The 71,761-nt window shown below is 41.6% G+C and overlaps 2 protein-coding genes and 2 pseudogenes across 2 annotated transcripts; 2 read left to right on the forward strand and 2 right to left on the reverse strand.

Moving 5' to 3' along the window:
• Nucleotides 1-11,892: 11,892 nt before the first annotated feature.
• On the reverse strand, nucleotides 11,893-19,497 carry MBOAT4 (membrane bound ghrelin O-acyltransferase MBOAT4). The gene is made up of 3 exons (XM_077773464.1): nucleotides 19,379-19,497; nucleotides 15,661-15,885; nucleotides 11,893-12,856 (listed from the first exon to the last, which is right to left on the reverse strand). Exons 1-3 carry the CDS (start codon nucleotides 19,495-19,497, stop codon nucleotides 11,893-11,895), a joined length of 1,308 nt encoding a protein of 435 aa, XP_077629590.1.
• A 2,540-nt stretch (nucleotides 19,498-22,037) lies between these two features.
• DCTN6 (dynactin subunit 6) lies at nucleotides 22,038-47,059 on the forward strand. The gene is made up of 7 exons (XM_077772882.1): nucleotides 22,038-22,125; nucleotides 31,030-31,094; nucleotides 39,376-39,481; nucleotides 40,829-40,917; nucleotides 42,374-42,421; nucleotides 43,788-43,930; nucleotides 46,484-47,059. The coding sequence occupies exons 1-7, from the start codon at nucleotides 22,103-22,105 to the stop codon at nucleotides 46,580-46,582; spliced, it is 573 nt and encodes a 190-aa protein (XP_077629008.1). The 5' UTR covers nucleotides 22,038-22,102; the 3' UTR covers nucleotides 46,583-47,059.
• Nucleotides 47,060-51,530: 4,471 nt separating this feature from the next.
• LOC144239414 (large ribosomal subunit protein uL11-like) lies at nucleotides 51,531-52,574 on the reverse strand (annotated as a pseudogene).
• Nucleotides 52,575-53,358: 784 nt separating this feature from the next.
• LOC144239238 (large ribosomal subunit protein eL34 pseudogene) lies at nucleotides 53,359-56,412 on the forward strand (annotated as a pseudogene).
• The last annotated feature ends 15,349 nt before the right edge of the window (nucleotides 56,413-71,761 follow it).

The following is a 71,761-nucleotide window of genomic DNA, read 5'->3' on the forward strand; positions in this document are numbered from 1 at the left end:
TACAGCAGACAATTTATTTCCTAGCATGCAAGTCCCTCCCCTGGTTCCTCATTGGCTGAGTACTACAGAGGTTAAAGCCTTGTGGGGCGACGTCTGTGCCCATATAAGGCAAAAAATAGTCAGATTGGAACAAATGTCCATTCCCTGAGGTGATGCAGAGACTTTCAGTCCCTCCTCCCTTTATTCTTTGGCACATGCTCATTGCAAACCCCACAAAAATAAGCTGGCGAAATGAAGAGGGGGAAGAAGAACCAGGAAGTGAAGGATCTAAGGGTTGGGGCTCCATTGGGAGCGGGTGGGAGGTACGTATTTCCAATAGGTTGTAAACCTACCGTTAACTAGATAGCACAGCTTTTACTTGGTATTTCTGAAAATGAATCATCTCCCTTATTTCTCACAATGACTCCCCCTGCAGGGGAGAGCAGATTGTTTTAATTTAACGTTTGGGATACACATTCAGAAAAGGAAGCTTTGTCATCACATGTAAAGGCAGGTACTGTAAGGCCACAAGTCTAAACATCTAAACCAAACTGACTCCATGACAGGCTTTAAGTTTCCCCTCTAAACTAGAAGGCCTGAGTTTCGGCTTCCCCGAAACTACCAGGTAGTTACACATTGCCCAAGGCAGGAGTAACCACCCTTGCAACACCCAATCCAGAAAGGCCAGCGACCACCCTCCACATTGTTAAGGGAGAGGCCTGGAGATAGAAACTATAGATAGGACCCTGTTACCTAATGTTAAAGTTAACCTGTTAGTTGCCGAACAAGACCCTAGGCTAGCTCTGTGATTGGTTGAATTTAAAGGTACTCTAAATGTGGTAACTGGATCCCACCAAAAGTAACGAATACTCTAGACAATGTGTATGGTCAAACCCGCTGTCAATGATGTTGAATAATTATGATTGGATCACTGTTCCCATGTCACAACTTCTGTCTCAAACCCCCGTTTTAAACCCCACAAAAACCCTACTCTGCCCTTGTTCGAGGCTCTCAGCGCAGATCCATACGCTGGTGAAGTCTGGGAGTCCGAGCTTAAGCCCGTAATAAAGCCCTTTGCTTTTGCATACGTTACTCGGACTCCTTGGTGGTCTTGGGATTTTGGGGAGGTTGCGATCTGGGCATAACAGTACAAATGCTACACATGCCTCCTTTGTTAGGTTAATGAAGCTTGTGTTCCTCCCAGGGTGGAAACTTGAACATTATAAAGAAGCAGCGGTGAATATCAGACTAGGGGAAGGGGCTCTGGGTGTGCTCTGAGACCAGGTGGAAACTAGGTGGGGTCTTGGACTCCTTGTAAGGAATGCAGGGCCTTGCTTGTTCACAGGCTGAAATCAAATCTGTTGACGCAGAGTCCAGGCTTTTCCAGAAACAGACTATTTGTTGGTGGGTCTGAAAAGAAACAATAGTTGATCAGGGAGAAACAGTTCTCTGAAAAACAAGCTTTAAATTTTCTGCTAGTTTCAAACTCATTAACCCTACGGGTCACAGTTTCAATCCTGCAGAAACAACTCAAGAATGGGCGTTAGGTCAATCTTTACTTTGGGGAGTTATACCATTGATTTCTTGTCTCTGAACTTGTTGGACTATTTCCTGGCCTGGTACAGACTGGTTTTTTGTTTTGTAATTCCCTCTGTTCCCTTAAAATCATTAACTACTGAGGTTTTTTGCATTTCTTTGTGATTTTGACACCTACGAATTTCTGCCATCAGTGTGCCTGGGCACAGATCACAGTAAATAGCTGGGGGCCTGCAATGACTTCTCTTGTGTCACCAAAGCTATGTCTTGTCTTTCTTTTTCAGGGGACTCCTAAATCTTTCTGCTTACATCTAAACCCTATTGAGACAATAAGGTTTCAAATAAAGCGGTTTCATAAAGAATTCAAAGAATGCAATCATTCCCATCCCCATTTACTACCCAGAAATGACCAATATTAACATTAGGTGACTGTCGTTCCAAACATCTGTCTATATAACTGTCTCTGTACAGTTTTGTACAATAAAACAGAAAATTCTCTGTAATTTAAGCAATGACAACAATAGGAATATATAGGAAGAATATGGACCAGTTCACAGAATCAATGGGAAAACTGCAAATCTGGTCTTGAAAGGGATAAGAACTACGGCAACGGCCAGAGTCTATGGAACGGAGGCAGACGCGTTGGCAGTATTTGGGGGCACTGATATTCAGATAAGTAAGTCCCAGGTATTTTTCATTCTGTCGTTATACTCAAGATTTAAATTCTTTAAGAAAAATGTTTAACAATGAAGACAAACTACAAGAGGAAGATACTGTTGTTTCTTTACCCCACAGCTATTTCTCTCTTAATTATTGCTAGCAGAAACACATTTTGAGGCTCCTGGGTGGCTTAGTCGGTTAAGCATCAGACTTCGGCTCGGTCATGATCTCTCAGTTGCTGAGTTCAAGCCCCACATGGGGATCTCTGTTGTCAGTGTAGAGCCTGCTTCGGATCCTCTGTCCCCCCTCTCTCTTCCCCTCCCCTGCTGACTCTCTCTCTCTCTCAAAAATAAATACACATTTTTAAAAAATGCATTTTGTTTTGGGGGCTATGTGAACAGTTATAGGGAATGAATCATGATGGTTTGAAAATGACTTACAAATTTTACCTAAACACCTTTAAAAAAAGATCTTTCTTTTCCTTGCAAATCAATAATTCCAGGGAAATACTGGTTGAAGATATCTTTGTCAAATTGCCCAATATTGGACTAAAGCCCATGGTATTAACTATATCTTTCATTATTCTTCTCTTTCAGAAAAAAAGATTAAAGTAAGAAATGATTTAATACTCCTATATTCAGCAATAAAAAAAAAAAAACAAGCACCCCAAATTGAAAATGGGCAAAAAACTTGNCAAGCATATGAAAAGATGCTCAACATCAATAACCAGACCGAAATGCGAATCAAAACCACAATGAGGGGCACCTGGCTGGCTCAGTCTGCAGAGCGGCAGAGCATGTGGCTCTAGGTCTCAGGCTCATGAGTTCGAGCCTTATGTTGAGAGTAGAGATTACTTAAAAATAAAAATCTTAAAAAAAAAAAGCCACATCACACCATTAGAACACACACATACATACACACACACACGTGTATATATATATATATATATATATATATATATATATATATATACTTTTTTAAGTAAGCTCCATACTCAACATGGGGCTTGAGCTCATGACCCTGAGATTAGGAGTCACATGCTCTACCAATTGAGCCAGCCTGGCACCCCTAGAATGACTACTGTATTTAAACAAAACCAGAATAAACAAGTGTTGACAAGGATATGGAGAAACTGAAATGCTTGTGCACTGTTGGTGGGAATGTTAAATGGGTGCAGCCACTGTGGAAAATGGCATAGCAGTTCCTCAAAAAGTTAAACATTGACTATGATCCAGCAATTACACTTCTAGGTATCTGACCAAAAGAGCTAAACGGAGGAACTCAAACAGATATTTTTATACCAATGTTCATAGCATCATTATTCACAGTAGCCAAAAGGTGGAAACAACCCAATGTTCAGCTTTAGAAAAGGATGAAATTCTAATATGTGCTAGAACATGGATGAACCTTGAAGACATTATGCTCAGTGTAATGAGCCAGACACAAATGGCAAATACTGTGTGATTCTGCTTATATGAAGTGCCTGGAATGGGGACTCTCACAGAGACAAGAGATAGAACAGTGGCGACCAGGAACTTGGAGCGGGGGGAGGGTTGGGAAATGGGGAGTTACTCTCTAGTGAGTACAGGGTTTCTATTTAGAATGATGAAAACATTCTGGAAATGGATGGTGGTGATGGTACCACAACTATGTGAATGTTCTTAAGTGTTCTGAAGTGTACACTTAAAACTGGTCAAAATGGTAACTTTTATGTTGTGCATATTTTACCACAACAGAAGCAGTTTTAAAAAGAGATGACTATTAATTGGTGTTCATAAGTAAGATACATATTGAAAGTAAGATTACATATTGAAAAATGCAACTTTTTCAAAAAATTAAATTTTGCTTTTTGCAAATATGTAATCCTTGCAAATTTCTTGAGGAAATGATGCCAATTTACTTTTAATGTTGCATATGAAGCCACCTCAAATGAAATAATAAATTTATAAATAATTGTCATTATTACCAATTGTATTTGCCCTAGGCAAGGTTATAAAAAAGGGTCCAGAGAGTTCACCCTTTTGAAGCAGATTCTGAGTGAGGGAAAATATGTTAATAGATGCCCACTTTCTAAGAAAACAAAAAAGAATAGGGTAGATCCAGATCTCCCTGGACATTTGGGAAAAAATAGAGGAATAAGAAATGTCACCACACTGCAACAGAGGTTATGTGATATTATTTTGGTTGTAGAATATAAAAAGAGCAAAATAACCCTTTGAATGAGCCCTCAGTGAGATGATAGATACATGCATACATACATACATATGAAAAAAAACCATGAGATTTATTGTCTTAATATATTTTAAAGAGTGCAGTTAGTATTGTTAGCTTATATGTACATTGTTGTATAGCAGATGTCTAGAACTTTTTCATCTGTGTGTGACTGAAACTCTATACTCATTGAATAGCAGCTCCTCATTTCCCCCTCTCCTCCAGCCACTGGCAACCACTGTTTTGCCTTCTGTCTCTCTGAGTGTGTCTACTTTTGATACCTCATATAAGTGGAACCACGCAGTATTTGTCCTTCTGTGACTAGTTGATAAGCTGTACATTGCTTAGTGACAACCAGCATTCATGCCCTCTGTTACAGAACTCTCCGAACTAGATTTTCCAGATTCCCTTGCCTCCAGGCTCCTGTGTTTAATTTATTTTGCTAGTTAAATACACTCGCCATGCTTTTTGAAAACCCGAGGAGAGCAAAAGATGCTCTTCCTCTGCCAACAGTGGTGTGTAGACTTAAGCAGATGAGAGTTTTCTCAAGGGTTGACAAGATGGCACTCTACTGCTCTTAAGCAGATGCAGGGAATATGTGACTTTGACAGTGGTTCCCTAACCTGTGGGTGTTATTGGAAACTTTCTGACCTCTGTATTAAAATATAGAATTTCTAGTGGAGATCTAAGGTTTTGTTCCCACAAGTTTTTCAATAATTTTCTTTCTCTTTCTCTCTCTTTCTTTCTTTCTTTCTTTCTTTCTCTCTCTCTTTCTTTCTCTCCCTATCTCTTTCTTTCTCTCCCTCTCTATCTCTCTCTCTCTTTCTTTCTTTCTTTTTTCCTTCCTTCCTTTCTTCCTTTCTTTCTTCCTGATTCTTTTCTTTTAAAAAAATCAACTTTAGGTGCCAAAGCAATTAATTCAAAGGGGGAAAGACTAGTCTTTTCAGTAATGGGCTGGAACAACTGGATATCCACATGCAGAGGAAAAAATTGGGGCCCTACCTCACTCTATATTCAAATGTTAACTCAAAATACATCATAGACCTAAATGTAAAAGGTAAGTCTAAGATTTACATAAGTGCAAATCTTCATGACCTTGGTTTGGCAATGGTTTCAGAGATATGACAAGCAAAAAGCAACCAAGGGGAATGTACAGTTCATGCTCATTAAAATTAAAAAAAATTTTGCTCTTCAAAGGACACTACCAAGAAAGCAGTGAAAATACAACCCACAGAAGGGAAGAAAATATTTGCAAATTACATATCCGATAAGGATGACGTATCCAAAATATTTAAATAACTCTTAACAACTCAACAGCAGAAGGCCCCAAATAACCCAGTTTAAAAATGGGCAAAGTGGGGCACCTGGGTGTCAGTCAGTTAAAAGTCTGATTCCTGATTTCGGCTCAGGTCATGCTCTCAGAGTTTGTGGAAGTGGGCCCCATGTTCAGTTTTGTGCTGTCAGCACAGAGCCTGTTTGGGATTCTCTCTCGCTCTCTTTCTGCCCCTGCCTGACTCTCAATCTCCCTCTCTCTCTCTCTCAAAATAAATAAATATTTAAAAACTTTTTTTTAATTTTTTTTAATGTTTTATTTATTTCTAGGAGAGAGAGAGAGACAGCGTGAGCAGGGGAGGGTCAGAGAGAGAGGGAGACACAGACTGAAACAGCCTCCAGGCTCTGAGCTGGCAGTCAGCACAGAGCCCGACGCGGGGCTTGAACCCACGAACCGAACCGTGAGATCATGACCTAAGCGAAAGTCGGACGCTTAACCGACTAAGGCACCCAGGCTCCCCAATATTTAAAAAATTTTTAATAAAAATGGGCAAAGCATATAAATAGACATTTCTCAAAAAAATACAAATGCTAATAATTACATGAAAAAGTTCTCAACATTATTAGTCATTTAGGGAAATGCAAGTCAAAACCACAGTGAGATAGTACTTCATATCCATTACAATGGCTAGAATGAAAAAGATATCTGTAACAAAGGTTTACGAGGATGAGGAAAAATTGTGAGTAGGAATGTAAAATGGTACAGCTGATGTGGAAAAGAGTTTGGAATTTCCTCAAAAAGCTAAACATAGGTACCATGTGACCCAGAAATTCCATTCATAGATACATACCTAAGAGAATTAAAATCTGATATCTACACAAAATTGTGAACACAAATGTTCATAATAGCATTATTCATAATAGCCAAAAAGTTAAGTATCTGTTTTTTTGTGAAGTGTCTGTTCAACATTTTTGTACATTTTTGTTTTGGAAACAGGTGACATTAACAAAGTTCACATAAAAAAGAACCACTAAACCTTTACTTCTCGGTGCTGAACTCTGGGATTATAGGGAATCAAGCTTCTGTTATGTTAAAACATGTAGAGGGGCGCCTGGGTGGCTCAGTCGGTTAAGTGTCCGACCTCGGCTCAGGTCATGATCTCTCAACTCGTGGGTTTGAACCCCACGTCAGGTTCCGTGCTGATAGCTCAGAGCCTGGAGCCTGTTTCAGCTTCTGTGTCTCCCTCACTCTCTGACCCTCCCCCACTCATGCTTTGTCTCTCTCTGTCTCAAAAATAAACTATTAAAAACTGTAGAAAGGAATCTGTTGAAGTGATTTGAATCTACAGTCTAATTGTTGGCATTTTAATCTGGATTATTACTAATGATTGCTACTTAATTATTTTACAGCAATTGGGCATTGCAATGCTCATAATCTAGTGGTCCTTATAGTGCTTATAGGAATACAGGGGTCAAATCTGTTCTTTCACACCTACTGAACCTGCCTCACCATCAACCTGTTCCTCATTGTTTGACCCCTCCTCTTCACCCAGGGTTGGCAGGCTGGCTGCCAGAGCCCCTCAGGTGACCTGAGAGTTCATCGCCTCCAAAGATGAGTCATGTGGGCGGAGTGGCATCATTTGGGCAGAGATAGAACTTGGCTTTCTTAGTACTTTTCTGTCTTGAAGTATCTACTAATGGTTGCCAGGATGAACTCCTCAGAACTCTCCACCTGGGCCTCCTTTTCCTTGTTCTCATGGAATTGATGAATCAAGGATTGATGAATTAACTGGGTAGGCGTGTGTCCGTGATGTCTCCCTATGGTTTGCTTTATAAAACTACATGGATAGAAAAAACCAAGGTTGGATTGTCTCCTTTGGAGAAGCTTAACAACGGAGATGGATCCCTAAACCAGAGTTACCCATTTAGAGCCACTGGCTGCCTATTGGTCATGGTAGCTGCCAACAGATTAAGAAAGAGGCCAGGGTGGGTGAGTGGCTACATGTGCATCAGGTGGACAAGGCTTCCCTGTGAGCCTGCCTTACCTAAAATAGGTTGAAAGGTGAACTGAAGTTTTCAAGGAACATTTTCGAGGCAATGCCATTTCAATAGATAAATGATGGCATCTATAGTTTCTTGGTCCTCTTAGGAAGGCAAATTCTGCAGGTTTTTGTTAAATATTTTCTAATTAAGCTTTGTCAATATTCTGAGCTTTTCGGTTATCATGGATTATCCAATTTTTATTTATTTTATTATTTTTTAAATTTATATCCAAGTTAGCATATGGGGCAATACTGATTTCAGAAGTAGAATTCAGTGATTCATCCCCTGCATGTAACACCCAGTGCTCATCCTAACAAGTGTCCTCCCTAATGGCCCTTGTCCATTTAGCCCATCCCCCCCACCCCAAATCCCTTCAGCAACGCTCAGTTTGTTCTTTGTATCTAAGAGTCTCTTATGTTTTGTCCCCCTCCCTGTTTATATAGTGCTCCCTTCCCTTATGTCAACCTGTTTTATATCCTAAATTCCACATATGAGTGAAGTCATATATTTTTCTTTCTCTGACTGACTTATTTCACTTAGCATAATACACTCTAGTTCCATCCACGTTGTTGCAAATGGTAAGATTTCATTCTTTTTGATTGCTGAGTAATATTCCAGTGTGTGTGTATGTGTGTGTGTGTGTGTGTGTGTGTGTGTACCACATCTTCTTTATCCATTCATCAGTCAGTGGATATTTGGGCTCTTTCCATTCTTTGGCTATTGTTGATAGCAGTGCTATAAGCATTGGGGTGCATGTGCCCCTTCAAAACAGCACTCCTGTATCCCTTGGATAAATACCTAGTAGTGCAATTGCTGGGACATAGGGTAGTTCAATTTTTAATTTTTTGAGGAACCTCCACACTGTTTTCCAGAGTGACTGCACCAGTTTGCATTCCCACCAGCGGTGCAAAAGGCTTCCTCTTTCTCTTCATCTTCGTCAACATCTGTTGTTGCCTGAGTTGTTAATTTTAGCCATTCTGACAGGTGTGAGGTGGTATCTCATTGTGGTTTTGATTTGTATTTCCCTGATGCTGAATGATGTTGAGCATTTTTTCATGTCTATTAATGGCTCATTCCATTTTCAGAGATTTCTTAATCAACAGAATCTCACACAATGATACTTTCTAACAATTGGATGAGGGGGCTCGGTAAAGCCTCCTACCAAACTCTTTAGAGTAAGTTGGCTGATAAAAGGTAGGATGCCAGAGGCCAGGGGGTGTATGCCCACTGGGGGCTGTTTCTTTTTTTTTTTTTAAGTTTTTTTTTTAATATTTTTATTTATTTCTAGGAGAGAGAGAGAGAGAGAGACAGCGTGCGCAGGGGAGGGTCAGAGAGAGAGGGAGATACAGACTCTGAAATAGGCTCCAGGCTCTGGGCTGGCAGTCAGCACAGAGCCCGACGCGGGGCTCGAACCCACGAACTGTGAGATCATGACCTAAACGAAAGTCGGACGCTCAACCGACTAAGCCACCCAGGCGCCCCTGGGGGCTGTTTCTATGGGTTACTTAGCTCTAGTACTTGGCCCTGAGACTCTAATTCACTTGTCCAGGATACTGCCTTCAGGACTGCAGGTCCTGGCCCTTCCCTTGCATTTGTAGAGGATAAGCATGATTTGTCAAAACACTATTCTGGTTGGGCCTATAAATAGGACAAAATGAGACAGAAAGCAGGGGTGGCCTGGAGGCCACTTCTAGATCAAACAAAAGAAGAAATATGTCATGTCTAGTTCTGGAAGCAAGGTCAGAGCCATGAGATTAATAATGACAGAGGTGAATATGTCAAAGGGAATTTGGGAGACAATAGGCAGGGTCTTGGGAGTGACAATCAGTGACTGAAGGAAAGGGAAGCTAAAGTTGCCAAATGTTGAGGGGGCAGCTGAGGCAGGAGTCAGGAACTCTAAAATTAGGTCCTAACAAAGGAAATGAGGATTGGAAGAAGATACATTCTCTGTTCTCTGCTCTTGGATCCCAGGATCTCCTCTGTGTAGACGGATGGCTCCCGAGTCTACTACATCTCTGGCTCTGACTTTTTTCCTTAGAGTAATTCCTTCAAATCACTTTGTACTTTATACTGTGCAATATAAACGAAACATTTTCTGTAAGATGCAAACAGAAAGGGAAGGAAGTAGATGTCCTGGTTTTAACCAGTCAGAGGAGCAGAAACCTGGCTGGTTAAGACCACTACAAATTCATGCCATGTTCAAGGCCCTCACTGCTTGTTGTGTTATGTTCTCTGTGTGCAGATTGGGCTGTTTGTTTGCTGTTAGTGAGTGATATTGACATACCTTTCTTTTCTTTTTTTTTTTAAGCTTATTTATTTATTTTTAGAGAGAGAGGGAGGGAGGGAGAGTGAGCATGAGTAGGTAGGGGCAGAGAGAGTGGGAGAGAGAATTTCAAGCAGGCTCCACGCTGACACAGCGCAGAGCCTGACACAGGGCTCGAACTCACGAACTGTGAGATCATGTATGACCTGAGCCGAAATCAAGAATCAGAGGCTTAACCAACTGGGCCACCCAGGTGCCCCAACACAACTTTCTAAGTGATCTGTAACTTCTTTTTTTTTTTTTATTTTTTATTTATTTCTAGGAGAGAGAGAGAGAGACAGTGTGAGCAGGCGAGGGTCAGAGAGAGAGGGAGTGACAGACTGAAACAGGCTCCAGGCTCCGAGCTGGCAGTCAGCACAGAGCCCGATGCGAGGCTTGAACCCACGAACCGCGAGATCATGACCTAAGCGAAAGTCGGACGCTTAACCGACTAAGCCACCCAGGCGCCCCTAAGTGATCTGTAACTTCTAACTGCCTAATCTTTGTCAGGTTTTAAAGATTAGAAGCTTACTTGCAATTTTAAATTTTGGAAAGAACGAAAATGGCTAGTTTGGGAAGCTTAGATGCTGTACAATGCTTCCCATGGTGCAACAGATGAAGTAGATGATTTTAAGCAGGACACAAACATTTTGTATGTATTTCTTTTAGTGACTATGAGAATAAAATATAATTAATACACTAAACTCAATTTTCACCAATGTTACTGATTAGAAAGAAGGTAAGTTTTTAAAGTAAGCTCAGTTAAAATTGACACCTAATATAATTGTAATTATATAACTGGCCAGGTGGCCCACAGATGCACTGTGAAAGCGACCGTTACATGACTGTGGCTTCTCTACCACTTGGAGGTCTTGACGTCTTTCTCTTGGGGTATTTTAAGTCCCAACAGAGGAAGAAACAGAGACAATTATTTAGGATTTGCCAAGAAAAGGGAACCAGACCCTCAATGTTGTAATAGAATAGGGCTTACTTCTTGTTTTTGGTCTCTTTGTAGGACATATTTCATGGGTCAGTTTTGTACTTAACAAGTATCAAGTCTCAGCCAGATTTTCAGTTTATTAACATATTCCGAGATAATATCAGCCTTTCCATTTTGAGACCAAATTTTTCAAATTACTTAAGGATCAGGATGAGTCTCTGGTTCATGTAACAAAGCAACACAATTATATGATTTAGAGGGTGTTTTTTTGTTGTTTTTTTTTAAACTAATCTCTACACCCAACATGGGACTAGAACTCAGGACCCCAAGATCAAGAGTCGCATGCTATACTGACTGAGCCAGCCAGGCATCCCTGACTTTGGTTTCTGTTTTTGTTGTTTTTGTCTTGCTGAACTCACAGTCCAGGATCAAGTGGACCAATTGGACACTCAATGTTTAGGTGTCCATGTGTATACCATTTGTCATTTGGTTCATAGTACCTAATGTTGTTATCTGTCCCCTTACCTATATAACTTTGTTTCCACTCCTAAAGTGTAAGCCCTAAGGGAAAAAACCATGTCTTAGTCTCTCTTTCTTTTGGAGTGGGGAGGGACTTCAGTGCCAGTATAATAGCTTGTTAAAGTAGGTGTTGGGGCACCTCGGTGGGTCAGTTGGTTAAGCTTCTGACTTCAGTTCAGGTCATGATCTCACGGGGGTTTGTGCCCCGTGTCGGCCTCTGTGTTGACAGCTCAGAGCCTGGAGCCTGCTTCGGATTCTGTGTCAGCACAGAGCTGTCAGCACAGAGCCCGATGTGGGGCTCGAACCCACGAACTGTGAGATCATGACCTGAGCCAAAGTCAGACACTTAACCAACTGAGCCACCCAGGCGCCCCCAGCGCTTTTTAAACTCCATTTCATGGATGTATAAGATGAAGGCTGGGGAAAGATATCAGTTCAATGTATGCTTTCTCTTTGCTAATAGAAAAAGCAAAATACAATACACCATGGGAAAGACACTGTTGTAAGAATTACACAGCAGCCAGAGGGAGGAGAGGCTCCTGACCTCCACGGCCAGCATTATATAGGCAATGATGAGCTGGGTGTGGGCCCAGGTGACAGTTCTATAGAGCAGCTGCATCGGCCAGGATCTGATAGACAAGTTGGCAAAGGTGTGGATCAGGTAATCAGCTTCCACCATCAGAGCCCAGCAGAGGAAACCAAACACCTGTCCTGGGTGGAGTCCATGCCACCAGGCGGAGAAGGCAAACGTCTGCAGCAACGGGCGGGCCCCGCCCCGCTGGAATATGAGGCGTCGGAGCCACCCAGCTGTGCTTTGGTTCCACTTTCTTGTGAACAGGGATATCCTGTGGGTTGTTTCCAGTGTCCAAATGTCCGCATCGGGGACGTATCCCCCCGCAGCAGGGCTCTGACCAAGTTCAGGTCCAAAGCCTGCTGCATGGAGGAGGGCATCATCCAGGAGCCAGCAGGAGTAGTAGGTGAGTTTGAAGAGCCCGGCCGTGGACCACATGACACAGATGCACTGGAGCTGCCGGCAGTCAGTCAGACCCGCTCCTGCACCCACCACCATCCTCAGGACCACTTTTAGGCACTCGAGGCCCAGGATCTGCAGACCCCTCCAGGTCAGAGCCCAGACAGAGCACCTGGGACCCACACTGCTCGGCCCTTGAACACGAGCTTGAAATCTCTGGAAGGAACACAGGGAGCCTCCTAGGAGAGCAGGGAAAAAGAGCAAGTAGCTGAAATAGGGCAGTGTCTTCCACAGATGCTCAGGAACGGAGCTTCTGCCCCTGATGCCTCTTGATGCTGCCTTCACTTTTCCCTCACAAATGTCCAGAGAGAGGGATGTGACCCTCTGGGTCAAGAGCATGAGGGAGGAAAGAGTGATGCAGAACCTGAAAGAGATATATTTAAATGTAAAAACGCTCCCCATATTTATTTCATCCCAGTCCGGTCCCTCACACGTGACCCCACAGCACATAGTAGCTCTGAATGATGAAGACGGATGGCCTGGCCTGCAGAGACCCCACAAAGACTGTTGGATTAATTCAGGCCACAGGCTACTCTGGGCAGGATCAAGAGGTAAATGTGGAAATCGGGGATCCTGGGTGGCTCAGTCAGTTAAGTGTCCAACTGGGCTCAGGTCATGATCTCACAGTTCAGGAGTTTGAGCCTCCTGTCGGGCTCTGTGCTGACAGCTCAGAGCCTGGAGCCTCCTTCAGATTCTGTGCCTCCTCCTCCTCTTTCTGCCCCTCCCCTGCTCATGCTCTGTCTCTCTCTATCTCTCAATAATAAAAATGTTAAAAAATTTTTATAAAAAAAAAGAATGACAAGGAATATTATAGGGAAATATTGATTATAATATTTCTAAGAATAGCCTATACAGATTAGGATCAAGGACATGGGAGAAATTTGCCATGGAAGAAACAAAAATTTAGTATTGAAGAGACTACAGGGAGACATAGATTTTAAATATGAACTGGTCCCTGCTAGTAAGATTCTGCAGGCTGTGGCTTCTGTGCTGAGGAACAGTGAGCCAAGCTAAGGGTTCAGGCCGTGCACTGAGTCACTAGCAATTTGAGGTGTGTTTTTAACCAGTCACCTGAAGTGCTCGGGCTTCAGTGTCACAAGGCAGAGAAGATCCTACTGGCAAGGTTATTATGGAGAAAATTAATGAAAATTATATGACGCACTCTGCAATCAGGGATGCTGTCCTGTGGAGTGCCAGTGGCACTATTTCCCAAGTGCTGCTGTTTCTTTCTGTGAGTCTGAGGATTTAAGGACGACTGACCTCATCTGACATGTCCCAACAGTAAGGAAAGTTGCCTCCAAATGCCACCAACCCCTGTCCACACTCCTTTTGTGGGTGGAATGTGTTCCCCCCAAATTTATAGGTTGAAGCTCCAACTCCCAGTACCTCAGAATGTGACCGTATTTGGAGATGGGGTGTTTAAGTTAAAACGAGGGCATCAGGGCACCTGCGTTAAGGTTTGACTTCAACTCAGGTCATGATCTCATGGTTTGTGGGTTTAAGCCCCATGTCTGGCTCTGTCCTGAAAGCCCAGAGCCTGGAGCCTGCTTCGGATTCTAGTTCTCTCTGCCCTTCCCCCATTCACACTCTGTCTCTCTCTCAAAAGTAAGTAAACATTAAAAAAAATTTTTAAATGAGGTCATTGGGGTAAACCCTAATTGAATATGACTGATGTCCTTATCAGAAGAGGAAATTAGGGCACAGACACAGAGAGAAGACCAGACAAGGAAACAGGGGGAAACAGCCATCTACAAGCCAAGGAGGGAGGCCTCGGAAGAAGCTGAACCTGCCAACACCTTGATCTTGAACTTCTCAGAGGAAGTAAGTTTCTGTTGTGTGAGGCCACCCAGTCTTCAGTACTTTGTTATGACAGCCAGAGCAAATTAGAACACCTTCCCATTTCAGCTCTGGCTCAGCCTTCCTCCCATCCACCAGATTCTGTTTAACTTGCTCCTCTGGCCCCTATCAGGTCCTGCTTCCTACGGAAATGCTAATTCACCGCACCCGAGTCAGTACTCCCCTCTCCCTACAGGCTGCCATCATCTTCTGGGAAGCAAACCCTAAAGCCTTTGGTGAAGACAGTGAGGACAAAGGAAAGGATTCTGGGTGTGGCAGGGATGACAAAATGAGTGAACCAATGGCAAGCTGGAATCAGACAGGTGACCTGCCTCGACAGGTCACAGCCCCTCTTCTCTGAGTGACCATTTACCCACGCCACCTGTGATAACATAGGGAGCCAGGGACCACAGGCCTCAAGAATACAGACATACCTGTATATAGACATAGCTCTAATCTTAGTGATCTCACGGACTCACGAAAACACTTCTTTAGACTGTAGTTAGTTCTTTTTCCTACACTGGGTGACCACCCTTCTGGGAGGATGGAATAGCTGAGTCGCAATGAAAGTAAAACTCTCGGGGGCAACTGTGTGGCTCAGTCCGACTCTTAATTTCAGCTCGGGTCATGTTCTCATGGTTTGTGAGTTCGAGCCCTGCATTGGGCTCTGCGCTGACAGTGTGGAGCCTGCTTGGGATTCTCTCTCCCTCTCTTTGCCCCTCCCCTGCTCGTGTGCTCTCTCTCTCTCTCTCTCTCTCAAAATAAATAAATACACATAAAAAGAAAAAAAGCAAAACTCTTGCACGGCAGCTTTGATGGGAAGGTAGCAAAGGTTCACAGTGGGTTGATATCTTCCTGGTCCCGCCAAAGGGGAGGAGAGGCTGCTGGCCATGTGTCTAAACCACCCACTCTCAGTTCAGCAAACTGTGCTTAGTCACTTCCAGGCAGGCCTCGTCCGTGGGCCCTGGGACCCCTGGTTCAACGCCCTTTCAGGCACAGTTAAGAACAGCTAAGTGCCAGACACTGGGCTACATAGGCAACACATGGTAGTTATTTATCGTCGTATAATGACGTTTATATGTATTATCTCTAACATAAAAGGTATACATTCATATACATACACACACGCATACATATACACATACGCTCACACTTATTTTTTTAGGAAAAGAAATGGAGGCTGAGAGGTTAAATGACTGGCTTAAGGTCACACTGCTCGAATGTGCAAGAATTGGGATTCAAACTCCGCACTCGGGGGCTCTCCACGCCCACCATGGCACAAGCCAAGCCTCGGCTGGTTTTTGTACAAGCCAAGCGAACAGGCTGCTTTACCTCTCGGAAGGACGTTCTTGCAGGTAATATTCAGTATAGTGCAGGCCCAGGTGGCAGAGCGTCTGCCAGCTCATCTGAAAGCCAAACGCCCACCTGTGGACATCCTGGGGGCCGAGAGAGGAGATCAGGAGCCCGGCGCCCAGAGCAGAGACCAGGACAAGCACGGCGAAGGACCCCATGGCAGCGCAGGCCAGGGCCGCGCCTCCGGCCAGGAGCAAGAGGTACCTGCAAGAAGAATTGCGGACAAGCGTGAGACTGACTTGGGCCAGTGAGTCACGGGTCACTTCAGATGTCATTCAGGAGAATGCAGTGGAGGTAAGCCCCGTGTGACACCTCAAGGAGCCGTACGGTTATCACTCCAAAGCCTTCCTTTTGTTTCTCTGAGGGAGAAAAAGCCAGAGTCCATTTGACAGTACCTACCTCAGGAAACAAATGTTCATTCCCACTGTTCAAGTGGGAATAACACCCGCCGCCCCTGACAATCCTGTGGGTGACGGCTCTGGAAGGTCCCCTAGTGGGGACATCTTTAAAATGTAGCGGTTTGCTGGGCCACCTGGGTGGCTTGGTTGGTTGAGCGTCCCACTTAGGCTCAGGTCATGAGCTCACGGCTTGTGAGTTCGAGCCCCGCATCAGGCTCTGTGCTGACAGCTCAGAGCCTACAGCCTGCTTCAGATTCTCTCTCCCTCTCTCTCTCTCTGCCCTTCCCCATTTGTGCTCTGTTTCTGTCTCTCCCTCTCAAAGATAAATAAACATTAAAAAATTAAAAAAAACAACAACTAGTGGCTTGCTGACTGACTGAAAAGTGATGTGAAGCTAGTGTCAAAGATCTAGGACAGCTTTCTAGACATCATCTCATGCAGATGCGCCTCTTTCCTCTTTGCTGGGTTGCACTGCCTGCACCATTCCAGAAAGGGGACTCCATGCCTCTCTCAGCTAAGTGTTTGAAAACTCAATTAGAAAATCTTTATTTTATTTTATTTTTTTTTAGAAAATCTTTATATGTGCTTTTAATCTTCCCTATTGCACTTTCAAGATCTTAGGAGTTGGTGGTTTTTCTTAATGTTGTTAAAGACCCACATCAGTGAAGCAGTTTGTGCAAACTGCCTCCCTCAGTAGCTGATAGATGCCCTGAGGCTGTGCAGAGACCTGGGAAATCTCACATTCTGAAGACTCAGTTCTTTCCACAGTATATGGAGGTTGGTGTGTTTATTTACTTTTTAAAGTTTTTTTTTTTTTAATTAATCTCTACACTCAATGTGGGTCTTAGACTCATGACTCCAAGATCAAGAGTCACATGCTCTCCCAACTGAGCCAGCCGGGTGCCTCTGTTTGTTTTAATTGGTGCCAAATTAATAAATCTGAATGAAGAGGTGTGAAAAATAGGTCCTGACTGGTCAGGGAGAGGAAAATTGAATCACAGAGGCCTACATTTTCAGAGCACCTGGGTGGCTCAGCCAGTTAAGCATCTGACTCTTGATTTTGGCTCAGGTCATGATCTTATGGTTCATGAGTATGAGCCCCATGTCTGGCTCTGCGCTGACAGCACAGAGCCTGCTTGGGATTCTCTCTCCCTCTCCCTTCAACTTAAATAAGCATTAAAAAAAAAAAAAGATTAAAAAGAGGCCTACATTTTCTTGACTGTCGCAGGGTATATATCGTGGCTCAGTGACGCACATGCACTGGTAAGAATGTCTTTCTTGGGGGTACTGACAGGTGCCCGCCGTGTAAGGTGCTCTATCACGCAGGGCCTGGGCCACTCCTGTGTTTCACTGCCATGGAAAAATAAGGGGACATGTAGTCCCTGCACAGCAGAAGTAGAAGCCTGAAGTGCCAACTGCCCTGAGACTTTATAAACATTCAAATGTCTACCTATGTACATGTAGACTACACGATGTATTGAGTACTTACTTTATTCTAGGTGTTGTGATAATAATCTCTTTATAAGAAATGCCTTTGTTTAATCCTTAAAATAACCCTACGAGATAGGCATTATTATTTTCATTTCACAGATCAACTTGGAGAGAATTTATTCACATACACAGGACACTCAGGAAGCGAGGGACCCAGGACCTGCCAGGCTGACCCCGAATCTCTGCAGAGACCTGGACCCAGCAATCTCTGAGTCTCTCTTTTTTTAGTTTTTCTAATTCTTTTTTTTTTAAGTTTATTTTTGAGAGAGGCAGCAAGAGAAAGAGAGAGAGAGAGCACACATGCACGCACACGCGCACACAAGCTGGGGAGTAGCAGAGAGAGAGAATACCAAGCAAGCTCCATGCTGTCAGTGCAGAGCCCAGAGCCCCACGTCGCCTCAAAGTCATGAACCAAACCGTGAGATTGTGACCTGAGCTGAAATCAACAGTGGGACACCTAACCTACTGAGCCACTCACGTGCCCCAAAGCCAGCAATCTTAACCCTGTGGGAATTAACCCTTGTTTTTGCACTTGTTTTGCTTTATTGTTTGTGATTCTTTCTCAGTAGGACACTTTTTTTACAGCCTCTCCTCCCCATCTCCTAAATGAGGGTAAGGGCCATCAACCAGTGTGAACTACATGTAATATACCACAGGTTAGTCAAACTCAGCAATTCTAATTATTAGATACAACTAGATTTTACTTAAAAATCCCCAGTGTATAAAAATCTTAATCTCCAAAATAGGTGAATCATTAGGAGGTAGCCCTCTGGCAATGGATTTTCATGTTACATGAGGATATTCCACAAACTTCTTTAAAAACGGGGGCTGTCTTTAATGTCTATAATTTATTAACTATACAGGGGTGCCTGGGTGGCTCAGTTGGTTGAGAGTCTGACTCTTTGTTTTGGCTCAGGTCATGATCCCAGGGTTGTGGATAGAGCCCCACATCAACCTTTGCTCTGAGCATGGAGCCTGCTTGAGATTCCTTCTCTCTCTGCCCCTCTCCCCTGCTTGTGCTCTCTTTCAAATAAAAAAAGTAATGATTTATTAACTATACAAAGATCATTGTAATCAAGTTACCAAATCTCTAATAATAATTTTTGAATCTCAGATTGAGATCTAGCTAATCTCACATAATTTGTTTTGACTTATGCTATTTCTCTGAGAAATCATACAAAGGCATTTAAAAAAATCAGTTACATATTTAATAAAATTTAATTTTATTGAAAATGATAAAATTCCATGAAATTAGGACTGGCCAAGAGTATAGGACACATGGTGGGGGTATAGGTATATCTGTTTGGGGAATTCCTGTACTATCTCAACATCCATCTCTCTCCAGAGTTTTCACCCTTTTCCCATTTAACGTACACCTACCAAACTGGGTCAATGCAGACATGATGTCAATTTCCAGTCCCATTTCACTCTAATAGAGATATCAGTGATCGAGCAATCAATAATCAGTGGTAATGATAATCACTTAAAAACAACCGTATAATTATTTTTATTAACATTTTTTTAAATGCTTATTCAGTTTTTGAGAGACGGAGAGAGACAGAACATGAGCGGGGTAGGGGCAGAGAGAGAGGGAGACACACACTCCAAAGCACAGAGCCTGATGCGGGGCTTGAACCCGTGAACCACGAGATCATGACCCGAGCCGAAGTCAGTCACTTAACCAACTAAGCCACCCAGGTGCCCCCATATAATTAATTATTTAATCTTCATGTCTTCAGGCCAACCCATGCTTTTTGACCTACTATGGTATTCATAGATGTAAGAGCAAAATTAGCCTTTAAACCTACCTGGCAGAAGTGGAAAATGAATCCATAGTGCAGAGATAATTAAACAGAAGTGCAAAAGGAAAAGCTGCCCCTTGATAAAGTGATACAGGATGGAGGAAGAACAGCTGAAGCCAATCCATTGTGAACTGGGACAAAGATACTGTCCCTCCCGGAGTCTTTAACAGGTGCCTTCCTTCCCCAAGTAAAACCTCAACCAGGTTCTCTTTAATCTGTTTATATGGCTCAGGAAGGCCTGGGTGAGTAAAGAGCAAACAAAAGCACTGGCGAGAAGCAGCATCAAAGCTGGCTTTCTGATAAAGGGAACTGCACCATAGAAACCAAAATGCGTTTTTGGTGTGATATTAACAATGTACGAAAACATTGCTTTCAGAATTCTCATTTAGTTTACACACTGCGTTATTTGCCTTTCCAGTCATCTGACTGCCATATTTTCTTCACTAAGTTAAAGCAAAATGTCATTTTCCAGTTATGGACAGACAACTGACTGGCTGGGAAGGGGGATCAAGGAGGTGAGCATAAGGAAGGGAGCCCTCATGATCCTGTGAGCCAATTCCTAAAACAAATGTGTGCGTGTATGTATGTGTGTAATCTCCCATGGTTCTGTTTCTCTGGAGAACTGTGGTTAATACATATGCCATGGAAGTCTTTCAAATTAATTTAGACAGACATTGCTTGAAAACAGGGGCTTATATGCTTGGGGACGATAGAATGTTCTAAATTCATCCATATATTTATTCAACAATTTTCTTTTTTTAGTATCAATTATATCAGATACTGTGGTCAGTGCTGAGTAAAGAGTGGGAACAAATTTGTGTGGCTACTTTCAAGGAACTTAGTCTTTGGGGGAAATAATAAGATAAACAATTACAGCTGCTGATGGGTCCCCCCTTTTTTTTTTGCATTTTTTAAAAAAGTAAACTCTACCCTCAAGGTGGGGCTCAGCCAGGCACCTGGGTGGTGGGTCCTCTTATACCAAGGAGAAAACCAACAATAGAGCAAGAATGACCTATTTCTGATTGGGTGGTTAGAGAGAGTTTCTCTGAGTGTGATGGTTAGTTTTTCTATCACTTTAGCTAGGCTAGGCTACAGTTCCCAGCTAGTCAATAAACACCAATCTAGGTGATGTCATGAAGATGTTTTATAGATATGCTTGAGGTCCATAACCAGTTGACTTTAAGGAAGGGAGATTATCCTAGACAATCTGGGTGGGCCTGATCCAATTTAAAAGGCTTCAAGAGCAGGGCTGAAGCTTCTCTGAAGATACTCCACCTACAGACGGCAGCTACATCTCATGCCTGAGAGTTCCAGCCTGCCCTACAGACTCCTGACTTGCCTAGCCAGCCCCACAATCGTGTAAGCCAATTCCTTGCAGTACACCTCTTAATATCTATCTCCTAGCGGTTCTGTTTCTATGGTTGAACCTGACTGATGTGACATCTGAGACTTAAACCATCAGAGGAAGGCAGAGTGGAGAGCAGGGTCAGGTGGAAGTGATCTGGGGCAGAGAGTCAGTTTGAAAGGATGAAAGTGTGATTAGAGAAAGAGGAAGTGAAACTTAACATTAAGAAAGAAAGAAGTAGGCAGGGGCTGGATCTGATCCAGAGATAGGTCACGGAAAGGAGATAGGAAGAAAAATGGAAAAGAATGGGAAGTACAATAATGGGATTAATTTTTAAAAGATGATTTTGGTGGAGGCGCCTGTGTGGCTGTTAAGCATCTCATTTTGGCTCAGGTCATGATCTCAGAGGTTCATGAGTATAGGCCCCTCATTGGGCTCCGTGCTGACAACTCAAGAGCCTGGAGCCTGCTTTGGATTGTGTGTCTTCCTCTCCCTCTGCCCCTGCTCTGCTCCTACTCGGTCTCAAAAATTAAAACATTGAAAAAAAATAAAGGATGATTTTAGCGACAGGAGAATGGCTTCAATGAGGGGGGCTTGGAAGGGATGGGGGACACACTGGGAGAGATGGCGGCTGAGACTGCATTAGAGAGGTGGCAGAGTCTTGCCGGTGAATTCCATGCGAATTAGAATTATATGCGAATTACATACGCGGAGGTGAGGAAAGTCTAAGATGCCTATTGAGTTTCTAGCTTGAGCAATTTTAAGTGAATGGTGGATTCCCTTTCACTTGTTCAGCAAAGCAACAACTGAGGAGGTTAAATCCAAAGCTCTGCCCTGGACGTTTTAGGTTTGATACGACTTTGAGGCATCCACGTGGAGGATGCAGTGAAATAACCAGGTGTGAAGCTCGGTAAAGACGACAGAACTAGAGATATTAACCCGAAAAAATCAGCAGGTAGGAGGGTACTTCTGGGAGTGTTCAGCACACCCAGGAAGAGCTGAGCTCACACTGAACGCGAAAGGGCCCAGGCCCTGGGAGGAATCTTAAGGGGCAGAGACGGGAAAGCAGACTGAAAAAGAGTGGTGGAGTATAATGAGGTCATCACGATGTGTGCAGGATTGGACTAAACGGCTGTTTCATATCCGAGTCTATCCATCCCTGGACTGCGCTAAATATACGCCAGGCGCCACACCAAGGCCACCTCGCACAATCATCCCCTTTCAGGCTGTGGCGAAACCACTAGCCCCGGGAGGCTCCGCCCCTGCGGGCAGGCCTGCCCCGCCCTCTCCCGACCCTGCCAGGCGCTCCAATCGCTTGTAGAGATCATCGCTGGAACCAGGCGGCTGTGTCGATCTCCGCTCCAACTGGAGACAGAGTCCAAACCATGGCGGAGAAGGCTCAAAAGAGGTGAGTCGGCTGTCTGAGAAAAGCCTATTTCTACACTCCGCAGGAGTGGAATCTGCTCCTGGTCGCCAACGGTAGGGACTAAGATGATGTCTTATCCCGGGCGCTCGGCCTGGATGGCTATTAAAGCCCCGCCCTGGCGGCCGCTGAGGGAGGAAACGACGAAGTGGGCATGAAGGAGGATCGGGAAGGGATGGGGAGTCGGTGCCGGGAAGGTTTTTGTTCTTCGACTCCGCCGCCACCCCGCCGTCCTCCTCCCGAACGCGCCTGCGCGGAAGGGGTCTCCGAGAGGCGTTGCGCGGGGAGAATGGCGTCGCCTGCTTCCTCAGGACCCGGAGGGACCCCTTCCCTCACCGCGCCCTGCCCCCAAATTCGGCTCTTTGGTGCGGCTGTCCTCCGAGGGCGGTTTGTGGCAGTATTCTCTGCTGTGCGTCCCGAGACGCCCACGGTCGTGCTGACCGCACCCCTCTTGCCCGTTCGGCGCATTGTGTGTGTAAACCCATCACTGTCGCTCGTCACAAGGGGGCTGCGCCTGGGCTAGAACAGTGTGAGACCTTCTGCTCGGCGTGGCTGAGCTGCTTTGTAAATGTGTGAGGACAGCAGTGGGGGCTGCAACAGCCTTCACTGCTGGGAACAGCTTGGACGGGAGAAATGCTTTAGTTAACGATTTCGGAAAGCAGCGGCGTTGAGCATCCTCTGCTGCCTCTCTTTGAACGGGAAACCGACACACCTTGTTTCTGTTGGAATAAATTACAATTTAGGGTGGTTTTTTCCCCCCCCTATTGAGGCAGGTAACTAATCTTTTTTCATAAGCTAAAGAGGGTCAGCTACTGTGAAAATTGTGTGCAGTATATAGCCGTGTACAGTGGAGATGATACTACTGCCTTTTTAAAAAGTTTTTTTTTTTAAAGATTGTTTATTTAGAGAGAGGTGGGGAGGGGCAGAGAGTGGGAGAGAGAATCCCTAGCAGGCTTCGAGCTGCCAGCACAGAGCCTGGTGTGGGGCTTGAACTCACAGACTGTGAGGTCATGACCTGAGCAGAAATCAAAAGTCCCCGCTTAACCCATGGAGCTACCAGGGCTCCCCAGATGGCTTGTTATTTTAATAGCTGCTCAGCTAAGCGTTTCCCCCCAGCTGCCTTACCCTCCCCCCCTCAGCCCCATCATTCGGAGTTGCAGTGGAGTCTACACGGAGATGATTGGATCATGTTTTAGTTGGTCTGGTGATGAATTTAATTATTTTCTGCCTCATGGAGAAGTATGCTGATCGGGACACAAACTCTACTTGGGTCCTCTCCCTTAGGCATAAAACTGGACAGAGGGACCTTGGGAATCACTCTATCCTTAACTCTTATCCTAGGACAAGTTATATGTTTGATAATGCTATTTTCATTAAAAAAATCATAGAGGGAGGCTGAGGGAATGGAAACTTGGAATGGTAAATAAGGTCTAAAACAGGATGCATTTTATGAAGATTGCATTATTTTAACACACAAACCCACTCTAAAATGAAAAACCTCAGAGGACTAGCATTTACAAATGGTGAGCCATTCGAGGACAGCATCATTCAGCTCTCACCAGAAAAATATCCAACATGTCAGGAAGTTTCCAAGAAATTTTCAACCAACAGAAAAGAAATGATTGGTATTAGGATAATGATGCCCCAGGGACAAACAGCTTCAGGAAATTTCTAGTCTCTGGGCCTCAGTTTCCTCATCCATAAGATGAGAAGGTCAGACCATTTTCTCCTCTCTGTTCCATGTTACTGGAGTTTTTCTTGTATTTGGTAGAAGATTCTTTTTGCTTAGAGCTTTAAAAAACACTTTGTGGTAGGAAGGTTTGTTCACTGAAATTTGTAGAAGAAAAAATTGTGTTTGTCTCCTTTTTTTAGTTTTCCCTATCAGTAGGGAAGTTGGTGGGATTTAAGAAGTATATTTTTTATTGTATTAGGGAATACTTAGGGAGATTCTGGAATGTAAATGATGGAGAGACACATGTTAAAGAGTGTGTACTCTGCTGGCGTTCAGAGCTATATTTCTCTTTAATTTTTTATTTCAGGAGCACTTAGTGATTCATCACTTATATACGACACCCAGTGCTCATCCCAGCAAGAGCCCTCCTTTAATGCCCATCACCCATTTAGCCCATCCCTCCTCTCCTCCACCGCCCATCAACCCTCAATTTGTTCTCTGTATTTAAGAGTCTCTTATGGTTTGTCTCCCTTTCTTTATCTTATTTTTTCCTTTCCTTCCCTGTGTTCATCTGTTTTGTTTCTTAAGTTCCACATGAGTGAAATCATATGATATTTGTCTTTCTCAGACTGACTTATTTTGCTTAGCATAATACACTCTAGTTCTGTCCATGTTGTTGCAGATGGGAAGATTTTGTTCTTTTTGGTTGCTGAGTAATACTGCATTGTATATATATACCCCGCATCTTTATCCATTCACCAGTCAATGGATGTTGGGCTGTTTCCATAATTTGGCTATTGTCAATAGCGCTGCTGTAAACATTGGGGTGCATGTGCCCCTTCAAAACAGCACTCTTGTATTCTTTGGATAAATACCTAGTAGTACAATAGCTGGGTCATAGAGTAGTTCTGTTTTTAATTTTTTAAGGAACCTCCATACTGTTTTCCGGAGTGGCTGCACCAGTTTGCATTCCCACCAGCAGTGCAAAAGGTTTCCTCTTTTTCTTTATCCTCCCAACATCTGTTGTTGCCTGAGTTGTTAGTTTTAGCCATTCTGACAGGTTTGAAGTGCAGGTGGGAGGTGGTATCTCATTGCAGTTTTGATTTGTATTTCCCTGATGATGAGTGATGTTGAGGATCTGTTAGCCATCTGTATGTCTTTGGAAAAGTGTCTGTCCATGTCTTCACTGGATTATTTGTTTTTTTGGGTGTTGAGTTTGATAAGTTCTTTATAGATTTTGGATACTAACCTTTTATCTGATATGTCATTTGCAAATATCTTCTCCCATTCCACTGGTTGCCTTCTAGTTTTGTTGATTGTTTCCTTTGCTGTGCAGAAGCTTTTTATCTTGATGAGGTCCCAGTAGTTCATTTTTGTTAGAGCTTTATTTCTGATCTAGAACTCTCATGAGCTTTGTGTTTTCACTTTCTTACTGGGTCTTTTTTTTTTTTTTTAATTTTTTAAAATGTTTTATTCATTTCTGGGGGAGAGAGTGAGAGACAGCATGAGCAGGGGAGGGTCAGAAAGAGAGGGGGATACAGAATCTGAAACAGGCTCCAGGCTCTGAGCTGGCTGTCAGCACAAGAGCTGGACACGGGGCTTGACCCCACAAACCGTGAGATCGTGACCTGAGCCGAAGTCGGACGCTTAACCAACTGAGCCACCCAGGCGCCCCTCTTACTGGGTCTTTCTCCTGAATTTTCTGTGGACCCTCAACCTGAATTAATACAAATTTTAACAAAATAATTTCACTTTTTCATTGCCTTAATTTTCTATGTACTGGTGATTTTCAAGTCTTCAAACAGATATATCAGATATATCAAATATATAAAGTATCTAGTAATCATCACACAATCCTTCTTTTTTTTTTTCTTTCTTGGAGATCTTCCCATGAAATCTTCTATCATCTTTGCTCTCTGAGGCTGATGCATGGCTGTTGTCCTGATATTTCCCTTTGTCCTAACACACTGGAGCCTCTGTTTCTAGAATCTATCTTGTCTGTTGGCTTACTTTTATTTAGCTTAGTACATCCTTTGGCAGCTTCCTAATAAAGAGTACTTGAGAGAGAATTTTAAGTTTTTGCAAGTCTTTATTCTCTGTCCATACTTGATTGCTAGTTTGGCTGGGTTGATAGCTCTGGTTTGCACATAGTTTTCACTTAGAATTCTGTAGAGATTGTTTTCTGGTCTTCTAGACTCTAGTGTTGATACTGAGGACTCTGATGCCATTCTGATTATTTTAACCCCTGTGTGTGATTTCGTTTTTTGTGTTTTTTTTTTTGTTATGAAAACTTTAAGGATCTTTCCCATAGAATTCAGAAATTTTAAGATAATATTACTTGGCATGGGCCTTTTGCATTCACATTGTTTTAGAATTGAGATTAATATCCTTTAGTCTGTGGAAATTTTCTTGTACTACTCTTTGTTTTTCCACAAATTCTTTTCTCCTTTTATTTGGATTTTTTTTTTTTTAACGTTTATTTATTTTTTAGAGAGAAAGACAGAGCATGAGCAGGGGAGGGACAGAGAGAGAGAGACACATACAGAATCCGAAGCAGGCTGTCAGCACAGTGCCTGACATGGGGCTTGGACCCATGGACCTGAGCAGAAGTCAGACGCTTAAATGACTGAGCCACCCAGGTGCCCCGAGTTTTATTTGGATTCTATACCTCGTATGTTGGTTCTCTAATTTTCTCACTTCTTCTGTCCTATTTTGAATTTCATTTTATTTTGCATTTTGTTCTACTTTCTGAAAGAGCTCTTTTTTTTTTTAAACGTCACTCCTAGCAATTTCACGTTTTGGTTATGTTTTTAATTTTCAGGAGCTCTTTCTTAGAGCTGTACCTTTTTCATAGACTTCTGTCTTGTTTTATGCAGTAGTCTCTTATTTCTCTGAATTATACTTTGTTTTAAGTTTATGTTTACTACCTGAATTATCAGTGTTTCCTCAGACTATTTTTTTCTCTTTGTTTTGCTTTTTTCCTTTTTAGTTGTAGGCTTTCCTAATTTATCTGATCATCTCTGGCTCTTTCTCCATTAGGAAGGATGAGAACTAAATAGCTGGAAGCTGCAGATATACGCATTAGGTCTCAGCGTGGAGCAAATCAGGCAGAAAGCTGAACTTCTCATTGAAGAACTCGTGTTGTCTGGTAGTTTCTTTGGGAATCCTCATCTATTCCCTTGTTGCCTGAAATTACACATGAGGATAGGGAGGCACATAGGGGAAGAGGAGATGGTGGGCTCACGGTTGCCCTTCCTGTCATCATCACCTACCTTTGGGCCTAATGTCTTGAGTGCAGTGCTGCAGGGAGGGGCAAACTTTTTCTATAAAAAGGTAATTTTACCTTGTTTTTATTGTTAGGGAGTATATAGTATTCCAGTAAGTTGATGATTATATTTTATTTCATTACTTCTCCCCTTTTATGGTTTCATTATTCTAAATAACATTGCCAATTTGTGCATATATTTTCCTTCTGTTGAATTCTTGATGCTAGAACTCCAGAAATAGATGTCCTAGGTCAAACATTGTGACTATGTTGATTCCTGATGTATATTGGTACAGTATTTTCTTAGAAGTATCCTGATAATTGTCATCAAAAGTGTCCAAGTGTTTCAGTTAAATTACAGGTGCATCATTTAATAGCCAAAATAAATGGAAAAGCAAAAACACCTCATTACCCTGAACAAACTAATATAAGAAATGGACTGGAGGGGCGCCTGGGTGGCTTAGTCGGTTAAGCGTCCAACTTTCGCTTAGGTCATGATCTCGCGGTTCGTGGGTTCGAGCCCCGCGTCGGGCTCTGTGCTGACTGGCAGCTCGGAGCCTGGAGCCTGTTTCAGTCTGTGACTCCCTCTCTCTCTGACCCTCCCCTGCTCACGCTGTCTCTCTCGCTCTCTCTCTCTCCTAGAAACAAAAAAAAAAAAAAAAAAGAAATGGACTGGAATATGATTATGCTGTATATTCCAAGTATTTGCATTTATTTCATAACATAGGCGTTTATTTCTTATATTGAGTTGTGTCATGTTTCTACTAGTACATTATCAAGCATCCTTCATGTAATATGACACAGAACAGTAACAGACAGTGGCCTAGAAATACTATAACCAATGCCATTGTGAATCTGGCATGATAGGGTTATATTTGTGATAGTTGATTATTTGAAGATTGGAAGTAATGAGGGTGTTACTAATGAATAATAATTTTATTCTTGGTTACAAAGGATTATTGCTGAAGCAATGGGAACAATGATTTAAAGAACAACAACAAAAAAATGGTCTTAAAGGGAAACTAGGAGTCTAAAATTCATTAAATGATGCTTAAGAGTTACAAGAAAGTATTTTTAGGTAAAATAAAGGTAAAGTAGGGGAGGGGATATAAGGATCATGATTTGAGGGAGACTTTTTTTTAAGGAAATAGGGATAAAGTTTCAACCTAGTTATAGAAATGAATCCAGGACTCCCTGGCACCTGGTGTTGAGAAAATCTTAGCAATCTCTTTTCTGTTTTGTTTTATTTATTTATTTATTTATTTTTTAATTTTTTTTTAAGGTTTTTTTTATTTATTTCTAGAGAGAGAGAGAGCGTGAGCAGGGGAGGGTCAGAGAGAGAGGGAGTCACAGACTGAAACAGGCTCCAGGCTCCGAGCTGCCAGTCAGCACAGAGCCCGACGCGGGGCTCGAACCCACGAACCATGAGATCATGACCTAAGCGAAAGTCGGACGCTTAACCGACTAAGCCACCCAGGCGCCCCTATTTATTTATTTATTTATTTATTTAATAGGTAATGTATTTGTGGGATTCAGAATGCAAACATGTTAAAAAATGGGCATGTAAAGAAAAACCTCTTCCATCGCCTTTGTGTCCTTGCTCTCCAGCTCCTCTCTCAGAAGGCAGTGGATATTATTAGTACCTTATCTGTCCCTCCAGAGATAGTTTGGAAATATTAAAGCAAATAAGATACTCAGCAGTTACACATTAGGACAGCACTATTGGTTGCATCAGTTGTAAATGATGCTCAAAAGTTATATCAGAGAAACTGCATGTGCTAAAGAAAGACTTAAGTATAATTTATTAGAATGGCAATATTGGCAAGCCTGTTACATATAATGAAAATTTGCATTCATCCAAGAAGACAGACTTAAAAAGTGAATGAGGGGCGCCTGGGTGGCTCAATCGGTTAAGCATCCGACTTCAGCTGAGGTCATGATCTCACAGTTGTGGGTTCAAGCCCCATGTCGGGCTCTGGTAGCTCAGAGCCTGGAGCCTGCTTCAGATTCAGTGTTTCCTTCTCTCTCTGTCCCTCTCCTGCTTGCACTCTGTCTCTCCCTCTCTCCAAAATAAATAAGCATTAAAAAATAATATAAAATAAACATAAAAAAAACAAATGAATCCATCTCACAGTAATATATTTGGAAAGATAAAACCTGGCAGTAACAATTTTTTTTATCAAAGAAATGTCAAAGAAAAAAAAGACATGAAAAACAAATAGAAAGCACTACTGACATTTTTATACTATCTACTATCAGTTAAAAATCATTTTCATACATGAATATTTTTAGAACTTAAATTAATATTGAGTGATCATTGCACTCTACATTTCTGGTTCTTACTGTTTGAAAAACATTTGCTATAGTTTTTGAAAACAAGTTTTTAGAAAACTTATAAATCAAGGTATTAACATTTTAGTCAAGAAAGTTTCAACTGTTTTATACACCAGGCTTTAATAGTTTATTTAAAATGCATAATTGGGGCACCTGGGTGGCTCAGTCAGTTAAGTGTCCAACTTCATCTCAGGTCATGATCTCATTGTTGGTGGGTTCAAGCCCTGTGTCAGGCTCTGTGACTCTCTCTGAGCCTGCTTCAGATTCTGTGTCTCCCTCTCTCTGCCCCTTCCCTGCTCGCACTCTGTCTCTCTCTCTCTCTCTCTGTCTCTCTCAAAAATAAACATTAAAATTCATAATTCATGGCTTAGAAAAGTAGTTTGATAGGTTTTGTTGATCTTCTAGAAGTAGAACAGGTTAAGGATATTAAACATCATACTAGAAAGTCTTAGGGCAATAAGGCAAGAAAAATAATATGCATACAGATTGGAAAAGAAGAAAAACTCTCTATTCACAGACAATAAAATTGTCTGTTCATGTGAGAAATCCTAGAGAATCTGCTTGAACTCAGTGGGTTTAGCAAAGTTTCAGGATATAAGGTCAATATACAAAATTAAATTGTATTTCTGTATACTTGCAGTGAACAACTGGAAATAAAAAATTTTGAAAAATCTAAGTAGAATTATAAAGTCAAAATGTCTAAAATGGTATTGTTATTTTATAGAAGCGAGTACACATTAAACCATGAATAATATCATTATTACTAAGAAAAATACTGAGAACAAGTTACCAAATGATTGTCAGTTTAATGGGAAAGTCGTTTGGGACAGTTCTTCACGTCAGCTCATGGCTCACCTAGGGCAGTGTTCAGCTAGATTTGGCTGTGTCAAACAGGATATCACAGAATATCAAAAAGCATCAATAAATTATTTGGAAGTTAGTAATTTTTGAACAGTTTGCTCTCCAGTTTATATCACTTGATATAAAGTTATTACTTGATTCTATAAGCTAATTACTTAAAGTTTGATACTATAAGCTAATTTATAGTATAAATAGACAATAAATAGGACTGTTTATAAATTTTGAATGTCTACATTGATTTCTATATTAATATTACCTTGCTGGCTGTTAAATATTTTGAATAGTCATTCTTTTTACAAAAATAGTGGTGTATTATATACTGTTCATTTTCTGGCATTTACTTTTTTTAGACTTAATAGAGCTTGGAAATTGTTTCAAATCTTTATATAAAGGATTATTCATTCTTTGTAATGGCAGTGTATTAGATTGTGGTGTACCATAGTTTACTAACCTGTCTCTTACTAATGGATATCTAGGTTGTATTCAGCCTTTTGCTGTTTGGAAAAAATGCCGGTGTTTAAAGAATCCAAAGTCTCTTTTCTCAAGCATTTTATTTAATAAGGCATCAGTATGATTTTAGCCTGATGGACAGTATGCCCCCTGAGAAACTTATAGTATATTAAATACCTTACCTTTTTATAATTTCTTTTTTTAAATCAGTTTTTTAAACCTTTTTCTCACTGAAGTGTCTAGATAGCTTCTATAACAATATTTTTTAAACTTACCCATGGTGAATATTACCTTTTTCTTCCTACAGTGTGAAGATTGCTCCTGGAGCAGTTGTATGTGTAGAAAGTGAAATCCGGGGTGATGTAACCATAGGTAAGAAAATCGTTTATTAGTGTTTTTTTTCTTTTCTCAAAAATTTATGTAATTTAATTTATTTCAATCCTCTACAATTTATTAGGTGTTATATATTTGTCTGTCTCACTGATGTTCTAATTTTATTGACAAAATAATATATTTCTCCTGTGTTTAATATTTCTAAAAGAATTAAGTGTGATAGGCACTTTAAAAAAAAATTTTTTTTAATGTTTTATTTATTTCTGAGAGAGAGATAGAGGCAGCATGCGTGAGCAGGGGAGGGCAAGAGAGAGAGAGTCACAAAATCCGAAGTCAGGCTCCAGGGTCTGAGCTGGCTTCCGACGCAGGGCTCAAGCCCACAAACCGTGAGATCACGACCTGAGCCGAAGTCGGACGCTTAACTGACTGAGCCACCCAGGTGCCCCAGATAGGCACTTTTTAAAGATTTTATTTTTTTAATTTTTAATAAAATATTTATTTTAAGTAATCTCTATACCCAACATGGGGCTCAAACCCATGACCCCAAGATCAAGTCACATGTTCCTCTGAGCCAGCCAGGCATCCCAAGATTTTATTTTTAAGTAATCTCTACACCCAGTGTGGGGCTCAAACTCAAAACCCTGAGATCAAGACTTACATGCTCCAGGGCACCTGGGAGACTCAGTTGGTTAAGCATCCAACTTTGGCTCAGTTCATGATCTTGCAGTTTGTGACTTCGAGCCCGAAGTTGAGTTCTGTACTGACAGCTCAGCCTGCTTCAGATTCTCTGTCCCTCTCTTTCTCCACCCCACACCTGCTTGTGCTCTGTCTCTGTCTTTCAAAAATGAAAAAAACATTAAAAACAAAAACGGGTTGCATACTCTACCAAGCCAGCCAGGCACCCAGATGGACTCTCTATTTTGAAAACTTCCATCTGATAAAGGAATGAGGCAATATGATGAAGTTACTCATTTATTTGAGAAATACCTATTGTGTACCTTCTATGTGCAGCATGCTAGCACTAGAGACACAGAGACAAACACAGCGGACAAAGGTATTGCCTTCATGAAGCTTATTTACTACGGGGTAGTTAGTAAGAGGGTGGACCATGGAGTCTGACACCCGGGTTAGCATCCTTGTTCTTTACCTGGTGTTTCACTTTGAACATGCTACTTATACTTAACATTACCAACCTTCATTTTCCCCATCTGTGTAAATATGTGTATTAGAATTAGGTTCAGCTGCATATAGTGGTGGTTTAAATACACAAAGGTTTATTGTCTTGTATAAGTAAGTCTAGAGGTAGACATTTCAGGCCTGGTCAGTTGATCGTCCAGGAGCTCCAGCCTTTTAGGCCAGAATGTGATAACTAAAGTACTAAAAGTGATCTTGGATAAGAAAGGGGAGGAGTTGGGGCGCCTGGGTGGCTCAATCCATTAAGCATCCGACTTCAGCTTAGGTCATGATCTCACAGTTCATGAGTTCAAACCCCAAGTCGGGCTCTGTGCTGACAGCTTGGAGCCTGGCGCGTGCTTCTGATTCTGTGTCTTTCTCTCCTCTCTGTCCCTCCCCTGCTCACGCTCTGTCTCTGTCTCTCTCTCACACACACACAAATAAGTAAACATTTAAAAAAAAAAAGAAAGGGGAGGAGTGGAAACAAAAGGGTGTACCTCCCAGTTGGATCAGCTTCCTTTACATAGTCGTCCTGAAAGTTTCACACATTCTCTCTTTGTACGTCGGATGCCTTGGACTTAATCTCATGGACACAGCTAGCTGCAGGGAAGGCTGGGAGATACAGTCTGAACTGGGTGCATTGCTGCCCCCAATCCAGTGGGATTCAGCTATCAGTAAGAGGGAAGACCGGATATCTAGTGGCAATTAACAGGTTTTGTGACATGCAAAATAGGAGTGCCCACCTTACAGGTTTTCTTTTTTTTTTCTTTTTTTTAAGTGTTTTATTTATTTCTGAGAGAGAGATACAGCGTGAGCAGGGGAGGGTCAGAGAGAGAGAGAGGGAGACACAGAATCTGTGTCCCACAAGGTATTCTTTTTTTTTTTTTAAGTTAAGTTATTTATTTTGAGAGAGGGGGAGAGAGACAGAGAGAGAGAGAGAGAATCCGAAGCAGGCTTCATTTGTATTGTCAGCGCTGAGTCTGATGTGGGGCTCGAACTTATGAGCTGTGAGATCATGACCTGAGCTGAAATCAAGAGTCAGGCAGGTGCTTAACCGACTGAGCCACCCAAGCATCCACATTCATAAGGTATTCTTTTTTTTTTTTTTTTAATATTATTCTTGAGAGCGCGAGTGTGTGCAGGGGAAGCGCAGAGAGAGAGAGGGAGACACAGAATCTGAAGCAGGCTGCAGCCTCTGAGCTGTCAGCACAGAGCCCAACGCAGGGCTCGAACCCACAAACTGTTTGATCATGACCTGAGCCGAAGTCAGATGCTTAACCGACTGACCACCCAGGTGCCCCACAACACAGATTTTTAGCATAAGAAGTGGTCATAATTTTTAAACTAGTGATTTGAAGTTTATCATTCAGTGGATGTAAATTAATATTTTTATGCTTACTTTTGACCTAGTTTTTTAAAACAAGAAAATTTGCTCACTTTACAGAAACATCTCAATTTTTAAAATTAAGGAAAAGATTCAGAAGTGATATATTTATCCAGTGTTCAGTCTTTTATAATTCTTATCTCATTTTCATTATGTGTGTTTCTTACCATTTTGTTTGGTTTGTTGTTTGTGTTTAAGTATATCTATAAGAATGGAAAAATTCCAGAATCAGTATTGAGATAGCCATTTCTATCATTGTTCTATTTGGTATACGATATCCTTAATCTTCTGACTGCTATTAATTCACTTCTCTGATGCAATACATCAGATTAAACAGCACCAGGGAGATCTGAAGTTAAATCACATGGGAGAGTAGAGATAAGTTATCTGATTAAAACTCACTCTCCCCACCATTGTTTTTTTCCCCAATTTATGGCTTTTGTCTTTTGTTGTTTTTGCTTAATTTATCAGACTAAAGTCTTTTTCTGTTATATTATGGACATAGAGATTTGAACACCACTATGCTCCGTTTTCTCAGTAAGTAGCAATAAACTTAAGTGTAGTTGAATTAATAGATTTTTCAGGATGTTATGCATAACTTTCCATCCCCTAGTTGGATATATTTTTACCAAATTATTCCATTCTGAAATATTTCAGAAAGGAAGTAATTTTTTCCTTCTCTATGTTTCAGTAGTGTAGTAGAACTTTAAACCTGATCTGTTCTCCTAGAAAGTCAGGTATTTGGTTTATCAAAGAAACTAGTCCGAAGCTTTGAAGCATTGTAGTTAAGCAGAAACCCTAGGACTGGAGGCGCTGCTGGAGCCTGACCCCTTTCATTAGAGGCTGCCAGGAAACAGACCTTGGGAAAAATAACAGCTCTCTTGTTAATTACAGTGTGGGTAAACAAGGTTTCATAGCATCCAGCCTGTTTTTAATCAGGCTGCCTTGATTCCTGGGCCACCATTATTTCCTTAAATTTTGTTTTGAAAGCTGAAAAGCATTTCAGAAAGTTACTTCTGAGCCCCTTTTCTGTAGTCCCATTATAGGGTGAAAGTCAGTCTCCTGGTCTTAGGACAGGGCTTGGTTGGGACATGGTACTAGGTAGGAAGGCCGGACTCCACCCAGCGGGAAACTGAGACGGAAGCCCTTTGTCCCATTTATTCTGTCTTTCTCTCCATTAGAGTTTTTAACAGATCAAAAGCTCCCCTTTACTGTGGAAATCTTTCTTAATAAGGCAGAACAGTGGCTTTGACTTGAAATTCATCAAACATAAAGCATTTCTTACAGGTACTTAAGCTTACAGGTCAAAGGAATTGTTTTAACTTTCCAAAGAGGCACTTGTGGCTTTTTGAACTATTTATTGACATATGAAAATGTACACAAAGATAGCTTCCTGTGGCAAAGACAGACAGGAAAAATGTCCTTTACCAAACGAGGGGAATGGAAATTTGATGCAAGGAATGCCTTTCTGGCTGTGTTGCATCAAGCCCCGCCAGCCATTTAGAAAAATAATTCATCAGCCAATAAGGCAACTCCAACTCTAGACACATTTATCCAAAGAAGGAGATAAGCCAAATAGGATTTCAGCACATTTGGTAAGAAAATATACAAAGTACCCTGCCAGTAAGAGCTCCAAGAAAGTTTACAACAGCCTTTAAAAAAAAAAAAAAAAAAGACTTTCTATGGCGACAGATTTCTATTTTTAAAGCATTTTAACCTCAAGACCCTTAAACTTGGTTTGAAATCAGACCCATTCTAGGTAAAAGTGCTTCTTACATGTAGAAGAGGGTGGAGCAGTCTGGGCCTACCCTTCAGTGCACTGTGGCTGCCCGGCCTTGGAATACCACTCGGATTCCTGGGCCTGTTCGTGCCAACCTCCAGCACAAAACTGTGCAGACGCAAAGCCCACACTGTGCAGATTACACACCTGAGTCAGAATGTCCCTGTAGCAAGTTCTAGAAACCAAAATCTTAGTAGTCACATATACTGAAGTACATGTATACTAACCCCACCTATTCTCTACGAGAGATTTAGGGGAACTGTTTAGTTTATTATCAGCTATGACTTTTGTTGTTACACTACAATTCAGCGTTGATCCTTCGAGTTATTTCAGGCCTGAAACACAAGGACTTGTAGTTTGGCAGTGCTGCCACCAGGTGGAGGTGGCATCTCGTGTAAGCTGGTGATCCTGCATTATATCCCAGGGCCCTCGGATATATAATCAGATTTCCAGTTATCTTCTTGCTGACTTCTTAATTATGATAAAAATGATAACAGTAATAAAACACCTGCTTAAAATAGCTCAGGCATTAGGGGCAGCTGGGTGGCTCGGTCGGTTTAGCATCTGACTTCAGCTCAGGTCACGATCTTGGGGTTGGGAAGTTCAAGCCCTGCATCAGGCTCTGTGCCTGGAGCCTGCTTTGGATTCTGTCTCCCTCTCTGCTCGTCCCCTGCTCGTGCTCTGTCTTTGTCTTTTGAAAATAAATAAACATTAAAAAAATTGCTCAGGCATTATATTTAAAAATTCTGTAAGACATGGGACTTGGGTTTAGTTTCATTTTTTAAAATTTGTGTTTGTAAAACTAACATATATTAGATCATTTTTGAAAGGGAAAAATGAAGATATCAATTATTTTCAGAGCTACTTCAGAGGAAATTTTAAAGGAAGGTTTCAGTGATAACCTTGTCATGCTCGTCCATTCTCGGTAACTTCTTTTAAGTCTGCCTGTCGTCCAAGCCGCAGCTAAGGACCAGCAGAACACCTCGTGCCTCTGGCTTCTTATCTATGAGCCGCGGCAGATGATCTGCTTTCTTTCACAGCCTGGTGATCTCTTCCCTAAGATTTTCATGCTAGTATAGAAAATCCCTTTATTCATTTCTTTTACTATCTTAAAGTAGTATGTGAATTTACCCCCACTGGTTAAAAGGAGTTACCACCCTAATAACCTGAGTGGAGGAGAGGAGTTTTTCTGTTTCTCAGACCAGAAGGAGTTGTTTTGCTTATTGATAGTTATTTGTTAGCTCATAGTGTCAGAGAGCGATGAGCTTCCCATTTTTAACACCTATGGGCCAGGTCCTGCGATCTCCTTTTCAGACCTTATTTCGTGTAATCCACACTTCAACACAACAAATAGGTTATTCTGGATCTCATCTTTTTACAGATGAGAGAACAGGCATTTGAGAGATTAAGCATATAGCCTTTAAGTGGTAGAGGGCAGAATGTACACTTTCTAGACAAGGAATGGGGTGCTGGCAGGGGCTTTAATTACAAAGAACCTAAAATAGAATGATTTGTCCCTTTTATCACAGAACATTTTTAAGTTAAGTGCAAATCTAGTATCATGCAAACTATAGATGTAAATTGGTTTCACACAGCTGAAAGACCTGTAAGAAATTTCTCATTTCAGAGGAATCCAGTGTTTGTTTCAGTATTATTTAGCACCTCTCCCTCAAAAGTGGTAACATCTAATTGCCCATCAGTAAGGGCTTGTTATGTTAATATGATATGAAGTACTATTCAGCCATTGAAAAGAAGAGCTAGCTAAATGTACTTTTATGGAAAAATCACCATGACTTTTTAGGTGAATTAAGCAAATTGCAGAATAATAAGTACTATTCCTTGATTGATTGATGTATTTAAAAAACTTTTTTTAAATGTTTTATTTATTTCTGAGAGAGAGAAACAGGGTGAGCAGGACAGGGTCAGAGAGAGAGGGAGACATGGAATCTGAAGCAGGCTCCAGGTTCTGAGCTAGCTGTCAGCACAGAGCCCGATGCGGGGCTCAAACCCAGAAACCGTGAGATCATGACCTGAGCCGAAGTTGGACTCCTAACCGACTGAGCCACCCAGTAGCCACCCCTACTATTCCTTGATTTAAAAAAAATCAACTACGTGCTTATAATTCATATTTTTCCACCTTTAAATTATATTCTATTTTTTTTTTTAACTTCATGGTGAAATATATTTTATATACAGTGATATTTATAGGTCTGAAGTGTACGGTGGAACTTAAGTCTGGAATAATATACCCTAAACTTTTAAGAATAATTACCTCTGGGAATAGGATTAGCATAAATAGAGGATCTTTCACTTTTGCTTTGTTTGAATTTTTATAATGAGCATGTGTTACCTTTGTAAATGTGTGTATGTTTTAACAGAAAAAAGGTACACATGTTCACAGTCATCTTCCCAGAGATTCAAGAGATCCCATCTTCTATCCTGAATAGGAGAATTTGCCAGAGCAATTTTACTTGGGCAGCTGAGGATTTGGGGAGCCAGAGGTGATAGAAATAACAAAGCCCCTCTCATGTTACTTCTCAGACTGTGCGTCTTTTGACTGTGCATGCTGTCTTGGGCCCCACCCTCCTTATCAATGCCCAGCTCTTCATTGTTAGGGGGGAAAAATTAAAGCTACACTGAGGTTCCTTCCAATTTTCTGGGCACCAGGAACACCTCCTTATTTAATACATTTGTGTGTGTTAAGTATTTCCAGTTTTCAAGATCAACAAAACAGAAAAGCAAGCTCAAAAGGGCAAAAGTAGCTTGTATTTCTTTTTGTTTCCCTCTAACGTGTAGCACTGTATCTTGCCTGTCCTATGCAGATAATGATTATTGAATAAATTAATTTACACAATTGAGTACTGAATTACATGGACAGTGGCATCTTCCTGACCACCTCCCCACCTCTTGTCAACACTTCTGCCCACCCTGTCTTACTTTCAGAGTCGGTTACTTCATGTCCACTTATTTACCAATAAAAATAGCCATGGCATTGGCGGTGGGGGTGGGGCTAGTGTTACAGGGAGTGGTGAAAATGAGGTTATATTTTCTTAGGAGTGGTTTCATTATCACCAAAATGCTAGGCCTTTGGGAAATTAAGAAGCAGGGGCGGGAATGTGTTAGCACTCCAGAAGTATGTCCCTGTTTAAGCAGTGCAGGGCCGCCTCCACCCGCTGGTGAAATGGATGTGGTAAGACCCCTTCCTGCTCCTTTCAATTTGAGGTAGGAGGCATCCCCTTGGTCTGCCTATATCAGCGTCTTTGGTTCCAGTAATTACATTTGCTCCTTCCACCGCCTCCCTGTAACCTTTTACAACCTTTCACTGGTTAAAATCATATTCTAGACCAGACACAACAGTATCTCTGCCTCCTTCCAGTGGTTAGGCTTGGTGTTGGGATGGTAACACAGTAACAAAGATAAGGTTAGTTTCCATGTTTCTTGTCTCCCGTTCCACCCATATTTCCTCTTAGCCACTTAATAGGAAGACTAACTCTGTAGTACACTAGCGTGAGAAAGTGTGAATGTGGCTCACTTGCATGAGAAAGCCCAACACTGTAAGCAAAGAGCCTTACTTGTATGAGAGAAAGCAAGGAAGGGAATTACTGTTCTTGCCAACAGTGTGCCAGAATACCGTGTCTACGAACATTATCTCGTCTAACCCTTACAGCGCCTCTGTAAGATGGTATTCTCCCCACCCCCATTTCACTGCTGAGATAACAGAGGCTTCCAAACAGCTGGTTAGCCAGGGCTGTCTGGCTCCACAGCTTGTCCTGTCTCCGCTCACCTTGCCTTGAGATTTGGCACTAGCTACAATTGATAACAGCTGAGGAGATAACATTTGTAAAGTGCACCTAGTGTGGTGCCTGGCACGTACTTTACAAAATGTTCCTCCCAGTAGCCTCACGCACCCCCCACCCCGTCACCTCCCCTCCCACTGGAACATAACCTCCGCCAATAATTTCTTGTCACTGTATTTTTAACAGGACCTAGGACAGTGATCCACCCTAAAGCACGGATTATTGCAGAAGCCGGACCAATAGTGATTGGTGAGGGTAACCTGATAGAAGAACAGGCGCTTATCATAAATGCGTGAGTAAGATACTTACAGATACCCTGAACTAAGTACCGCAGATTGTGTTTTTATTAATTCAGCTATCTATAGGAACCTTTTACAGTAGACATCTGGAAAGGCTACTATTTTAGTACCAGAGAAACAAGAAGGATCTTTTCACAAGTGGTTAGTAAATGAAGAAACCAGAGACCAGATGGGTGAAGGTGAGAGAACTCGTTGGTGGCTGACTAGAATCTCCTCCCCTCAGTCTGGGAATCTTCCCCTTACATATCACGACCTCCTCTGTGCAGCAATCAAACGTTTCCTGACTCCAGCGACCAAGTGCTGTGCCAGCCACCCTGAAGAGAGTCTTCTGGTTGGATTTCTCAGTTCTGGCTGAATTGTTACTACTCCTCCCCAGACACATGCACTTAACTCTGATACATGTTTTCATATGCTTCGAGGGGGTAGCACCCAGAATTATATTTGAAAATTTGGGGCTCTTAGGGGCAATTTTTAACTTTAAAGAGTAAAAAAAATAATAAAATCTTAGAACATGTACATGATCTTAGTGAGCTAGACTATAATACCTATGAAATTCCCATAAGCATTTATAAAGCTTTCTAGATAAAATTTTGGCAGGAAATTCAAGCTTATACCTAATTTATAGCAACAATGTATGGAATTTGTAAGAAAGACCTTGGGAAAATATTTAACTGTGATAAAGAGATTGATTTGTCTTAACACTTACTTAGGATTTGGGAGTTTCTTACTATATTAAGCAGTTTCTTTTTAAAATCTATTTTGGCACCTTTATTTTAAGTCAGTTAATAACAGCTATATTCTGCAGTAAATCAGCTGTCAGAGATAAAGCACCATTTAAAAAATGGCTTCCTCCTAGACCACAAACATTTTATGTTCCAAATATGTCAGACTACCTAAGAGCATATAAAATAATTATTTTATGTGAATATCTGTTTACATTTCACAATCTTGAATGGTTATTAAGAATGGAAATTTTTTAAGCCAGGCATGATTTTGATTCCAGTTTAATAAGCTAAAGATTGTAGCCAAAGCCCCCTGGGCAATTAGCTTTAAAAATAAGCAAAGGAAAAAATAAAAATAAGAAAATAAAATAAAAATTGGCAAAGGAAGGCTGACCTTCTGTATCTAGCTGTGACTTCTTTGTCTTTTAGTAGTTGTTTTTCAACTCAGAATCAAGTCTTCTTCATAGCCGATAAATAATTCCCTTGGATTAAGACATTACTTATGTAGTAACATATTTTAAGCTTAATGGAGATAAAATTTACAGAATGAACCCAAATTCCAAAACAAGAGAAATGTTTATTGCATTATTGACTTTGATGGTTTGTCTCTTATTACAGTCACCCTGATAATATCACCCCTGATACTGAAGATCCAGAACCAAAACCTATGATCATTGGCACCAATAATGTGTTTGAAGTTGGCTGTTGTATCCTTTACAGTGATTTAAAGTAAAACTTCTTCCCAGCTGCTCTTAGTATCCAAAATCTATTCCATAGAAACTGTCATATTTTACCTGTCAAATATATCAAGTTTATTTTTAAAAAAGTTTTTTTTAATGTTTATTTATCTTTGAGAGAGACAGAACATGATCTGGGGAGGGGCAGAGAGAGAGGGAGACACAGAATCTGAAGCAGGCTCCAGGCTCTGAGCTGTCAGCACAGAGCCCAATACTGGGCTCGAAATCACAAACCATGAGATCATGACCTGAGCTGAAGTCGGATGCTTAACCACTGAGCTACCCAGGAGCCCCTATATCAAGTATATTATAACATGCACACACACACACACACACACACACACACACACACACACTCACACTGCTTCTGTTGCTACAGCTTGTTCACAGGTAACAATGACTGAGTGACAGCAGACTCAGAAATGGAAGAATCCTGGCTTTTGTCCTGATTTAAGAACCGCAGCTCTATCCATTTGATTCCTATATAGTTTAGGTTAACAGTATGTTGTCTGATGCAAAAAATGGTGAAAGGGGATAGGAATATTTTTCTTTTTTATAAGTTTATTTTATTTATTTATTTAGAGGGGAGGGAGAGGCAGAGAGAGGGAGAGAGAAAATCCCAAGCTGACAGCGAAGCCTGATGTCAGGGCTTGAGCTGACAAACCATGAGATCATGACCTGGGCTGGAATCAAGAGTCAAACACTTAACTAACTGAGCCATCCAGGCACCCCTGGAAATATTTCATTCTTTGTGTTTTTTTTTTCCCCCCAGAGTGCCACTAGTTCTTTCCTTGATTTTTGTACTCTAAAAAGCTAGTAAAATCTTTTCATGTTGTCAGCAAAACATAATTTTATGATAGAGAAACTTAGAGGGGAAAAAAAATCTAAATATTTAGCATATTCAGGTAAATTAAGCTACAAGCACAAAATGGACTATTAAGATCATTAAACAGCCATTTTAAATTATGTTTTTAAAGATTTTAATGGTATGGAACAATGCGTGCAAATTTAATTGAACCAAATAAAGTCAGCTGTAAAAGTTTATACAGTTTGAGTCCCAGTTATGTAAAGGGAATTATATGTATTTATATAAAGATATATCAAACTGTTAACAGTGTTATCTTTAAGCAATTGTGTGATAAATTTAATTTTCCTCAGACAGTCGTGAAAATACATTACTCATAGAATTGGGGTAAAAGATGCTCATTTCCTTAAGAAACATAGAAGGCAACTTATATCTACTTAGAGATACTTAGATTTAAAGATTAAAACTTTACTTGCAGGCTGCCCTGAGCAAGGAGTATCTGAGCCTGTAGGGCCCTGCCCCATGCTTCTACTGTCTGTCCCAGAGCAGAATAGGATATAGTGAATTGGTAGAGGAAAAAGATGAACATATTTACAGTGTTTACTTAACTCTGGCTTACAGATTCCCAAGCCATGAAAATGGGAGATAATAATGTTATTGAATCAAAAGGTAAGCTATATTCAGAATTTTATTGTGAAAAGTGATTACCTCCTTTCTCTGTGTGGTGTCCTGGAAAGCAACCCGTGGCAAAGTGGAAGGAAGCCATGGTTGAAAGTGGACTAAAACAGTTAGGAGACCAATTCTTTTCCTTTAAGGAACCTAATAATGTGTTTAATACATTGAACTAAAAATTCAGCTGTGTACATTTAAGTTGGGATTGGATTAAACCATAACGTTCAGATGAAAGATTTGAAAAAGATTTCTGCTAAGTACTAGTGTCAGTGATAATTTAGTTGATGAATATAATTGCAGAATTAAAGAAAAAAAATCATTTTCTGTAACAGTTTGCTTCCCTTAATTTCAGGACTACTTTACCTAGCCAGTCAGGAACAAATATAAGCAACTTACCATAAGCGGAGCTGGGCGGGAGGTCATGTGAAGTCACCACACTACTGGAAAGCAGCTCCAAGAGGCTGTCTCACCAAAGTCCAGAAAGAACCTGAACAAAGAGATGTCTTTAGAATAATGATTTATCTTTGTTGGTCTTAATTGACATGAAAGAAAATGCTTCCTTTTTTAAATACTAAAATTAGACTTTTTGTTAATCTACTTAATGGGTTTTTATTTTAATTTGGATAACCAATTATTATCATTATTTATTTATTTATTTTTACAAATAGTTTATTGTCAAGTTGGTTTCCATATAACACCCAGTGCTCATCCCCACAAGTGCCCTCCTCCATGCCCATCACCTCTCTCCCCCCCCATACCCATCAGTCCTCAGTTTGTTCTCAGCATTCAAGAGTCTCTCATGGTTTGCCTCTCTCCCTCTCCCCCACTATTTCCCCCCCTACTTCTCCCCCATGGTCCTCCATTAAGTTCTCCTAATCCTCCTATACATGCAAACATGATATTTGTCCTTCTCTGCCTGACTGTTTCGCTCAGCATAACACCCTCAAGGTCCATCCATGTTGCTACACATGGCCAGATTTCATTCTTTCTCATTGCCATATCATTGTTGTTTTTTACTTATTATATACTTACTATGTGTCAAAGCTGGGCTCAGCACTTTCCGTTTAATATCTCATTATTCCTTATAACAGGTCATAGGTAGGTTGATCTTTCCATTTCACAGATAAGCTTCTCAGAATTTATAGTGACTTGTCTAAAGTCACACAACTAGTCAGCAGCAGAGCTCTGTGTTTAATCCATCTAATACTGGTCTGGTGCCTGCTTCTATGCTTTACAAACTCTGAACTGAAGTATTTTCTTTAATTTTTTTTCTTAAGGGTAGTTTGTATACTTACGATATTTTGGAAAAATAATATTCTAATCGTTTGTCTTAAATTGCACTTCTTTTTATGTTTTACTGCAGCGTATGTGGGGAGAAACGTAATCTTGACAAGTGGTTGCATCATCGGGGCTTGCTGTAACCTGAATACATTTGAGGTCATCCCTGAGAATACAGTGATCTATGGTGCAGACTGCCTTCGTCGGGTGCAGACTGAGCGACCACAGGTACTGGAACTTGTCTTTAAAAAGGAGTTCTTTCTAAAAGAAACAAAGAAAAACTTAAATACAGAGAACAAACTGGTGGTTGCCACAGGGGAGGTGGGTAGGGGAGATGGGCGAAACAGATCAAGAGGATTAAGACATAACAAACTTCCAGTTACAAAATACATAAGTCACAGAGATGAAAAGTACAGCACAGGGAATATAGTCAGTAAATTGTAATAATGTATGGTTGTGGTGGTGACTACATTTATCATGGTGAGCACCAAGCAATGTATAGAATTGTTGAATCAATATGTTGTACAGTTGAAACTAATATAACACTTGAAGTATGTTAATTATACTTTAATTTAAAAAAATTTCTTTCTAGCGCTACTAATTTCAGAAAAATACCACATAATTGTTTTAATGGGGCAGCAACTTTGCCATTTAAAGAGCAAATGAGAGGGGTGCCTGGGTGGCCTAGCTGGTGAAGTGTCTGACTTTTGACTTCGTCTCAGGGAATGCGCTGAGCTTGGAGCCTGCTTGGGATTTTCTCTTTCTCTCTTTCTCTCTCTCTCTGCCTGCTCCTCCCTCTTCTCAAAATAAGTAAGTAAACATTAAAAAATAAGAAGAAGAAGCAAATTAGGGGTGCCTTGGTAGCTCAGGTGGTTAAGCCCCTGACTCTTGACATCCACTCAGGTCGTGATCTCATGGTTTGTTATTTCAAGCCCTGTGTTGGGGTCTGCACTGACAGCATGGAGTCGGCTTGGGGTTCTCTCTGTCCTACTCTTTCCCCCTCCCTCTTTCTGGTTCAAAATAAATAAACTTAAATAAAAAGCAAATGATTAAAATCAGAGAAACATTCCTAAAACTAGAATTTATTCAGTCTTTAAGTTATTGTCAAAAATATGTACAAAGATGACAATGACAAATTGATAATGAGAAAAGCAAATCCAGAGATGTTACTTGTGATCTTGTATATTTTCACTGAAGATGTATCACCAAACTTTATAAACTGTTGATTCACTCTTAAAATATCAATCCTCAAGGATAAGGAATGATCCTACCAAATTGATACTGGCCACCCAACTTTGGTCTGTTAGTTTTACCATCATAGTTGACTTGAAAATAAATACAGTTTGTAAATATGTAAGTGTGTTTTGATATTTTCCTGGTTTATGAGAAAGTACCTCCTTCTACTAAGAACCAAGAATAATTAAGCATGTGTATTTAGAGTTTCATATAGGAGGTGGAGCATTTGGGGCTTCCTTTGGACAGAAGACATTCTTTTTTTTTTTTAATTTTTTATTTCTGAGAGAGAGAGAGAGTGAGCAGGGGAGGGGCAGAAAGAGGGAGACACAGAATCTGAAACAGCCTCCAGGCTCTGAGCTAGCTGTCAGCACAGAGCCCAACACAGGGCTTGAACCCATGAACCGTGAGATCATGACCTGAGCTGAAGTCGGACACTCAACCGACTGAGCCACCCAACCGCTCCTGGACAGAAGACATTTTGGTTGAAGTTTTGAACCTTATTGCTTGGTACACAATATATTCTTTAGTTAGCCAGCCTCTTTCCCCTCCTCCAAAAGAAAATATTTTTCAAGGCATCTATCATTTTGCATCTGATTCTTAGCCATATTTTATCAGATGTTGAAACTCCAGCTCTCTTTGGTTTATTCTGTTTCTGTAATGTTTGGCTTTTATTATTATTATATGCAAATAAATATTACTTTGATAGACGAAAAAGGCAATAAAACAAACCAGGGTTTTTTTCACTATTTTTCTGCATAACAGCAAAAATGATTGAAGAGGAAGAAAAGAAACTGGAGTTGGGTTAAAGGAGACTAGAATTGAGTAAGAATACCTGAAGTTTAATACAGTTTTCCACATCTCACTGATCACAGTCCTTATTAAAGAACTTATTGAATCCAGTGTCTGGGGCAAAGACTTAATCATCCCTATTTGTCACAAGTACCCCTAGTGAGTTTTGCAACAAGGAAAGTTTGGGAAGTTTGGGCAGTGCTGACTAGTGAAGAGCCGGCGAGGAGTGCAGTGGTGTGCTTGTAGGGCCCATGGAAAACTGTGCGTTCCAAGAATTCTAATTAGGTTGTTATCTGTGATTAGAACTTTTTAACTTTTTCAAGGCCAGGGTAAAGTCTACAAAAGCAGGGTTGAAAACTGAGTCATGTAAATTTTTTTTTTAAAGTTTATTTAGAGAGTACAAGTTTGAGCAAGGAAGGAGCAGAGAAAAAGGGAGAGAGAGAAACCCAAGCAGGCTCCTTGCCATCAGCACAGCCGTGGGATCATGACCTGAGCAGAAATCCAGAGTCGGACACTGAACCAACTGAGCCACCCAGGCACCCTTTATGTATATTTTTATATGTAAAATATTTTGGCTTTTTCATATTTCCAAACTTAGTGTATATTCATTGTAAATTAAAAAAACAAAACAAAACTCCACAAAAAGCAGAAATCAGCTAGTGAAAATCACCTATACTTCCCTGACCTAGTGGTAATTATTTCTGCCTGGTACTCTTGCTTTCTGTTTGTCAGTTTTTAATTCTCTTATCTTTTTAGCCCCAGACACTACAGCTGGATTTCCTGATGAAAATCTTGCCAAACTACCACCACCTAAAGAAGACTATGAAAGGAAGCTCAACTCCAGTTAAGAACTAAGAACAATATATGACATCAAGTTAACAGTTTGTCTTTGACCACTGTCTTTTCAAAGAGCCACACTGTTTATGTGCTCTTAGCAATTCATAGACTAATACATGTTGACTTTATTTTATAAAATTGAGTCAGAGACGAAAGTAATGGATTTTCATTGTAACTGTCCTCTGTAACATACATAAATTATTTTCCTATATCCTTGCTCCTTTTCTGAGTATTTACAGGTTTGGTTTATTTTTCTTTTGTCATATAAAATGTTGGCCGTGATTTTAGTTGTATAAAAGACTCCTTGTGATAAGAAAGGGCATATTCTTATGTATTTATATTCTAGCATATACTGTACTAAATAAAAATGCTAGTGATGGGACTTTTAGTGAACATACTTTGATCACGTTTTCTGTTTGTGTTAACTTTGCCAAAATAGCTCTTCTAATTTTTATTGCGTACTAGCCATATTAAAGCTAACGTGTTTATCTTTTCCTTTTGTGGCTTTAGAGCTATTTAAAATTTCAGGTGAAATTTCAGCAGCTGTTGAATTCATTTGACTTCATCTTCCAAGAAAAAATTTATTTTCAGTTTAGTTAAACAAGTACTAGAAAAAGATGTTTTCAGTAGCATACAAACAAAATCACAATGATCTCTGATGAAAATGACAAGTAAATAACCATTAAGTAGTCTTGAGTTTCTGAGGATAATAAAACTAAAAGATTTTGATATATTTATAAATGTATGAAGTTACTTTGACACATTACTAATGACTATTGATCTTATTATTTATCTACTTACATAATGGCAACATATTGAGGATTTTATTGTAATCCTAAGTTTTTTTAATAATTCAAATGTGTACATTTGATGAAACATACTTTTTAACTTCTGAATCAGTAGCTGTTGGTTAATACTAAGACATTAAAGACTAAAATATTTCCTATTGAAATTAAATAATTATACAGTAAAAACTATTTTTGAAGTTTTGAAACTGAACAGGTACAAATTAATTAGCCTTTGTTCCAAGTTTGAATGGTTAAATTTGGTATGAATACTCATGACTCAAGTTAGAAAATTGTACTACTGCATATAGTGGATTGAAAAAAGGATAATAACAACACATAAACGCCCTATTTTTGATAACTGCGATTTACTTGTTTTTCTGCCCCTGGTAATCTCAGGTTAGGATTTTGTTGATCATGGAAATTTTCTAGATAAAAGATCAAATATTACAAAACTGCCTTTCCGAGGCTATACCAGTTCTAAAATATTATCTCTGGACAAGCTCTGACATGCTAATAAATGTCCTCTGTTCCAAACTGTACAGGTAATACGTGAAGACAACAGTGAGACACCTCCCAAGGATTTGGTAATAGGATACCCCAGAGAGTTAAACTAATTAAGTCAGCATGTGGGGAGGTAAGCCTGTGTTTCCTAGGTACACTGTGGTTTTTAAGTGATACTATCTCATTTGAGGAGAAAATGTGATCAGAAAGAGTCAATTTGTCAAGAGTTTGGAGAAACAATATGACTGTGTACATATAGTGTTCTCCCTGGAAGGGAGGTACTGAATCCAAGATATGTGAGCAGTTTAGTGACTGGAAGTGTTCTCTTTAGCTAGTATCGGTTTATCAAGACTTGCCATGGCTTGAGGAGAACATACCTAGAGACTCACAGCTTTGGGTTCTAATTACAAGCTTAACTGAACCACCTTCTGATTTGCTCATCTGACCTCCAAGCTATCATTCAGGAAAGGGAGGGACTCTGGCTGAGAGTACCAGAATTCCATTCTACATGTAGCAAATTTTTTTTTTTTATGTTTATTTGTTTATTTTGAGAGAGAGAAAGTATGCACACAAATGGGGAAGGGGTTGAGAGAGAGGGAAAGAGAGAGAATCCCAAGCAGGCTCTGCACTGTCAGCACACAGAGCCTGATGTGGGGCTCAAATTCACAAACTGAGATCATGACTTGAGCTGAAATCGAGTTGGATGCTTAACTGACTGAGCCACCCATGCGCCTCTACATATAGCAAATTTAGAGAAGCTTTTGATTTATACATTAGTCTCATGTGAATTTAATTTGTATAGTTTGGCCCCCAAGTCTGTCTAGTTAGTCTATGAATTCTGAATATTCTGATGAAATACAGTTTCTGATACTTCAGGACAAAGAACCAAAGCACGGACAGTATATTATGAAACTTCGCTCTGTTGGGTTTCTCCATAGCCAGGCTGCCGCCTTCTCTTACCAGTAGTCTCGCACTGAGCCTGCACTCCAGCTTCATCACAGGCATTCTAGGCAATTATGCTAATGGTAGGACAAACCCTGACATGCTTGTGACAAAAATAGTCGCAACAGGGCAGGGAGAAGAAAGAAACCATTTTATCACAGCATCTTACTGCAATGTGGTGATAGCTCTTGGGACAAGATGATAGATTTTCACCGGTTGGATAGTATCAGGTCCACAAAGGGTACTTTACACTGCTCTCTTAATGATCCATGAACACACACTATAATACTTACCTCTGCTATGTAGAACATTATCCCAAGATGTAGCAACTGAATCCAGTGAACATTTCTTACCTTACATGCTTTCTGCAGGTCAAATCTAGGAGTACTTCAACTGGTGCTTCTGGCTCAGTGTGCCTTCATGATGTTTCTCAGTCAATCAGACCTGCAGTCATCTGAAGACTTGACTGGGGCTGGATGGTCCACTTACTAGATGGACCATGTGAGCCTCTCCCTAGGGCTGGTGGGTCTCCTCATCACATGGCAGACGCCTTCCCTCAGCCTCCTTCACATCCAAGTGAGGAAGGACCTTGTCTCTGGAATTGCACACTGTCACTTCTGCTTCATTTTATTTCTTAGAAGCAAGTCATTAAGTCCATCCCTCACTCAATGAGGAGAGGATTAAGCTCCACCTTTTGAAGGGAGGAGCATCTAAGAATTCATGTTCATATTCTAAAACCATACACACATCCATTTATACCCAGGTTCCTCACTAGACCACAGTCAGCATCCCTCAAGGCTCCATATAGGGGAAGATGGGTTCAGGAAGAACTCTTTCTTCATGGGCATGGCATATGACATCATCAGAGATCATCTTATAAACTTCTCTAAACACCATCTTCTTAGAAATTTAGCTTACTCCTCCCTAAATATATACTTAATTAACCATAAGTTTAACTTCTTTAGGCTTAGTAGAAATAATTATTAGTAAAAATCCTGAAGGGTAAGAATGTTGAATAAGAGAATGAATATTATACAAAAACTCTTCTTCTTCTTTTTTTTTTTCTTGAATTTTTAAGTAATCTCTACACCCAATATGGGGCTCAAGCTCATGTCCCCATGATCAAGAGTCAACATGCTTCACCAACTGAGCCGGCTAGGCATCCCTACAAAAACTTCTTAACATAACACTTAGTAAACTCACTGACATTTAAAAATGTTTGCATTAACTTATTAAATGTGTATACAACCTACACATGCTAGGCACTGTTAAAAGCAGTTTACACTTAACTGATTAATTATACAGTCAGTCATTTAATTCTCTTGACAATCAGGTAATACTATCACTATTTTACAGCTGTGGAAATTGAAGCACAGACAGGCTAAGTAACTGTCTCAGGTCACTGGAGAGTAAATGGCATTTGGCTCCAGAGTTCATGATCTTCCCCCCATTCAATAGTGCCTTTTTTTTTTTTTTAAGTGTTTTTATTTATTTCTGAGAGAGAGAGAGAGACAGTGTGAGCAGGGGAGGGTCAGAGAGAGAGGGAGACACAGAATCTAAAACAGGCTCCAGGCTCTGTCAGCACAGAGCCGGACATGGGGCTCGAATCCATGAACCGTGAGATCGTGACCTGAGCCAAAGTCGGATGCTTAACCGACTGAGCCACCCAGGCACCCCAATACTGCCTTTTAGAAGATCTGTTAAACCTTTTTAGAGATTCCATAATTTAGCGGGCTTCCTAAATGCTAGTTAGGAAAACAGTTGTGGACTTGCCTGCTTATTAATCTTTGTGGGTTTTTTTTTTTTTAAGTTCTTAAACAGCATGAGACAAAATAATAGGAAAACTTAAAGATCATTTGGGCTTCCCCCTGAATTCAATAAGGATTTCTAGAAGAGGGGGATGCCTGGCTGAATCAGTTAGTAGAGCATGCAACTCTTGATCTCTGGGTTGTGAGTTCAAGCCCCACACTGGGTGTAAAGATCACTTAAAATAAACTATTGGAAAAAAAAAATTTACTAAAAGAGAGGTCATCATGTTGAGGCTCTAGGTCATTCTGTCCAAAAACTTTAAACTAGTTCTGCTTATTATTAATTAACTGTGGTAGTAAATAGTAGTGTTTTTGTTATTTTTACTTCGTAATATAATTTCATTTTAGATGATTCAGGGGTTGGGGAGGAAATACTGAGAATTTTATGGCCCACCCTTAAACATCACTGCTTTAACTCCTTTTATCATTTTGGTAGCTAGTTCTCAGTGTACAGTCCAACCATTAATGAAAGTAAATGAAGATCTCCTTCAGATACTTGAATCTTAAAGCTTTATAATCCCCACTGTAGACCTGCTGTTTTATCACAAGGGGGCACCAGCAAACAGGATAGTTTTCCCCTTAGTGATTAGCAAATTGGTTCCCTTGAAGAATTTTATTTTATTTTTTAATGTTTATTTAGTTTTGAGAGAGAGCAAGCAGCGGAGGGAGCAAGCAGAGAATTGTGGGTGGGGGCGCAGAGGATACAAAGCAGGCTCCAAGCTGACCTCAGAGACCCTGATGCTGTGCTCTTAAACTCACGAACCACGAGGTCATGACCCGAGCTGAAGTCTGACATTTAACTGAGCTACTCAGGCGGCTTAAGAATTTTATTATCCTTAATAATCTGACCCATATTAAAGCTACCAATATTTCCTTCCTTCCTTCCATGTTCCCTGCCTTCTTTCTCTTTTCTTTCGTTGTCAAATATTTTCCTTTGTAGTTCTTAACTAGTTGGGCATTCCATTGCACCACTATTGATGTCATTTGTGATGTCATGGGGGTGGTGGCCGTCAACATTGCAGCCCACAGACTGAGCAGTCTCCAGGATCTCTTTAATGGTTCCAGAGAGTTCTCAGGTTAAAGATCAGTGCCACATTTATCGGGTAATGTTGACAGTCTATCAAAAGTGATATTTCTGGGGTGCCTGGATGGCTCAGTCGGTTGAGCCTCTGACTCTTGACTTTGGGTTAGGTCATGGGATTGAGCCCTGAATCAGGTTCTGCGCCGAGCATGGAGCCTGTTTAAGATTTTTTTCCCTTTCTCTCTCCCTTCCCCTCTCCCTCTGCCTGGGCTCATCCGTGCACACATGCTTTCTCTCAAAATAAAAAATTCTTTTTATGTTTTATTTATTTCTGAGAGAGAGAGAGACAGTGTGAGCAGGGGAGGGTCAGAGACAGAATCCAAAGCAGACTCCAAACCCTGAGCTAGCTGTCAGCACAAAGCCCGACGCAGGGCTTGAACCCACAAACCGTGAGATCATGACCTGAGCCCAAGTCGGATACTCAACTGACTGAGCCACCCAGGCCCCAAATTTTAAAAAAATTTTTAAAGTGATATTTCTATTGTACTTAATGTTTTTGTGCTTCTTTCTGTCGGTGCTTCCCTGAGGACTTTGGTAATCAGGGTAGAGGCAGAAGGTACCACTTCAATCTGGGCCTGTCTCTTCTGAATGGTCAATTTCACTGTAAGCCTCAGACTCTTCCAATCACCAGTTGCCTTGGCGATGTTATCACCAACCTTTTTTGGAGGCAAACCCAGAGGTCCAGTCTTCGGGGCCAGGACAGATGTGGTGCCAACTTCCTCACCAGTGCACCTCAGCTATACAACTTTGATCTTGCTGGAGTCTAATTTAGGTGGCATGTTGGAGGTGGCTGGTGTCAGATGAACCCAGATTCGGTACGACCAAAGATAGTTGCACCTTGGCCTCTTCGGAGCTGAAAGTCAAAAGCTAGACTTCGATATTTTCTTCAACATAAGCTAGGAACAGTTCCTTTCCTGCCTTCTTCAAAGAGATATATTTTAATATTCTAGAGCATTCACCAAGATCGACCCAGTGACACTAAACACATCCAACGGGAGACCCCCGCATTGTGCCCTCCTGGCCCTACTGGCGGCTTAGTAAAGAAGGGTTTGGTCAAATCTTACTCATTAGCATTCCCCTCAAAAGAGATTCATAGCTTCATATGAATTTGAATGCTAGGTTTCTGAATTTAGATTTTCTGTTTCTAAAACCAACTCATCTTTCCTGCGGTTCAGACCTTTGAACCAGTTTCTATTCTGTGTGAAAAATATTCCTGATGCTGAAGACCCACACAATTTTTACAACTAGTAGGTAGGCTCGTCCCTGATGGGCTAATCGCTTCTTCCAAACTGACTTGTATGCTTCTCAACAATCAGTCATTTGTTCCCAAACTTGTTTATGCAGGTTGTACTTGGTAATCATATAATTTAATTTAATATTGCCCAAATCAAACAAATAGGAGCATGAAGAGAGTTGTGATCTCTATGAAAATAAGTTGAATACTTGGGAGGTCCTGGTAAAGATCTATCAGATATCCAGAACTAGCTCTAAAGGATTGTCTTCCTCAAGAAAAGCTGCTGTGGAATTAGGTATGGGCAAAAGAAATGTACATGTTTGGGTGGAGGAAAGGTTGTGAAAATCCAGCAGAATTCTGCCCTCAGTTTTCTTCGCAAGTGTCTTGAGTCCTCAGTCCACTGAAACTACAATTGACAGTGCTGCTTGTCATGTTAACAAATGTCCTCTGTACAGCCCCGGTCCGTAGACTCCACTCAGAAAAGGCCTTTCAGCTCGTTATCAAAGGAATGGTGGATGAATGGACTTGTATGTTTTTAATTAAAAATAACATTTTAATAATATTTATTATAATTTTGTGATTCTCCACTTTAACTGACCAGCTATGGATCCTGATGACTGAGGGAAGAGAGCTTCTACTGTAGACTTCTAGGAGCTGGCCAACCACACACAGGTAGCAGAATGATGGACCTCAGTACCTGTTAGTGACATAGTATACTGTTGAATGAATAACCTCTTTTTTTTTTTTATGTTTGTTTATTTTTGAGAGAGCATGAGTGGGGGAGGGGCAGAGGTGGCAGGGGACAGGATCCACAGTGGGCTCTGCACTGACAGTAGAGAGCCTGATAAGGGGCTTGAACTTTTGAACTGTGAGATTAAGACTTGAGCCCAAGTCAGGCACATAACTGACTTGAGCCCCCCAGGCACCCCATGAATTACCCAACACACAGAACCCTTTATCTCTGGGTTAAATGCACTTGATTTTTATACATCAGATTTTTAGAACTTAATTACCTGTAATATATCTAGACTTACTGGCTGAAGGAATGGTTTCAGGTCTTTTAGCTTATTGTGTAACTGTAACTGTCTAAAATATGTTTTTCACTTAAGGCTGGCTGGCACAGTGGTAAGCATGCAATATGTATTGCTTAAATGCGTAGAGCCCAAAAGGGAAGTCTTTGACTCTGTATTTTCCCCTGTAGTTAGTGAACTTCTGCCACTGTTCTCAGTATATTTTATAATTGGAAAAAGAATGACCCACACTTGGTCCCATATGATAATCTTTACATTTGAACTTTATTATAATGCAGTAAGAAAAATTGGAAAGCTTTTTACTGGTTACAGATAAATTGTTAAATTTGTACCAGATGACAGAAAATCAAATGCATTTGAGTTTTGAATACTGAACTATGAAAGGGAAAAACTGGTGCTGTAAATGGTACTTTGCTAAAGTTGGCTTCTTCTTTCTATACTATGTTAGGGCCCTTCCATATGTTTCAAGCCTTGCCCAAAAGAAGAGCTGTGTTATTAGATCAAGGGCAAGCGTCCATCCCCCTCTTCTTCCTCCTCAGCAATCCTCAAGTTTACCTGGCTGTCCATCCACTCCACAGGTGAACCTTAATCAGTCCATGCCAATGAGTGTGAGCCTGTTCCTGGTCCACAGGTGTGCCTATAACTTAAATTTGCCTAGCATAAGCTGAAGGAAGAACTTGTCATTGAGGGAGATTTTCCTTCTACCACTGGATGTAAATAAGGGGACATGCTGCCTATTTGCTGCTGGCAGCCACCTTACCACCGTGAGGGGAGACAGCAGAATGGCGATATAGAAAAGATGTAAGTGCTCTAAGACACGGCTGAGCTTAACCGTAGAGCCTACTTCACTCTGGACTTGTTAGGTAAGATATAATACATTTTCCCATTATCTCAGAAAGTGTGAGCTGGGTTTTCTGTTACTTAACAGATAATTTTATATCCTAAGTAATAAAAAATATTAAAAATTTTCAAGAACTTTTGCCTCAAAAATTTTTAAGTTTACTTATTGATTTTGGGGGGGGGGGTTCAAGTGGGGTAGCGACAGAGAGGAAGGGAGAATCCCAAGCAGGCTCAGCACTGTGACTTGGCCTCAAAGTCAAGCCAAGAGTCAGACACTTAACTGACTGATGGACCCAGGCACTCCTGCCTCAAATTTTTTTTTTTAATGTTTATTTAATTTTGAGAGAGAGACACACACAGAATCCTAAGCAGGCGCCAGGTTCCGAGATGTCAGCACAGAATCTGACCCAGCGCTGGAACCCATGAACCGTGAGATCATGACCTGAGCTGAAGTCAGACGCTTACCAACTGAGCCACCCAGGCGCCCCACCCCACCTCAAGTTTTAAGTGGCCTGCTTTGCTGATGTAGTCAGTATGTGCCTGGTCTAACTGTTGAGCAGTCTAGCACTGCCAGGTGCTTCAGGGACAGCAACTTGAAGAGGGGCAAGTATGCATACACAAGGAGACCAGATAAGAGGTTTTGTTAACAAGAGGTGGTGGCTTTGGGATGGGCCGTTAAAAATAGAGACACGTGGAAAACTTTAAGAAACGTTTAGGAGGTAAGGTTGATGATAATCAGCAATGGATGAAATATTGGGGGAAGGGAGAGACAAGGTGGTGAGCATGACCTAGGGTTTCTATTTTGAGTAAGTAGATGGGTGGTGGTCCACTCACTGAGCTCCAGAGAGCACAGGAAGAAGACAGGGTTTTATACTAACAAGAATTTGATGTTGGACATAGTGATTTTGAGATGCCTTTGAGATATCCAATTTAGAGTTTTCTATAGCAGCTCAAGACATAGTTTATCCTTTTAAAATACACAATTTGGAGGATTTTTATGCATTCATGCAACCATCATTACTAATTTCCTTTTAAAAAAAAAAACAAAAAACATTTTCTTCACTCCAAAAGGAAAACCCCATGTCCATGAGCAGCTTTCTCATTCCTTCTTCCTCCAAACCCTGGCAACCCCTGATCTACTTTCAGTGTCTGGATTTGCCTGTTCTGGACAAGCAACTCATCACATAGAATGTGATGATAAAGTTAATGTCTGGTTTCTCCTCAGAAATCATGGAGGCCAGCTTTTTCTTCTGGGGATGGCATCCATAGGCACTCAGAAGGGCCTAGTGTTTGACATATCATCATAGGCTGTCCTACGATACAGCCTTGAACAAAACTAGGCTGTCCCGAACCCCTGGTAATAGAACCGTTTGTCTTCATACCAAGAAGGTTGGGAGAGCATCCAATTCCTCATGTGGCGTGTGCCCAGGCCGACTTCAAGGAGCTCGTGCTGAGACACCTAGAGTTCTTCTGAGGTCATCTAAAATGAAAGAACATGTCAGCAGGGCCTGTGGTGGTTCCATGTGAGCTAAGTGTGTTTGTGACATGCCTTCCTTGTTGATGACCAGAAAATCGTTGTGAGTGAAAGTTTTGGAGGCATAGCACAGTCAGAAAGCTAACTAAAAAAGTGAAGTTTTTTTGAGTAATAAAATTTTTTTTTTAAAAGTCATGGAGGCTAGAAGGCAGTAGGGTGACTTATGTATGTATGTATTATTTATTTTGTGACTGTGAATTTATGATTTTATCTTAATCTCCACACCCAGTGTGGGGTTTGAACTCACAACCCAGAGAGTTGCTCCTATGACTGGGCCGGCCAGGTGGTCCTAGGGTGGTATACTTAAAGTCCTGAAAAAAATTGTCAACCAATTGAAAAGAGGTCCTCACAAACAGGTATTTGTACACCAGTGTTCACCAGTGTTCACCAGTGTTCATAGCATTATTCACAAAAGGTGGAAATAATCCAAGTATTCATTTACAGAAGAATGGATACGGGTGCCTGGGTGTCTCAGTCGGTTGAGCAGCCACCTTTGGCTCAGGTCATGATCTCACAGTTCGTTAAGTTCGAGCCCCATGTTGGGTTCTGTGCTGACAGCTCAGAGCCTAGAGCCTGCTTCAGATTCTGTGTCTCCCTCTCTCTCTGCCCTCCCCTGCTCACTCTCTGTCTATCAAAAATAAATAAATGTCAAAAAAAAAAAAAGAATGGATAAAAAATATGTAGTATGCCCATATAGTGGAATATTATTTGGTGATAAAAAGGAATGAAATATGGATCCATCCTACAACATGGATGAACTTGAAACATGCTGAGTAAAAGAAGCCAGACCCAAAAGGCCATACACTGTATGGTTCCATTCATATGATCCATCAAGAATTGGCAAACCTACAATGACAAAAAGTAGATAAGTAGTTGATGGGTGGTACAGAGAAGGGCAATTGGGAACTACAGAGTTTCCTTTTAGGTTAAAGGAAGTATTCTAGAAATAAATAGGGATGATGGTTGCACAATATTGCTAATATACTAAAAATCACTGAGCTGTATGTACACTCTAAAATGTTTAAGGTGGTGAATTATGTTACATGAAATTTATCTAGATATAAAAATCTTCTGTTTCAGAAATGGGAAAGGATGATGAGACTATTTCCCCATAACTGATACTAAAGGACAAAACTGAATTTATGGCAGTCTCTGATAAGGGAGAACTGCTTGTCAGGCATGGTCTCCAGGAGCAGAGCAGACTGCTGACCTCACGTAGGGTTCTTGGGAAGTGTGGAATTCATGGATTGGTGGCCTTTCAGAAGTGTGAATGGGTTGACGTCATCCGTGGAAGTGTGGTTGCTCAGGTGAGACATACTGATTTGCAGGTGCTCAGGAGCATTTTTAACCAGAGCGGGTCCATTCTTATTTATTGCCTGACTTTCATGCAAGAGCAAACACTGGTTGGTTTGCAGAAGTGTGTTCACTTCAGCTAGTTGTCGCTGATAGATTGAAGAGATTTAAAACCAGCTCTAGTGGCTCCTTGTTACCATGGCTACAGAACAATCCATCTTTCCCTAAGGTGATAGGATCCTTCTTTTTCTCATAGCAACCTCTTCCACTTCTGTAACCTCTTCCAGGCTCTCCCTCGGGATCTGATCAATGAGAGGGAAAGGCAGGAATCTCTGCTTCATAACTCCTGTATCTTTTCAACAAACTGTGTCATGGCATACAGAGGAGGAGAATAACACAGTCTCCATCCCAGAGTCTGGAGGCAGAGCCCAGCTACACAGCTGAGTCCATTTCAGTGTGGAGGAATACCCAGGGAAGCCTGAACAGGTCACTCGTTCTGTCTAGAAGAGGGAGGGAGGTTCCCAGAGGAGGAAAGCCTTGAATGGACCTTGACCCTGACTCAATCCTGGCCTAGATACTTACTCTCTCAGTGTAGGTATGCAGGACAAATCAGGAGAAAAGGCCTTTAAGAGAAGCAAGTTAACAGTATATCATGACTAAGTTTCTATGTCAATTCATCTAGATAAGAAATTAATATTTATTTGTTACTTGCCTCATGTTAGGCTCTGCTAAGTGCCCTAAATTGGTTTTACTAAAACCTACCAAAAATGTTATGATTAGGTACCACTGTTGACCTCATTTGCCAATGAGGAAATTTAGTCTCAAAGGGCTAAATAATTTGCCCAAGGTTATATAGTAAGTAGCAGAGACTAGATTCAAATACAGACCGTCTGACTTAATAGCTACCTGGACCCTTTGATAAATTACAAGTTTAACACGGGGAAGAAAAGCGTAGCCTACAAAGAGGGCATTCAATTTCAAAGTGAAGTATATCTAATCTACTTTAATAAGACATTTATGTTTGGGGCACAGATCAGGATTTGCATTCAAAAAGTATTTTAGATATTATGAAAACCTGTTTTAATAGGGTGGCTTGGTTGATTAAGTGTCTGACTTTTGATTTCAGCTCAGGTTATGCATAATCTCATGGTTTGTGAGATTGAGCTCTGCATCAGACTCTGTGCTGATAGCATGAAGCCTGCTTGGGATTCTCTCCCTCTCTCTCTGCCCTTCTTCCCCCCCTCAAAAAAATAAATAAACTTTAAAAAAAAGTATTTTGGTACAATGTATATCCCATAATTTAATAGAAAGTATATTCAACACAATTGAATAATTCTGATTGAGCCATCAAGTTAAAGGAACTGAAGTAAATTTACAGAGAAAACTGGTTTTATCCTTCAGAAAGAAGCTTGTAACCTAAATGGGTGGCACAATGAGAATGACAGATATAGACATACATTTATTAAGGCTCAAATCAAAACACTAATCAGGGTACTTGAGTGGCTAAGTCGGTTAAGCGTCCGACTTCAGCTCAGGTCATGATCTCACAGTTTATGAGCTCGAACCCCATGTCAAGCTCTGTGCTGACAGCTCGGCGCCTAGAGCCTGCTTCAGATTCTGTGTCTCCCTTTCTTTCTGCTTCTCCCTTGTTTGTACTCTGTCTCTCTCTCAAAAATAAAGATTTAAAAAAATATACAAAAACACTAATTACCTAAGTACTTATGGCTTATCTGCAAAAAGTGTTTTTCCCCTAAAAATGTGTCTATAACTTCCATCAGTTTCTTAAAGAATTCTGTCACTACCTCCAAAAAAAGCTAAGAATGACTGCTCTAAAATTTTCAGCAGGGAAAAATGACTAATACATTCCTAATTTTGCTTCTATTTACATTTCTTTCTCAATGTTAATTACTGGTTACATTACACAGTTTGCTTTGGTTACCATATTTTCTAGTCAAGACTTTTGGCTCACAAGGTAAAGTCTTAAAACTAATTTAAGCAAAAGGCCTTTAATGGAAGGTTCTTGAGATGGTTAATGAAATCCAAGGGCATCAAGCAGAGCTGGGGCCCACAGAGGACTGAACCAGGAAGCCGGCAGTCAGCTTCCCTCACTCCAGTTTTCTCTCACATTTTTCCCTGTGTTGGTTTCTCAGCAGACCAGCAATCACTGCTTTTACGTGCATGTGGCCCACCGCGGTTGCCCTCGCTCCGTGGTTTACACGTCCCCTGGTTCACTGGCCCAGTGAACCAGGAAATGGTTTCACATGGAAATGACGACACAGCATCTCACAGTGCCCCATTCAGAACTCTCAGGACGGAGACTCTGCTAGACCCACTGCTGATCTCGTCATACACAGGCAGGAAGGCACGTGTGAGTGCGGCCGCTGGGTGTGACCACAGGCAACTCCCAGAAAGGGGAGCAGAGGCCGAGAGGCACCCCATCTGTGTCTCCTAGTGCACTCCATTGGAAGTGAATTTGCTTGTCTGTATGCCTGAATTTCAGGAGGTTTTCATTTATAGTCTCTAGAATCTGAAAATACTCTCTTTTCCTATGGAGATAATTAAGAGAGAAGACTTTACATAAAACCGATCTTACTTCTAGATTGAAATCTCCCTTATGTTCATTTAGGTCTTTTACCTTTATTGCAAACGTGGAATTTGTGTCACTTCTCATATTACAGTTTTAGATCCTGATCACTATTAACTACCACGGCCACACCATCATCCATCCACCCACACACATTAGCTACAAAGATAGATGCCTTTCTCACTATTTAGCTTGAAAGGTGTCATGGTTGATCTATTGGTTAATGTCAATCATCTGAAGAGGTGAATCCCAACATTATTGTCCCATATATATTTTATTTCACAAACCCTCTCCCATTTCCAAGCCTGCTGGGAGATCTGCCATTTTTTGAAAAATGAATTTAGGAGTGCCTGGATGGTTCAGTTGGTTAAGCATGGGACTCTGGCTCAGGTCATAATCTCACAGTTCATGAGTTTAAGCCCCATGCTGGGCTCTGTGCTGACAGCTCAGAGCCTGGAGTCTACTTCAGATTCTGTATCTCTCCCCGACTCTACCCGTCACCCCCCTCAAAAATAATAAACAATTAAAAGAAAAATGGGACTGCCTGAATGGCTTGGTCAGTTATGCATCTGACTTTGGCTCAGGTCATGATCTCACGGTTTGTGAATTCACTCCCCACATTGGGCCTGCTCTGACCACGCAGAGCCTGCTTGGGATTCTGTCTCTCTCTCTGCCCCTCCCCTGCTTGTGCATGTGTGCACTCTTTCAATCTCTCTCAAATGGAGATTTTAAAAAATGAATTTAAATGAATATTGCATTAAGAATTAAGTTTAACTATTTTCCAGTTCCCATTAAGCTAATAAATGACATGGAAATCTCAGTGGGAATCCTGTTCAAATGGGTGCTCACAGGAGCGCCCCACTCTTACCCACTGTTCACAATAGTGGTGGCTGCAGACAGTCCCTTCAGCTTCAGTGATTCCAGTCTAGAGTCTTGTTTGTCGTGGACCCCAAAGGAGGGTTGTACCCAGATTAATGAGAAAGTCTGTGGAAACCATCAGCTCAATGGTCCTCAACCTTGACTGTGCCTCAGTACCCCTACTAGACCTCACAGTCCCTGACAAATTTGAAAGCTTCCTATGTGACACATACCCCCAACGTTGAAGTCTGTTAGTTACATTTGGTGGAATTTTTCTGGCAAAAATGTGTGGTATAAATTGCAAAATGAGGCCAAGATTCCCCCCGCCCCCAGATTTCAGTTTCATTATATATATGTATCTTATTTAGTACATAAAATTGGAAAAAAGAAAAGCAAAAGTAAACTTTTACAACCACAACGTAAAGAGACAAGCACTGGTGTGCGTTATTTAAGATTTTCTACTAATGTTTTACCTATCCATATTTTTGTGTAACTAAAGCCCAGAGTAAATACACAAGACTGTTTAGTTTTATTTTGTACACCTTTGTTGACACTATAACCAAAGCATTTTCCAGGCAATACAGGTAGAAAATAAGGAGTTAAAATCCTTCCCTTGTCTTAAGGCCCATCCTCACCCACCCTTACCCCCAGTGGGTGGAAATAGTAACTCACCAGAGCAAACATTAAAATACAAAAACATCAAATCAGAATTTGTGGGTTTTACCTTAGAGGCTTACCAGATTAGGGCTCTTTTAATAGCAAATCTCCCCTTTTAAAGAGCGACTTAGAACCGCCTTTCCCTTCAGATTCTCTGGACCACTTGCTCTGTTATATAGTTCGGGTAAACCATGCTTGAATTCATCTGGAAATTCTTGAGAGGATCTTGGAGTCAACAACACTGATTTCTGAGTAACAGCCCAACCTGATGTCTCCTCCCTACTCGCCCAAAGCTTCTCTGAAAGGCAGTGTATGTGGGATTAAATAATAGGATCCCAGGGGCACCTGGGTGGCTCAGTCAGTTAAGCATCTGACTTCGACTCGGGTCATGATCTCATGGCTCCTGGGTTCTAGCCCCATGTCAGGCACTGAGCTGACTGCTCAGAGCCTGGAGCCTGTTTCAGATTCTGTGTCTCCCTCTCCCTCTGCCCCTCCCCCGCTCACACTGTGTTGCCCTCTCAAGAATAAATAAGCATTAAAAAAATTTTTTTTTAAATAATGGAATCCCAGCCCCAGAGGGAGCAGCCACCTAATTTAACACCGCCAGGTGATGGCAGTGAACTGCCACCTGGACGTGACTTCTGCTGCCCTTGAGTAAAGGTATTCATTATCCCTCTTAGGTTTTTGACAGCTCCCTCAGAATCCGCTTGCCAAGGGTTAGAGTCCTTGTCAATGCGCAACTGTCTTCCTCTCTAGAAATCTAAATTATTTTTTTAGTTTATATTTCAATTAGGTCATTGTGCAAAAGTATTCTGGATTAATTATGGAGGGCCACTCAGGTAGAAACGAAACAGCTTAGAGAAATGATCACATATGTACTATATATGCAGGCATATAAATTGTTCACAAAGTACAAGTGTAAATATTATGTGTATATGAATACAGATTATCTATACTGAAAAGGAGAGTCAGACTTCATTCTAGAAGACCACCCAGCTCACGTGTCCCCATCCAACCAGGTGTGGAAATGACAAAGCTCCCTCAGCAAGCCCTACCAGACGATACTTAGTAATAGAAGAAAGTCCTTTGCCCGTACAGGGCCCAAAGCAAGGCTTTCCAATTTTGTTTGCATAAAATACCACTGCTTACAAAGTAAACATTAGCAGAATAATTTAACAAGAATGGCTGTTGTCTTCCTGCCAGGTAATCAATCCATTGATTATTTAGAATTTAAGATAAACTAAAGCCTTCGCAAGTAATTACTCTTTAGAAACTAATCATTCCAAAACTGTCTGCAGAATTCTGCTTCTTTCCAAAAGAAGTCTGAAGATAAAGAATGTGTGTGTATCCAGGTTAACAAAATAGAAATGAACATAGCAAGCAGGGACCTGAGGAGAAGCAGATGTGCTACCCTGAGGAACCGCTGACTACTGTGATTGATCATTGGATTTGACTTTGAGAGCAGGTATACATAGCAGGAAATAGAAAACCTGAAGCAACAGAAGGGCTAATAAATGGTGGTTAATGTTATAATTCATAGTTTCACATATCTCAGATACCCATGTTATTTCACCCCCTGAGCTTGCAGCTACATCGATTTTTAAGGCTTTCATATTGTAGCAAGATGCCACTGGATCAGAATCTTCTAGTCCATTCCAGCACCGAGCTCTACTGGATGGTGTGTGGCTTGCTCTTCTAACCCAGAATCATTTGAGTCTTTTGTTTTAAGAATTAGAAAGGAAGGATTAAACTAGCAATGTGCTTTTGCCATATGTTTAGCTCCTTCATCTCTGACTCAAAACTTTGAGACAATAAGATCCCCAATATTTTGGTCTGAAAAACATCTCTGTGATTCTTGGCAGCCATGACAAGTAAGAAAAAGAGTAAGTTACATTGTTCTCATACATGGAGTAGCCACTGTCAACTAGAAGCCTCTCAAAACGTACTCCTAGTGCAGGTAAGAGAGACTGGAGAATCTAACCGGACAGGATTCTCCTATTATCCCTCTTCTGGATCTGAGATTCCCTGCTCTCAAGAGCCCACTCGTAGAGTCCAAGGCCCAGTGAGGTACCCGAGAGCCTCTCAGAAATGGCGTCTGTGCGGGGGGTTGGGGTGAGAGTCCCACGTATACGGCAGTGCTCGGCCCCAGAGGACAGCTGCAGACCTTAGGCACTAGTACATAAATAGATAAGAACAAAAAAACATCCAGAATAATAATGACCCTAATGGTTCAAGTTCAGGCCAGAAAAAAAATTTTTTAAAGGGGAATAAGTTGTCAAAATAAAATTGTCAGAAAGAGACTTCACAGATTTCGCCTATACACAGCCTCCTCCTTTGATCATGTGTGTGGCATGGTCCTCAATCTCTATAATCATCCAATTCTCGTCAGAAAGTCTTAACAACTTTTTATTTAGCAACTCTGCCTTAATGAGAATGAGAAGATGTGGGGTGAGGAGAGTGAAAGCAGACAGAATACATTCTATTTTCTGAACTAAGACAAGAGGAAAGGAGGGAATGTGGACATGACCAATTTCTATTAGTAATCAAATAAAAAACACTAATTTTCTAAAAAGAGAAATTATGGGTTAAATAATTTCCTTGAAAAATCTGCATTTGGTCCCAATCCACCAAAACAAATGTAATCTTGGATTTATCTCAGGCCAGTAACTACTCTATCTTGCTTCATTTGTGGTTAAAACCTTCTAAAATCTATCTCCTGTCCATTGCAATTTTTATTTAACCAAAGAAAAAAGTATCAGCATACTAATACATATATATATTAATACTAATATATGTATTGCTGCAGTGTGATTATGAGAACAGTTTGACTTGTAGAACCTTTACATCATCATCATGTTCTTCAACTCTGTTCCAACACATTCCTACATTAAAAGTCTTCAGAGGTGGGGCGCCCAGGTGGCCCAATCGGTTAAGCGTCCGACTCTTGGTTTCAGCTCAGGTCATGACCTCACAGTTCATGAGTTCATGTCCCACATTGGGCTCTGCACTGACAGTGTGGAGCCTGCTTGGGATTCTCTCTCTGTCTCTGTCTCTCTGTCTCTCTCTCTCAAAATAAATAAAGAAAATTATTTTAAAAAATCTGTTTGCACATAGAATTCTAACATGTGATTCGCTCGTGATGGCACATAGGTGCAGAAACCCTTCCTGGCACTGTGACGTATTGTTGGTTATTCCTTTGGTTAAGTAGAATTTCCAGCTGACACATGGTAACTATTAGAGGTGCTTAACCACGGAGATAGCCGCTGGCTCTCCAGGATGAGAACACGCATGCAGTTCTCCCAATGGGGGAGGCCTGCTTTCTCCCCCGAACTGCTGAGTGCTGGAATGTTTGTCAGTCAGCACAACACCCAATCTCTCAGCCAACAAGCAGCCGAGTCTTAAGAAGATTTTTTCTTATTTTTCTCTTGGACTGCTGCTACCGCAAGATCAAAGCCACGCTCAGAAATATCTTCGCATGGTATCTGCACTGATCATTTCTCTCAGTGCAAAACGAGAGAGTGCATTGGCCCAGTGGCGAGTGAAGGGAAGTTAGGAGACCCTTCTTTCTTGACCTCTGATCCCAGCGGCCTGAGCCCCTAAAGGTCAAGTTGGCAGCCTCCCTGAGAGCCATGAGCTGTGAGCCAAGAGCAAACTAAGTTGGGTCTGGACTTAGTACACAGTAGCACAACTCTCCAGATGTAAGTGCCTGACTCACGATAGAGGCCCACATACCACCTCCTGCATATTCCCCTTGTTCCCGCTGTGCCTGCTTCCTCTCCCCACAGGCTCCACTTGCCCGTAACCAGCTAGTCCATCACATGGCAGATTCCTAGCCTCTGCTCTCTCCTTGTTCTCTTCATGCCTCAGTTTCCACAGCCGCCACCCTCAGCTGCCCCCTGAGTGCCGACGCTCCTGGGGTGTCTGTCCTGGGCCCTCCTCGGGTGACTTCAACTGCCTCTGGATGCTAATTATGTGCAGCCTGGATTTCCAGCTCATCTGGCTCCCCATATCCAGGCCCCAGACGCTTTCTAGAGAGCTCCCCTTCCATGTACTTCTAGCTTTGCATTTGTCATGTACTTTCATCTGATGGGTCTCCCAGAAGTGTCTCATGTGGGAGTCCGGAGTGAATCCCACTTTACACAGCAGACAGTGGTTGGCATCAACGGCACAATTGCAGACCTTAGAAAAACTGGCAGATTCCATCTGGGTGCAAAGAACAAACCTTTCTTCGTATGCCCTCTCTCAGCTCTTCCTTTTGCCTTCTGCCACGTCGTTAGGCGATTCCATTCTTAGATTCGCGTGTGATGATACCAGAAGGCAGTTTATATAAAAGCGTTAGCATTCCTCAGGTACCCTAGCATAGTGCGTGGTTAGGCGCCTATTTTCCCAAACCAGCAAGCTTTCTATCAGATTTGTGCTTCCTGTACCGTCAGGTCTACCTCAGAAAGCTCAGTTCAGCTCAGCTCGGTTCTACCTCTGAAACCTCTCTTGACAAGTCCCTTTCTCTCCATCCCTCTGCCTAAAGTGGCTTTCATCATCTTTGTCTTCTAACAGCCTCCAGATTGATTGTCATCGTCTCCTCTCTCTCGTTCACTGAGTTGCCTTCCTAAAACATGAACTGCGCCTGGCCTGCACACATTTGGTGACTTCTGGTTCCTTGTGAGCACTGCCCAGTTCTGGCAGCTGGTGCCCTCAGGCCACCTTATCAGCTGCCTCTCCTGATGGCTCCCCAAGGACCCAGGCCTCAAGCCACCCCTAACTTCTGCTGGTCCCAGCGCCACCTCCTCCCATGCCCCATGCCACTACTGGCCACGCTATCTCCTCAGCGATCTCTTCAGCTCTGAATGTCCTTGCCTTTGCCTGTCAAACATCTGCTTAATTAAAAACCCAGCTTGGGGGCACCTGTGTGGCTCAGTGGGTTAACCATCCAACTTTGGCTCAGGTCGTGATCTCGAGGCTCATGGGTTCAAGCCCCATTTTGGGCTCTGTGCTGAGAGCTCAGAGCCTGGAGCCTGCTGCAGATTCTGTGTCTCCCTTGCTCTCTGCCCCTCCCCCACTCATGCTCTATCTCTCTCTGTCTCTCAAAAAGAAACATAAAAAAAAAAAAAAACCAGTTCAGACACAAGCATCCCGACCTCCTTGGACACACTCAGCCATTCTCCCCTGTGCTCCCCTGAGCCTGTGGACCCTCCTCCTGGAGGACAGGACTGGGCTATTTTACACATCCGCATAACAGGCTCCGCTCCCTAGTGTGATGCATTGGAAGGTCAGGTGCTCAAAACTCCTGTTGGTTTTGATTTCACCAGAATAAGAAAGCTGAAAAGTCTCAGATCCATTTGCTAACAGCCTCATTACATTTTAATTACTCCTCTCCTCTCCACAGATACTGTTTAAATGAGAGTCTAATCTGACAGATATTTATTGAAATGACGTCTAGAAGCAAAGAATAAGCCCTTATAAGGAAACTCTCCCAGGAAGCCTGTTTCTGAAGGAACAGGAATCTCCCATCCAGTGGGCACAGGGTCTTCACCTGGACAACCTGGAGCCTAGCAGGGTAGGTGGGGGACGGGGGAGGAAAACATGTTTCCATTAAAAGGAAAAAGTGGTGTGGGGCGCCTCGCTGGCTCAGTCAGTGGAGCGTGTGACTCTTGAGCTCAGGGATGTGAGTCCGAGCCCTATGTTGTGTGTAGAGATTACTTAAAAATAAAATCTTTAAAAAATTTTTTAAGTGTTTATTTTTGAGAGAGAAAGAGAGAGAGGAGGAGGAGGAGGGGCAGAGAGAGATACAGAATCCAAACCAGGCTCCAGGCTCTGAGCTGTCAGCACACAGCCTGACAGAGGGCTTGAAATCACAAATTGCAAGATCATGACCTGAGCCAAAATCAAACGCTTAACCAATTTGAGCCACTCAGATTTTAACAATAAAATTTTATTTTAAAAATAAAATCCTTTAGGGGCACCTGGGTGGCTCAGTCGGTTAAGCGTCCGACTTCGGCTCAGGTCATGATCTCATGGTTCGTGGGTTCGAGCCCCACGTCAGGCTCTTTGCTGACAGCTCAGAGCCTGGAGCCTGTTTCAGATTCTGTGTCTCCCTCTCCCTCTGACCCTCCCCTGCTCACACTCTCTCTCTCTCTCTCTCTCTCTCAGAAATAAATAAAACATTAAAAAAAATAAAAATAAAATCCTTTAAAAAATAAATGATGTTGTAAAACCTCCCAGAGTCAGGACCCCCACCACCTAACGTCATAGCCTAATCCCTCATACGTGTCTAAGAATGTAAGTCAAACTGACAGCAATAACTGGGCTGAGGGAACTGCAAAGACCAAGTAAGCCTGGTCAAAAATGCTCAGCCAGCTTTTACTGACAAATCCGTCCTTTTATCTCAGTGACAAATCCTTCCAGGTCAGAGACCATGCCCTTTGCAACTTTAATTCCACACCCATGCCCTGCCTGTCCTCACATCCTATCTAGGTCCTGGTGGGCCAAAAATAAAGTTTTTGGTAAAGTGAATGGAACAATAGCTCCAAGGGAGTCAGAAGGACTAGAAAGTGGAATGGCTTCTACGGTGACCAGATTTAAAATTTATTCTCCCCTAAATCGCTGGGCCGGGACAAGATTGCAATGCTTCATGGCAAGTGATGGTAACAGCGTCACCCATTCTCCAAGTCTTCTCCTTGCCCCGTAAAACACACAAAAAATCGTGTATTCCTGGGGGTGCCTGGGTGGCTCAGTCACTTAAGCATCCAACTTCGGCTCAGGTCATGATCTTGTGGTTTGTGAGTTTGAGCCTGACGTTGGGCTCTGTGCTGACAGCTCAGAGCCTAGAACCTGCTTCGGATTCTGTGTCTCCCTCTCTCTCTGCCCCTCCCCTGCTCATGCTCTGTCTGTCTCTCTCTAAAAAAATCAATAAACATTTTTTTAAAAAGTGTATTCCTAAAACCCATCCATTAGCTGTTGAATTTGAAGCCTTTCAGCAATTTGAGCTATTGGGCAGAATCACCTGAACATGCCATTTCTGGCAGCAAGAGGAAACAGGGAAGAAACTCGCTTAAAGCCTCATTCAGCACCTAACTGCATCTCCCAATCATCTCCTATACTAAAGCCCTTTGAAGGCAGAGCTATGTCTGTTTTCCTTTATACTTCCCACATTTCCTAGCAGAATGCTCTCAAGTATGGATGGCAAACCCTGGGGGAAGATGGGATAGAATGGATATGGGCCCTTTGGGTTTCCTAGAGGAAAAAAATCAGATGTAACTCGGAAATTTAATAAAACCTTCAAAAGTACATGACCCTACTCCTAGAGGTAGTGAGAACTCAGCTGTGATTCCTCTTGCTCCATAGCAGTCTCCATACCTGTGTAGGCCACTCACCTGGCACGTCAGAGCCGTGAGCGCAGGCATGGGATCAGGCCATTCTGGTCAAAATCTCAGTTCTGTCACACACCGCTCTCTGTCCTGGGTTAACCTCTTGAGTCTCTGTGTCTTCACTAATCAGGAGGGACCTGATTAATAGCTGGGACCTCATAGGATGGGTGTCAAGCACTTAACTCAGCACTGCACACATGGGATGTGGGTCTTTTTTTTTTTTTTAATTTTTTAACGTTTATTTATTTTTGAGAGAGATAGAATGTGCAAGTGGGAGGTGGCCAGGGTGAGAGGGAGACTCAGAATCTGAAGCAGCCTCCAGGCTCTGTGCTGTCAGTGCAGACCCAACACAGGGCTCAAACTCATGAACCTTAAGATCATGACCTGAGCTGAAGTCGGACACTCAACCGAGCCACCCAGGTGCCGCTATTTTTTTTTAAAGATTTTATTTTTAAGTAATCTCTATACCCAACATGGTGCTTGAACTGACAACCCCAAGATCAAGAGTCATATGCTCCACCAACTGAGTCAGCTAAGTGCCCCACGGATGTGGTCTATTTTATTGTTTTTATCATTATGTAGGTCCTCAATAAATTTGAGATGAGAGCAGAGATTCTAAGTTAGAGTAGAGCACTACTGAAATATTAGTGGGCCTGGAAGTTTGGTGAGGTGTAATGGAGAAATAGGTATAGACAAAAAACAACTTAGTAATGCAGCATGTTAAAACCTAAGACTGATAATACCTAAGCAGGACTTTTTTTTTTAAATGGCAGGTGGGTTGGAAAGGGTCTAGGCTCAGCCCACCATGTGAAACAGGAGAGGGAAAGATGTGTTTGGCCACGAACGGAGAGGGTCAGCTCTCAACCATCATTTAGGTTCTAGGTAGCAGTGGGTCCCACATAGAAAGGAGGAAGCAGCCCAGAAATCTAGGCATCCAGGGACACAGAGTCTGGATCTTGGATGCGCTGTCCAGAATTCCAGCTTCTGAGAAGAGAGACTGAGAGCCACTCAGAAGCCTTGTTCCGAGGTGATGGAGCTCTGGACTTTCTCTGAGGTTCTGGACCACCCCTCCTGCCCCATCCCATAGGCTACCAAGCACAGCTTCTCACAGGAAGGTGGGGGAGACTGCTAATTTTTTTTTCCATGGGGCTTGATCCTAGCACCTCGGGATCATGACCTGAGCTGAGATCAAGAGTCAGACACTCAACTGACTGAGCCACCCAGGCACCTCTAAATCTCTCTCTCTCTCTCTTTTTAAAGTTTATTTATTTATTTTCAAAGAGAGAGAGAGAAAGCACAAGTAGGGGAAGGACAGAGAGAGAAAATCCCAAGCAGACTCCACCCTGGCAACATGGAGCCTCATATGGGGCTCGAACTCCTGAACTGTGAGATCATTACCTGAGCTGAAGTCAGATGTTCAACCGGCTGAGCCACCCAGGTGACCACCCCTAAACTCTTTAATTACTTATTGCCTGAGCCCTGGCTCAGCAACCTGCATTGAGGGATAGAGGTCAGTGAAGTCAGTGGTCCCAGCTATGAGCAGCTGGTAGAGAAAGTCAAGAACATGGAATGGAAACCACACATCCTGAATTCAGATAGGTTGAATTATCGATTGTCAATGTTGATCAATGTTTTTCTTCCCATGAGAGTCTTCGTGCAGAGGTACTTAGCATGCAGATGGGCACATACTGTTAACTTGCAGATATTTTTATAATAATAATATCATCTGGCACTTATATAGCATTTATATGGTAAAAAGGGAGGTGATCGTTATGCCCATTTACCAGATGAAGCCCTAGCAACGTTATAAATGCTATCAGACAGTTAATACGTGGCACATCTGGGAGTTGAAAAAGGAGTCCTTTTCAAATGATAAATGGGTAAAGAAAATGTGGCATATGTGCAATGGAATATTATTCAGCCATAAAAAGAAGGAAATCCTGTCACTGGCAGCAGCAGGGATGAGCCAGGAGGACATTTTGCTAAGTGAAATAAACCAGACACAGAAGGACGAGTACTGGATGCTCTCACTTATATGCGGAATCTGGAAAAGTCAAACTCATAGAATAGAGGAGCAGAATGGTGGCCACCAGTGGCTGGGGTAGGGGGATGGGGAGATGATGGTCAGTTTACGAACTTCCAGTTATGAGATGGGAATCTACAGCACCGCACTGGGATTATAGTTAACAATACTGGACTGTATACTTGCAGTTTGCTAAGGAAGTAAATCTTCAGTGTTCTCACCCCACACACAAAAATGGAAACTGTGGGAGTGATCGGAGTGTTCATTAACTTGATTGTGGTAATCTCATAAAGCATCCATACAGTATATCAAATCATCACGTTGTATTCCTTTAAAAATCACATTGTACGACTGAAATGTATACAAATTTTATTTGTCAATCACACCTCAATAAAACTGGAAAAGAAAAGAGACATTAAAAGAAAAAAGGAATCCTGGGCTCCTGGGTGGCTCAGTCGGTTAAGCCTCTGACTCTTGGTTTCAGCTCAGATCCTGATCTCACAGTTTGTGAGCTAGAGCCCTGCAATGGGCTCCATGGTGACGGCACAGAGCCTGCTTAGGATCTCTCTCTCTCTCTCTCTCTCTCTCTCTCTCTCTGCCCCTCACTTGCTCACACACTCCCCCTCTCCTCTCTCTGTCTCTCTCTAACGCTTAACCGA

Source organism: Crocuta crocuta, unplaced genomic scaffold (assembly GCF_008692635.1).
Source record: "Crocuta crocuta isolate KB4526 unplaced genomic scaffold, BGI_CrCroc_1.0 scaffold140, whole genome shotgun sequence".
Taxonomy (NCBI): domain Eukaryota; kingdom Metazoa; phylum Chordata; class Mammalia; order Carnivora; family Hyaenidae; genus Crocuta; species Crocuta crocuta.

Bases quoted from the DNA above. Each gene is read 5' to 3' on its own strand.
- MBOAT4 (XM_077773464.1), bottom strand. From the start codon at position 19,497: ATGGATTGGCTTCAGCTGTTCTTCCTCCATCCTGTATCACTTTATCAA. The intron at 15,886-19,378 runs GTAGGTTTAAAG...TTCTTCTTGCAG, and splicing joins TCATTTTCCACTTCTGCCAG to GTACCTCTTGCTCCTGGCCG. The intron at 12,857-15,660 runs GTAAAGCAGCCT...TATCTCTTTCAG, and splicing joins CAAGAACGTCCTTCCGAGAG to GTTCTGCATCACTCTTTCCT.
- DCTN6 (XM_077772882.1), top strand. From the start codon at position 22,103: ATGGCGGAGAAGGCTCAAAAGAG. The intron at 22,126-31,029 runs GTGAGTCGGCTG...TTCTTCCTACAG, and splicing joins GCGGAGAAGGCTCAAAAGAG to TGTGAAGATTGCTCCTGGAG. The intron at 42,422-43,787 runs GTAAGCTATATT...GTTTTACTGCAG, and splicing joins TAATGTTATTGAATCAAAAG to CGTATGTGGGGAGAAACGTA.